At 47.4% G+C, this 68,918-nt stretch overlaps 7 protein-coding genes and 2 long non-coding RNA genes across 12 annotated transcripts; 5 read left to right on the forward strand and 4 right to left on the reverse strand.

Moving 5' to 3' along the window:
- Positions 1-3,063: 3,063 nt before the first annotated feature.
- LOC100821810 (probable serine/threonine-protein kinase PBL7) lies at positions 3,064-8,723 on the forward strand. The gene is made up of 5 exons (XM_003568701.4): positions 3,064-3,688; positions 4,242-4,377; positions 6,900-7,158; positions 7,384-7,516; positions 7,905-8,723. Exons 1-5 carry the CDS (start codon positions 3,209-3,211, stop codon positions 8,145-8,147), a joined length of 1,251 nt encoding a protein of 416 aa, XP_003568749.1. The 5' UTR covers positions 3,064-3,208; the 3' UTR covers positions 8,148-8,723.
- Positions 8,724-8,989: 266 nt separating this feature from the next.
- Positions 8,990-13,270, forward strand: LOC106866220. Of its 3 annotated transcripts, none has more exons than XM_024458525.1 (5): positions 8,990-10,730; positions 10,826-11,450; positions 11,963-12,065; positions 12,145-12,198; positions 12,272-13,270. In XM_024458525.1, the coding sequence occupies exons 2-5, from the start codon at positions 10,845-10,847 to the stop codon at positions 12,637-12,639; spliced, it is 1,131 nt and encodes a 376-aa protein (XP_024314293.1). In that variant the 5' UTR covers positions 8,990-10,730; positions 10,826-10,844; the 3' UTR covers positions 12,640-13,270. The 3 variants fall into 3 exon arrangements, with proteins under 3 accessions (XP_024314293.1, XP_024314294.1, XP_014754748.2); XM_024458526.1 differs by having other exon boundaries at positions 10,887-11,450; XM_014899262.2 differs by having other exon boundaries at positions 8,990-11,450.
- A 12,242-nt stretch (positions 13,271-25,512) lies between these two features.
- Positions 25,513-29,522, forward strand: LOC100822328 (shaggy-related protein kinase GSK2). The gene is made up of 12 exons (XM_010233307.3): positions 25,513-25,816; positions 25,952-26,053; positions 26,393-26,452; positions 26,547-26,819; positions 26,910-26,984; positions 27,076-27,132; positions 27,694-27,834; positions 27,939-27,989; positions 28,067-28,162; positions 28,356-28,439; positions 28,858-28,959; positions 29,079-29,522. The coding sequence occupies exons 1-12, from the start codon at positions 25,739-25,741 to the stop codon at positions 29,169-29,171; spliced, it is 1,212 nt and encodes a 403-aa protein (XP_010231609.1). The 5' UTR covers positions 25,513-25,738; the 3' UTR covers positions 29,172-29,522.
- Positions 29,374-30,170, reverse strand: LOC112270648. Its single transcript, XR_002962998.1, has 2 exons — positions 29,813-30,170; positions 29,374-29,627 (listed from the first exon to the last, which is right to left on the reverse strand). It is a non-coding gene; the product is annotated as an uncharacterized LOC112270648 (long non-coding RNA).
- Positions 30,171-30,489: 319 nt separating this feature from the next.
- LOC100832543 lies at positions 30,490-32,318 on the forward strand. Of its 2 annotated transcripts, none has more exons than XM_024458527.1 (2): positions 30,490-30,946; positions 31,896-32,028. In XM_024458527.1, the coding sequence occupies exons 1-2, from the start codon at positions 30,648-30,650 to the stop codon at positions 31,903-31,905; spliced, it is 309 nt and encodes a 102-aa protein (XP_024314295.1). In that variant the 5' UTR covers positions 30,490-30,647; the 3' UTR covers positions 31,906-32,028. The 2 variants fall into 2 exon arrangements, with proteins under 2 accessions (XP_024314295.1, XP_003566428.1); XM_003566380.4 differs by having other exon boundaries at positions 30,503-30,946; positions 31,954-32,318.
- Positions 32,319-32,513: 195 nt separating this feature from the next.
- On the reverse strand, positions 32,514-34,803 carry LOC100822639 (60S ribosomal protein L11). The gene is made up of 5 exons (XM_003568704.4): positions 34,642-34,803; positions 34,449-34,556; positions 34,177-34,219; positions 33,882-34,077; positions 32,514-32,875 (listed from the first exon to the last, which is right to left on the reverse strand). The coding sequence occupies exons 1-5, from the start codon at positions 34,642-34,644 to the stop codon at positions 32,683-32,685; spliced, it is 543 nt and encodes a 180-aa protein (XP_003568752.1). The 5' UTR covers positions 34,645-34,803; the 3' UTR covers positions 32,514-32,682.
- Positions 34,804-36,099: 1,296 nt separating this feature from the next.
- Positions 36,100-36,716, reverse strand: LOC104582722. Its single transcript, XR_730673.3, has 3 exons — positions 36,496-36,716; positions 36,364-36,419; positions 36,100-36,170 (listed from the first exon to the last, which is right to left on the reverse strand). It is a non-coding gene; the product is annotated as an uncharacterized LOC104582722 (long non-coding RNA).
- Positions 36,717-41,606: 4,890 nt separating this feature from the next.
- Positions 41,607-43,124, reverse strand: LOC100833167 (putative pentatricopeptide repeat-containing protein At1g53330). The gene has a single exon (XM_003566381.3). The coding sequence runs from the start codon at positions 43,063-43,065 to the stop codon at positions 41,680-41,682; it is 1,386 nt and encodes a 461-aa protein (XP_003566429.1). The 5' UTR covers positions 43,066-43,124; the 3' UTR covers positions 41,607-41,679.
- An 11,953-nt stretch (positions 43,125-55,077) lies between these two features.
- LOC100833482 (protein GRAVITROPIC IN THE LIGHT 1) lies at positions 55,078-57,313 on the forward strand. The gene has a single exon (XM_003566382.4). The coding sequence runs from the start codon at positions 55,418-55,420 to the stop codon at positions 56,939-56,941; it is 1,524 nt and encodes a 507-aa protein (XP_003566430.1). The 5' UTR covers positions 55,078-55,417; the 3' UTR covers positions 56,942-57,313.
- Positions 57,314-68,918: the final 11,605 nt, after the last annotated feature.

The following is a 68,918-nucleotide window of genomic DNA, read 5'->3' on the forward strand; positions in this document are numbered from 1 at the left end:
CTCGTCATTGGAGTGGGATTCTTCATCAGACGAAGATGAGTTTTCAGATTCTTCACTGGAGCTGACAATCTTCTTGGATGATTTCTTAGCCTTGAGTGCAATGTTGTTCTTTTTCGAACTGGATCCCGAACCATGGATCAACCTCTTTTCTTCTTGGTCAAGCTCATATGACACAATTCTTCCAAGCACCTAGGTGGGAGTTAATTCTTTGAAATCTGGCCTATGCTTGATCAACTCACAGACAGTGGTGTACTCCATGGGAAGAGCTCGAAGAAACTTTCTGTTTTGCATCAAGTCAGTGATATTATGATCATCAAGAGTATTCAGCTCATTCGCAATGGTGCTCATGCGATCATAGAGTGAAGAAATAGTCTCATTTGGCTCAAGCATAAATCTGTCAACAAGATCAGTAACTCTAGAATCTTTGATAGTGGTTGCCCCTTCATGGACTTCAGCGAGAAGATCCCAAATCTTTTTTGCATCAACAAGGTTACTGATCTTGTTGAACTCAGCATCACTGACAGTTGAGAAGATGATATCACAAGCTTTGGCATTGGCTTGATACTTCTTCATAGAAATAACATCATATCCAGAGATGGGTCCCTGAGGAACAACAAAGCCGTTTGTGACTGCTTCCCAAGCACAAGGGTCGGTAGATATGATGTGACTCTTAATGCGATTTTTCAAAAAGCATAATTGATACTGGTAAGAACAGGTAACTTCCCTTCCTTAGACATACTTCTTCCTCAGGTGGTTAAACCAAAACAAGGAAGCCTTGCTCTGATACGAAGTGAAAGATCGAGTACGTCACAAAGGGGGGGTGAATGTGACCAGTTTTAATTCCTTCTTCAAAATATGAAGACTGAAGACAGTCACAGTACTTCAACAACATGGATTACACTTAGCAATTTTAGAGTAGCAGTAGAAAGAAGAAAGATTAACAAGTTTATAGCAGTAGCAATGAAGACAGAACACAAATGGATCGGTTATACTTCAACAGAGAGTAATAGGTTGAGGAAAGAAATCACCAGGACTGAAGACACGGGGATTTGTTTTCCGAAGTTCAGATTGTTGGCACAATCCTACGTCTCCGTTGAGGGGGCTGAGTCACACAAGACTCGTGGACACACAAGTCCACCCAATCCTCCTGAGCTAAGACCTAAGTCTCGCCCAGTTACTCGTGGTAGATCTTGAGGTAATCTCCGGACCTTCACAGACTGGTTGATGGCAAATCACAAGCTTCGATTGCTCTTCAACACTGACTCCTAGCCGTCTAGGTGATGCCAATCACTAAGAGTAACAAGCTTCAAGTGCTCGGCTAGGGAGGGGATCCCATTCTTCACGCTCAGTTCAGCTCTAAGGATTTTATCTGGTGTTCTTCAAAACAACTCACTGGGGATCACCACCGAAACCGTTCAGGGTGGGTCGTCTTATATAGCCTTGGCCACGGCTGATCTAGCCATTGTGACCCGTTGGATAAAGTGATTCCTGAGACTCCAGCTCACACTTTATCTCTTTGTCTCACAACGGTTAGATTAGGTGGTCAAGAACAAAAGCGACAGATTTTCAAACACATTTGAAATCAGAGTGAAGACTTCACGCGGAAGTTTCTGTGAAGCCTGAAATGCTTCATTCTTCACTCCGACGAAAAACACTCACACATAAAATGGTTTTCGCCTAACCTGAACATGGAGAATAGGTTTCACCTGAACCAGATCCACACTTCAAATCACACTTGATAGTACGGCGTTCCTATACTCAAGCGAAGAAAAAGCTATGGAAAGACGTATGAAGAAAGCTACGCTTCATGTTTTTCACCGTTCTTCACTAAGTCTTCATCCTTCAAGCCTGTACTTGTATTTCAATTTTTAGGGGTCATCGATGCTGGTTAAACCAACTCTTCTTAGGAACTAAAACCTGAAACACTCCGTGTAATTCATTAGTTCCTTAACCATGTTGTCATCATTCTTCAAAACCCATATAGGGGTAAGGTTTCCCTTTCAACTACTCTTGTTCAATACCCCCCCCCCCTTCCACCCGGAGCAGTACTCGATCCGTAAAAAAGCTCATGGTTAATTAGTTGCAAAGAAACTGCAAATGATCAAGGTACCATAACTCTAGAGCACGAGGGTAATTCTTGCCATCCCAGCTCGGAAGAAAGTCTTATATGATCCTCGGTGGAAGGACCCAATGGTGGATCCATCGCATGACCGTTCTATCTCCCTATGCAAAGTGATCGCACGATCGTTAGATCTACTTGTGCAAAGCGAACAAAGCGCAAAACCTGGTATATCTTGCTCGATCTTCTTGTAGGTCCAAATCTAACGGGCTTGTAATTTGGTCGTTCCACGTTATGTCATGTGAGCCTTGTTTAGCACTAGTGTTTTTAGAGTATTATCTCCTTCAAATCGAAAAATGCTAGAAACCCAAATGAGTTGTTTCGATAGACATCAATTTTGTAGGGGCCCAAATGTTAATTCCAAGATTTCCACCACAAAACATCACATTTCTTTGTAAATAAATCACTTCTCATACTAGTGTTTTGATTTTACAAGTATCGGGTGAATGCCAATTTCCTCAAATACTCAATCCATTCCACAAAACAAGATACTCCTTCCGTCCAACAAAGGATGTCTTAATTTGTCTTAATTTGGATGTATCTAGCATGACTTAGTGTATACATGCATTCAATTTTTTGTCAAAATTGATACATCCTTTGTTGAACGGAGAGAGTATATTGATTTTTCTAGCTTGTATTCCATAATATAGCTCGTTTTCTCCTGACTCGCAGATCCGGCCAATAACAGTTCGCATCATCTAGATAATCCAATATAATGGTTCGTCAACAGAATTGAGAGTTGTTGCTTTGATCAAGTTCACAAATTCAAATGAGGTGTGTTTCTGAGTATTTGCCAGTGGCACGAGTACCGTATGCTTTGTTTTTTTCGAACACGGAATGTGGTGCCGGGGCCGGGCCGCCCGATGGCCACCTATCCTGGCTCTGGATTGTGCTGTCCTCTCGCTCTCTTCACTGTCTGAAACCTCGGTTTGCGCGCATAAAAGAAAGGAGCTTCCGCCACCACGCACAGCAGCTCAACTCCCCTCCACTACGCCGCTCCCAAACCCCCAAAACCCTCGTCGCCTTCCCCCAAATCATTCTCCTCCTTCCAAATCCGCAGACCTAGGGTTCCGGAGAGCCTCCGCGGCAATGTCCGGCGCCGTCGACGACTACAAGCGCGAGGAGTCGGTGGCGCTCATTGTCATCGTCTCCCTCGCGGCGCTCTCGCTGCTCTCTCTCGTCGCCGCCTTCGCCTACTACTGCTACATCACACGCAAGGTCTCCCGCCGCCTCAACTCGCACCACCTCCCGAAGCGGTCCTCCTCCCCTCCCCCTCCGCCCCCGCTGTCGCCTCCCATGATCCCGCCGCAGGGGAAGGAAAGCCCGTCCAGCAACTCCGCCAGCGATGGCGGCGCGGCGGGAGCGCTGGTGGTCGGCACGGAGAGGGGCGTGCAGGTGTTCGGATACCGGCAGCTGCACGCGGCGACGGGCGGGTTCGGCCGCGCGCATATGGTGGGGCAGGGGAGCTTCGGGGCCGTGTACCGCGGGGTGCTCCCCGACGGGAGGAAGGTCGCGGTCAAGCTCATGGACCGCCCGGGGAAGCAGGGTGAGAAGGAGTTCGAGATGGAGGTGAGTTTGGATGGTACAGCTTGTGCATTTCGAGTACATAATGTACTGGGTCTTCTCTTGTGCTGGAGTTGGGCCTGCGAAAGAATTTACGGTCACCTGGTAATGGAGTATTCCACTAAAACCGTGACAAGAATTTACGATCGGAGGGAGTACATGGCAGTTTGTCAAGTACCCAGTTCGGTCCTCTTTTTCATTTCTTTTTCTACATAATCTCTAGGCCTTTGCCATCGTGACTGCACGACCAACATTTATCACAAAGTCAATACAACTTACAGCCGCAATGGTGAATAGGATGGTGATAAGCCACATAAAACCAAAGCTCAAATATTAGATAGCTTGTTACGCGGAACATGCCACAACCATCGGCTCCTGGTCAATGCTGTTGTAACCTCTGCACTCTTGAGTCTTGTCTGCATGGGAGTTGTTGAATTTGAGATGGAGGTTAGGGCTGTTAAGTTTTCCTAAATTCCGATATATTTAATACTAATGATGAGTGTGATTGTTATAAATTTGGAAATGTGATGTCCATTGTGGAAATGCGATCTTTTTGTAGGTTGAGCTGTTGAGTCGGCTTCGATCATCTTATTTGTTGGGCTTGATTGGCCATTGCTCTGAAGGTGGACACAGGCTACTGGTGTATGAGTTCATGGCCAACGGGTGTCTCCAGGAGCATCTACACCCAAATGCAGGTATGACCATCTTTGTAACTTCTGTTTATGTCTGTGCTTTGTGCATTTGATAGTGTGCACAGATCATTAAGGTTGTTTGATGTTGTTAGTAAAGTGCCACAACATTGAAACATCAGAATATGGGGGCCATTTGAGCAGGATCTATCTCTAGAGTTAATTGGCCGTGGGCTCTGGTTGGAAAACATTCTGATTCGAAAGCTACAATGTGGGACCTAACTGAGCAGTATTAGGCTGAGAACGTTTTTGTCGTAATACTTGTCTAGAACCCCATTTATTAGTTGACGGTAAAAGGAAACACATTTTTGTCTAACTGTAGAAGCAAAGCTTATATCTGACAGCAAGAAAAGAAGGGCAGTTATCTTGAAACTATGGAAGGCAGAATAAACGTCCTAAATCTGATGCTTATGATGTTTTGGCAGTTGACAAGTGAATAAGGCAGTTGAATGGGAATTTTATGGCTGAAGATAATGGTATACTACTCTGGTATCGACATATTGTTGCTATCTTTTGATGTTTGAATGAGTGAAAAAGCTACGGAAAGCATTTCTCACAGTAATGCTGATGCAGGATACATTATTTGCACATTTTTTCCCTACAATCTTTCGAGCGGGCACTCTCATAAAGATCACAGAACAAACCCAGGTTCGCACCACACAGAGTTTAAACGTACTTGCTGCCCACATCAGCAAGAACACTCCCAAAACCTACCAGCTAGAAGTTCACAAAGGACAAAAGATATAAGTTCAGATTACGGGCGACACCCAGTGTCGTCACAAAAACGGCTGAAACATGAGAAGAAGCAAAAGTTTGGGAATCCAGTCTCACATAGTTCAAACCCAACAACCGCCTTCCACATAGTTCACATAGTGTTGAGACCTCTTCAACATAATCTTGCCTTCCTTGAATCCTACCTCATCCGTAGCTGCTTGTGCTGGGTGATGCTTCATTGCCTCCTGTTGCAGAATGGTGGCTCCTGCACAAAGAATATCGCCATCAGTACCTGTTTGAAGCCCCGCCCAATACTTCAGAAATGAGTATGCATAGCAAATGATCTCAGCCGGCGATCTTATTAGCTTATTTTCAAAACAGGGCCTATTCCTAAGCTTCCAGATGACCCAGCACACTGTTGCCAACCCATCAATTTGCACATTTGTAGGAATATTCACATGATTATTAATCCACCAAAAGATCTGGGAAAAAAACAAGATGGTCTACTGTTAGCCCCAATGGCAAGTTAAATCGCACTCCAAGTATACTGAGCAGCAGCACAAGAGAAGAACAAATGATGAATGGTTTCAAAATCAGAGCAAAAACGACAGAAGTATCATCCTCTCAATTCCTCTTTACCATATTATCTTTGGTAGCTATAGCATTATGCCAAATCGACCACAGCCAAATTCTAAATTTCAAAGAAATTCTAGCTTTCAAAAGATGTCTAAAGGATCAGTCAGGGCCATTACTAGATAACATATTACACATGGATTTCACAGTACATTTACCACTCTTAGATCATTTGCAGATGGGTGTATCATTATCAGAATTAAGGGCCACACTGATCAACTTATTATGAAGCATGTTCATTTCAAGCTGGGGCTGATCAGCTAACCATCTTCTTAAGGATAGATTCCAACCTCTAAGAGCCAACTCATGCACAGAACAGCCTACATCATTTGAGATCTCAAAAAGCCTGGGGAATTGTTTCCTCATGGGTGGTTATGACCGCACCATGTATCTCTAAAGAAGTCAGTATGTTTCACATTCCCTCTAACCGTTTTCATCCCGTGTAAATATAAGTTTTTCAAATGGAGCATATATTTCCAAACAGAAAGAATCAGAAGCCTTGCAGTAATAGTCTTGCACACTCCTGACTCAGCCTCCAATTTCAAGCACTACTTACACATGAGGCTAATATAAAACTTGAGTGGTATACAGGGGCGGGGCTAAGATTGTGTCAATCGTTTCAAATGACACCAACAATCTTTGCAAATATCTTTATACATTAATGGTAATTGTTGTTTATTTTAGAAGTTCACGACATACAACAAAGACGTCCCTGACGCTCTTCACGGTTATCTTCGCCCCTAGTTGTATTTGTATAGAATGGATTTTCTCTATATAGTAAACTATTGCTTCAAAGGTATGTGGGCAGGTTTATCTTTTAAGCATGCAGTAGTTGGCATATTCTGGAATTTCATTTTTTTTAGGTTGAGATGGAAATTGCAGTTGGCTAAAATGTTTTCTTACCAGTTAATGTAGAAGATAATCTTTTTAATTGACACTATTTGTTAGGCCTGTTTCTTGCAGACTGAGAGTATTACAAAGCTCCCGCCTCCTGATATGAATGGCGGTCGCGTAATAGGCTATGTGATACTTCAAATTATTTATCTTTGTTTGTCTATGTAATGTGTTAGTACTTACTTTTACTCTGCAGTAAATTTTTGGCTGTGTGCATCGATTGATGCAGAGGCTTGGAGGCAGTAACGCTCTTCCTTTATCTAAAAGAGACAAAGCTTTTGATGTAGGTTCCTGTGGTGGCATCTCAAAATTGGACTGGCCTACAAGAATGAGAATAGCTCTTGAAGCAGCAAAAGGTCTGGAGTACCTTCACGAGCGTGTTAGTCCACCTGTTATACATAGGGACTTCAAGAGCAGCAATATTCTCTTGGACAAAGACTTCCATGCAAGAGTCTCAGACTTTGGTTTGGCCAAGCTTGGGTCTGACAGAGCTGGTGGTCATGTGTCAACTCGAGTTTTAGGCACACAAGGCTATGTTGCTCCAGAGTACGACCATATTTCTTTGATTTGCCTCTGAAGAAAAAAGATTACTTTAATTATATTTTTTGAATTCAAAAGATCACTTTGATTTGCAATTTTTATTTTCTCAAGCACATGCTAAGTTCATTGATCGTCAGTGTAAGTTTCATACTGATAGGTGCAATCCTTTTTTGTCTTTTACCTGACTGATTATATTGTCTAATATGTGTGCACGGACTACAAACTCTGTAGATATGCGTTGACTGGGCATTTGACAACCAAATCAGATGTGTACAGTTACGGGGTTGTGCTTCTGGAATTGCTTACTGGCAGGGTACCAGTTGATATGAAGAGGCCTCCCGGAGAAGGTGTTTTAGTTAACTGGGTAAGCATAGCTGACAGAGTTGGACCAATATGGCTTTAATTTGAATCGTTTTATTCTTCAATGTTGAAGCATTAGTTAATTGAATAATATAGATGTTGGTCTAAAAGTGACATTAGAACACTTAGTCCTTCAGTCACTAAAGTTGTGAGGTGTGGCGTCCAAGTGGGAAGTGAATATGTGCTAATGTATATCTACTTGACGAATCCCTCTAAAGAAACGTACATGTACTCCATTGTATGGTTTTCGTATGCTGATATGTCTTAATTTGGATCCATCTGCCTCTCTCCTCTTGTACTTAATAGGGAAATTTCAGATTGTATGGTATATTTTAGAGAATGTTTTCTGAACATTAGATATACTTAACCTGTCACTTATTGCATCAATGCAGGCATTGCCTATGCTCACTGATCGTGAGAAAGTTGTGCAGCTCTTGGATAAATCACTGGAAGGGCAATATTCACTGAAAGATGCTGTTCAAGTGGCTGCTATTGCTGCCATGTGTGTTCAACCAGAGGCTGACTATAGGCCACTAATGGCTGATGTAGTCCAATCGTTGGTTCCACTCGTCAAGAACCGTTCTACTTCTAAAACATGCAACCCTAATGCACAATCGTCGAGGCCATTGGACTAGGGAATTGAGTGCTTAATCTCAAGTTTGATGGGTCTTTCCTGGAACTTTTCATCTAGTAATTAACCACGTCTTCTGAGATGAGGGGATCATTCATCAGTATGCTGTTTGACACGATCTCTTCCAAGTGCTAGTTTTTCCTGAATCTGGAACGTGCATGGTAAGCAACTACTAGGTTATAATTTAGCTGTTGATTTAGTGATGGTCCTGATAACCAGTTGGAGTTTGAAGGGAAGTTCTCAAGGCATGTGCAACTAATGATGATGGTAGGTGGTGGGACCTAGTCCCTGTTGTTGTGGGAAGTCCATCATTAGATCCTAGTGTTGTTTTGAGCTGGCAGAATTTCCATGTGCTGCTTAATTTTATTTTGGTTGGACAACTATGCTAGGTGTCTGATGAACTATCTTCAGGGTCTAAACTCTTAGACTAAGAACATCGATCTCGTCGCTGCAGCCTAAAAGTGTCTTTGGTGCATTTTGTATATTGTAGTAGGTTTCTGGAACTTCTATCAAAAGTCCTCGGCTGGTTAAGTATGTACTTATCCGATCATTTCTGACTATTCAGTCTTCTTTAAGCTTACATATCTTATCTGCTTCAGTGAAGATCAGTTTCCATTCTGCATTTGGCAAGAACGAGAAATTGGTGCTATAAGGCGGCAGTATGGTTGTGATGTTCAGGTGTATTCAAGTTTTCAACACGAAACCATTTCGTTGGGCTGTTGCAAATACCGGCAAGCCTGACATTATTTATTCAATCTTTCTGTGGATCGTCGTGGTGGTGTCACGACAGATGTCATAGGATGGCTTAACTTGGGGCTGATGGACGATGGAGGATCCAGAGGAGGGAGGACGTGAAGAGAAACACGCACAAGTAGCACAAGCACACACGGATTTATCCAGGTTCGGAGTCCTCTTGCTTAGGTAAAATTTTTACTCCTGTTTTGTTGTATTAGCCGAGATAGAAAATCTCTACAATGGCGTTCGTTGAGTTGTATTCTTGAAGAAAAAGAAAAAGAAGAAGGAAGAGAAACCCTAAAGGTCTAAGTGCAACCTCCTGTTTCTACAGAGGGGTAACGTTTTATTTATAGGCCGCTCATATCACACTAACATGTGGGCCGAGTCTAACGCCATCTTCTTTGGGCCCTGCCGAGCACGTGGCTTGGTTCCCTCCGGATGGCACTGTGGGGGACAATACAACTTTACTTTTCCCTGACACCCTGCAGAAAGTATCGCTATCCTCTGCCGGCTTCCGTCAGAAATTCTCTTTCGGTGCTTCCTCTCTGTAGTTGCCTGGCATCGGTACGTAAGCGCTGACCGCTTTTTCTGAGATGATGATGGCGCTGCTTTACTTTGCAAGACCGTTGAGAGATCTTGGCTATCGCTGAGATCAAGGTGCTCGTCCTTATCCTGCAAACTCATAAGACAAAATAGCCATGCCGGCATACGTCTGGGATGTCGGCTTAGTGTTAATTTGACTTCACAATGCCAGCATATATAACTATGCTGGCCTTGCTTCCGTCATCTCGGCTAGAGTTGTGTCGTCATGATCCTACCCAGGGTCATCCCCCCGACACTAGTCCCCGAAGTTGTTGCGGTCCGACAGAGAAGAATGTCGGGTCACGACAGTTTCCCATAGACAGGCCACCAAAGCCTACTTGGGCTTAGCCGACAAAGATGCCGAGACAACCCTAGGTTCTCCTAGCCGAGATCAATCCATTCCGACATTCCGGATCGGCGTGCTTATCCAGCCCTTAGCCGAGATTTTTTCTCCTCCATGGCCGACAGTTGAAAACTTACTACTGCCGATATAGATGCCACCTGTGACTCGGATAATACACTCCTTTAAACTAACGGGAGGATAAGGTAGGAGTTACTGCCATTGCGCTTTTTGAGGCGAGTGCGCCATCCCATTGGACAGTAAAGCCGACAGAGCCATTAAGGGGAGAATTTCGGTTCCCACACATACACTTATCCTCCCGATCTTGCAGGGTTCTCGGCGGCACGCCGCGCAGTAACCAAGCGTGCGCTTTGATGGGAATAACTGCCCCAAATCGTGCGCAATTTTCCCGTTAGCCACTAAGGTGGTGGGCACGGGGAACCCGCACCGCATTACTGCGCCACGGGTATAAGTAACAGGGGAGGGCGAGGGCAGAAAACCCTTCGCACTCCTCGCACTCTTTGTCCTCCTCTGTTCTCCTGCTCCTCGCGCACTCCGCCGCCACTTGCTAGCTCCGAGCTTCCCCACCGCTGCGGTTTCTTGCCTCCGAGCTCGCTGCCGTCGGTTCGCTCGCACCCATTTGGGTCTCCGCCGCATTAGCTTGCTAGCTCGAGCCTCGCGCAAGCACCATCTTCATCGAATCCTCCAAACCCTAGATCTGTTCTCCATCCATGGCGTCTTCTTCTCGCAACCCCGCCGTCGACTCTGTTGCTCAGCAGGCTGAAGAGAGGGCCAGCTTCGAGCGAGCCGGCTGGGAGGGCTCGGACGTCACTCCGGCGGACATCCAGTGGCTCCGCTGCTCCCGGCGGATCCCGGAAGACGTTGAGTGCCGGATTCCCGGCGGCGAGACCGTGCCAACTCCAGATGCTGGTGAGCGCGTTGTCTTTCTTGCTCACTTTGAGCGCGGTTTTGCACTTCTTACTAGTGATTTTCTTAGGAATTTACTAGATTTCTTTGGCCTCCAGCCGCACCACCTTTCGGCGAATGACATTCTTACTCTCTCGGCATTCGTCACTTGCTGCGAAGGCTATCTCGGCCTTTGGCCCTCCATCGACCTGTGGTCTTGTTACTTCATGTTCCGGCCACAGGTTCTTCCTGATAAGGACAATCCCGACGCCGCGAAACCGAAGACCCAATGCGGCGCCACCACTGTCATTCCTCGTCGGGGTTCCGCCTTCCCCCGGATTCAGGGTCTTGAGTCATGTAAAAAATGGCTCAAGACCTTTTTCTATGTTAAAAATTGCTCTGAAGCCGACAAGATCAATCTGCCGGGATTTGAAGTCGGCCCCTTGGAGGAGAAGAGAAACTGGTCTTACGACCCGAAGGAGGGCCTCCCGGAGGTCAACGAGATCCACGCCGCCATCCTCGAGCTCAAGGGTTCCCCTCCGGACGACCAGCGGGCACAGCTGGGGGTTACTGGGCCAGTTCGTAACGGACTGGAATGGCGCTGACAGTTACAAGGTGACCTCCAGCACCCTCCAGGCGACTCCAGAATCGGTGGGACCTCCACCTGCGGCGACTCCAGAATCGGTGGCCACCCGGATGTACCAAGCAAGGGTGGCCTTGTTTGAGGCCAGCCGATCTTCCGAGGTATGAAGAATTCCTTAAAATATTTTTCTTTCAATTCCAGTATAGTACCCATACTCCTAGTCCCCAAGGTTTAGGGCGAGTAAGAATTAGTCGGCCTGAAGCTTATCCCCTTAAAATTTCAAACACTCTGCAACACTTAGAAATGTCAAACACTTATTCACCGAGACTCAGGCCGGGTTTAGGATAGTCGGCTTGAAGCTTTGGAAGCTTCAAACACTTATTCCCCAAGATTCAGGCCGGGTTTAGGATAGTCGGCTTGAAGCTTTGGAAGCTTCAAACACTTATTCCCCAAGATTCAGGTCGGGTTTAGAATAGTCGGCCTGAAACTTAAGAAGCTTCAAACACTTATTCCTCGAGATTCGGGCTGGGTTTAGAATAGTCGGCCTGAAACTTTAGAAGCTTTAAACACTTATTCCCCGAGATTCAGGCCGGATTTAGAATAGTCAGCCTGAAGCTTGTAATTGCCGACTTCTTTACTGTACCAAACTTACCAGCGAATTGTTGCTTTGCAGTCTTGCATGAACAAACGCACCGCTACCTTCAAGACTTTGCTTGCAAAGTACAAGAAGCTGGAGGCGGAGCACGAGACTCTGAAGGCTGACCGCAAGAGCCAAAGTAAGTATATTTTATCGGAATAAGATCTTTGTCCGAGTATCAATGTTCTACAAAGACTAACACTTGTTCTTGTTCACAGCCGGGGACACCGCTCAAGTGGCGGAGCTGCTAAAGCGCGTCGCCGAGGTCCAAGGTAACACTTCATCCCTATTCCAGGTTTCATCCATATTAGATGTCAGCCTTTGTAATATATGTCTGCTAAACAGATGAGAAGACTTGGCTGGCCGAGCAGCATCAGGAGGAAATAACCCGGCTGCAGGCGCAGATTGCGGCGCAGGCCGAGGCGCACCAAACCGAGGTGGGTCAACTCACCTCGGCCCTCTCTTCCCAGGCCGATGAAAAGATCCGCCTGGAAAGTGAGGTGAAAAAGTGCAAGGGTCTAGTTTCCCAACTCGAGACCCGCGCCACTGCCGCCGAGTTGGAAGATGCCGAGAAGACCCAGTTGTTCAAGGTCGTCCGGCACGAACTCATCAGAATTCTTCCCTCAATCCCTCGAGGGTGCCCAAGAGGCCGTGAGGACGGCCCGCCGAAAGAGGGATTCGGCAGCAGTAGCAGGGGTGCCGTACGAGTATGACTTGGTGGACTACCTGGTGAGCATTGCGAGCCAGGTCAAGCCACTCAAGTCATTCGGCATCAACATGCTGAATGCCGGCATCCAGACCTTTCGCGCGCTGTGGTCGGGAGAAGAAGCTCCGACGGACATCCCGGAGTTGGTCAAGCGCTTGCTGGAGGTTGAGTCTCGGCTGAGTGACTGGCGGGAGTCGGCCGCGCGCATCGGCGCCGACGAGGCATTGTCGTTCGTACTGTCCTGGTACGACGGCATCAACCTCGACGTGCTGCAGTCGATGCGTGTCGGCTCCCCCTATCTCACTGATCCCGAGTTGGTCGCCAAGCGCAAGGAGCGGGCTTACTCCTTCATCCAGTATGCCGATGTGCATACGTTTGTGGAAGGCCCGCCATCCGATGCCAAAGCCGAGATGACCAACGGGGGCGAAGAAGCAGCGGACGAGGAAGCTGTTGTGGAGTCGGCCTCAACCGCGACGGATGAGCCGAGTTCCGGCGCCAACAACCCCTCCGTCTCTTCTTAGCTAAGTTAGAAAAAGCTTTAGAAAAGATCCTCGGAATGCCAGGTGCAAATGTAGCTGGAATACTTTTGTTTGTAAGACATCTTGTTTTTACTTTAATTAAGTCTTTTGCTTATTGAATTCCCGACCGAGTCCCCGAGTTCATTTTTTTCTCTTAGTGCAATTTTACGACTTTGGTTCTTTTGTCTGCCTTGCCGGCGTTCGACGTATGAATCGCAAAGTGATAAAACCACCATTTCGAAAAAAGTGACTCGACAAATTCGCTCGGCAATAACCGAGTTAAGAAAGAAATGCCGAGTTAAGATAAGGTGCATCTCGGATCGCTTCATTGCTTGTTTCTGCAGTCGCTTTTCATGTGTTCGGTTATTTTATACCCGTCTCTAGCTTGCCATGAAGCCGGGTTGCGGACAGCAGCGAAGTCATGAGGGGATTTTCAACACCGACGCACTACTAGACCGACATAAGATTACGCAACTAAGCCACGCCGACATAAGAAAGATAAATGCAATTCAGCCCTTAAATGATATGGAAGTCCTCGAGTTTCTTTTAAGAACTCAGCGGATAATTTCATTGTCTTAAAACATTCAGCATATGGAAAAAACGATACAAATACTCAGCTCTCAAGTATAGAACGGACGAAGCAAAGCTACGTTCCATGGCCTCTTGGTCTCCTCGCCTGACCGGTTCATCCTGTTCGCCTTAGGGTCTTGTGCATCTATAAGATAATAGGAATCATTGTGGAGCGCTTTGCTCACAATAAAGGGTCCTTCCCATGGAGGTGATAGTTGGTGCATGCCGGCTGTGCATTGCACAAGTCGGAGGACAAGGTCTCCTTCCCAAAAAACTCGTGGGCTGACCTTTCGGCTGTGATAACGCGTTAGGTGTTGTTGATAGATGGCCGACTGAGATAAAACCAATTCTCGTGCTTATTCAAGCAAATCGACATCATTTTCTCGGGCCTCTTTTACCTCGGCTTCCGTATACATGGTTACTCATGGAAAGTCATGTTTAATGTCGGCTGGTAGGACAGCTTCCGCCCCGTATATGAGGAAGAATGGCGTGTAGCCTGTAGAGCAATTGGGAGTCGTCCTGAGACTCCATAGCACGGCTGGGAGTTCGTCCAGCCAGCATCCTGGAGTACGTTCCAATGGCTCAATTAGCCGAGGTTTTATGCCGGCTAAAACCATGTCGTTTGCTCTTTCAACTTGTCCATTGGATTGAGGATGTGCTACGGAAGCGACAACCAGCCGGATTTTCTTCTCCGCACAGAATCGTGCGAAAGGTCCCTCCGCAAAATTCGTTCCATTATCCGTGATGATACTGTGCGGGTACCCATATCTCAAGATGATATCCTTCAGAAATGACACCGCGGTTTTGCCGTCACGCTTTTTTATCGACTTCACCTCAATCCATTTGGTGAACTTATCGACCATAACTAGGATATGCGTCATGCCTCCTCGCGCCCGGTTGAACGGTCCCACCATATCCAAACACCAAACAGCAAACGGTCAAGTGATTGGAATAGTTTTGAGTTCGGATGCCGGCATATGAATCTTGCTAGCATATCTCTAGCAGCCGTTACATTTCTGACTATATCTTCTGCTTCCTGCAGTGCACTCGGCCAGTAAAAACCATGTCGGAAAGCTTTGCCCACTAGCGTTCTCGAAAACGCGTGATGACCACACTCCCCCTGATGAATATCCCGGAGTATTTCTTGCCCTTCTTCCGGCTCAACGCATCGATGTAGGACGTTAGTGACGCTCCTCTTGTAAAGCTCGCCATTGATGATGGTGTACGCCTTCGCCCTTCTCTGAATTTGTCTTACCGACACTTCCTCTTCCGGGAGATTCCCATCTTTGAGATAAGACATTATCGGTTGCGCCCAAGCCGGCACAGGACGAGCAGTGAAGATCGGCTCCTCCGGTACATCTATATCCATTGGCTCAATCGCCATTGCTTCTGCCGAATTAAGGCACTCAATCCCCGGGTTACTGGAACTGTTGCCACTGTCAATGTCCATGGGGGTGTCGTCGGCCTCTGAGCTCGCTAGGATAAATATAGACTCTGATTCTGGTGATGGCTTGATGGATGGTTTGCGTAAATGCTCTAACGCCACACCAGCCGGAATAGCCTGTCGTGTGGAGCCGAGTTTCGACAATGTGTCGGCTGCCTCATTTTCTGCCTGAGGTATGTGGTGAAATTCACACCCTTCGAAGCGGCCACTGATCTTCTAAACATGGAACCGATATAGCGCCATGTTGGCGTCCAATGCATCCCAGTTACCGGAAGTTTGTTGGACGACCAGATCGGAATCACCAAAGGATTGAATCCGGCGGACCCCAATTTCTTTCGCCATATTCAGTCCGTGCACAAGTGCCTCATACTCCGCAACATTGTTGGATGCTGCGAAGTGAATTTGCAATACGTACTTAAGTTGGTCGCGCTTTGGCGAGGTCAGGACTGTGCCGGCACCAAGCCCACTTTTCATCTTAGAGCCGTTAAAATGCATTTTCCAATAGTTAATTTCCGGGGGCGGTGGTTCATACTCCATCTCGGCCCAATCCACCAGGAAATCCTCAAGAGCCTAAGATTTCACGGCATCCCGTCTGTCGTACTGCAGCGCATAGGGTGCCAACTCGACAGCCCATTTTGCGACTCGGCCGCTCGCGTCTTTGTTACTCATGATTTCTGAGACGGGCGCTTCACATATAACTCGAATCTGATGTGCCTCAAAGTAATGCTTTAGCTTCTTTGCCGTCATATATACGCCGTACGCCATTTTCTGGTAATGGGGATAATTCTGCTTGGACGACGATAACACCTCGCTCAAGTAATATACTGGCCTCTGCACCGATTTGCCGTTTTCATCCCTTTCCACTACGATCACGGCACTAACGACTCGGTTCGTTGCTGCTATGTATAACAACATAGGCTCTTTCTCCATCGGCGAAGCAAATATTGGTGCCGTAGCAATCATCTTCTTCAACTCTTGAAAAGCTAGGTCTGCCTGTGGCGTCCACACAAATTTGTCGGTTTTCTTCATCAGCTGATATAAGGGCATAGCCTTTTCACCTAGCTGACTAACGAAACGACTTAGCGATGCTAGGCATCCAGTGAACTTCTGCACATCTTTGAGGCACTTCGGCAATTTCATAATTTCTATAGCGGCAATTTTCACATGGTTCATTTCTATACCTCGACTTGATACCAGGAACCCAAGCAATTTTCCTACCGGCACACCGAATGTGCATTTGGCCGGGTTCAGTTTCATTCGGAATCTCCTCAGATTTGCGAATGTTTCCCTGATATCATCCAGGAGCGTGGCGCTTTCCTTGGTTTTTATGACGACATCATCGACATATACTTGCACATTTTTGCCGAGTTGATCATGCAAGCATTTCTGCATGCACCTTTGATAAGTGGCCCCTGCATTTCTCAAACCGAACGGCATAGTGCGATAGCAATAAGCCCCGAACAGGGTGATAAATGATGTCTTTATTTAATCATTAGGATTCAGTGGTATCTGGTGAAAACCAGAGTACGCGTCTACAAAAGACAGCAACTCACACCCGGCAATGGAGTCGATCACTTGATCGATCCGAGGTAACGGGAATGGATCTTTGGGACCTGCCTTGTTTAGGCTGGTGTAGTCGATACACATGCGCCACACCTTGGCAGCAGTTGGGTCGTCTTTCTTCTTCTCGACCATGACCGGGTTTGCCAGCCAGTCGGGATGCAACACTTCCATGATAAAGCCAGCAGCTAGAAGCCGGGATACCTCTTCCTTTTGTCGTCAGCGAAGCGTCGAAGGGGCTGCTTCACCGGTCTTGCGTCTGGTCTGACATGCAATGAGTGCTCAGCCAACTCCCTCGGCACACCTGGCAGGTCTTGAGTTGACCATGCGAAGATATCCCGATTCTCACGGAGGAAGCTGCTGAGCTCGTCTTCCTATTTCTCTCCCAGGGCAGCACCAATGATGACGGTGTGGTCCGGGAACTCGCTGTCAACCTGTACCTTCTTTGTCTCTTTGGCTGCCTGAAAGGCCACACTTCCATGGGGATTGGTCATAGCCGGCAGGCCAATTTGTGCCGCCTGAGCCATCGCAACAGCGTCTTGTAACTTCTTTTTCTCGCCAGCGATGACCAGTGACTCGGCCAAAACAGACCCGGCCGCTGCACATTCCATTGAGCGTTTGTAGTTGCCAGTGATAGTTATGGTACCATTTGGTCCCGGCATCTTCATCTTCAAATAACCAATGTGAGTAGTAGCCATGAACTTGACGAGTGTCAGTCTGCCAAGCAGCGCATGGTACGGACTGCTAAGGTCCACCACCTCGAACACTAAGTTTTCGGTCTGACAGTTCTCCCTGGTGCCGAATAAGACGTCCACTCGGATCTTGCCTACCGGGGCACAAGACACTCCCGGCATAATATCGTGAAAGGTAGTCCGGCTGGACTCAAGCATGTTATCAGTAGTGCCAAGCTTAAGCATCGTGTCTCGGTACAGGATATTGATGCTGCTCCTATTATCAATGAGAACCCGAGTGAACTTGACGTTAATGTCAGGCCCGATGAGTGTCGGGTCGACCACCAGGCATATCCGCCAGGGTTGGGCATAACCTTGGGATGGTCTGCCCGGTTCCAGTTGATCTCCTGCTCCGACCAATACATGAATTTTGGAATGGCCGGCATAACAGCATTGACCTCCATCTGTCGCCTGCGCTGACTTTGCTTGTCAGTGGGCTCAGTGATGAAAATCATGTAGCTCTGGTGATGCTCCTTGTACTCATTTCTCCCGGCATACCCCAGGGTTTCTTGTTCTTCCACCTGGTTGACTGCATTGTTTGCCTGAGGGGGTCCCTGGATCTATGCGTTTGCGCCTGTGAGCGGTGGAGGAGGGGGTAACCGACTTGCTTCGCCCTTCTCGGCCCGCTGCATCCAGCTGCATTACCGCGTTGTGTGGTTCGCCAGCTTATTGGGGTTAGTCGTGTGAAAACGACAAGGCTAATCCAACATCACCTCGAACGTATACTTCGTCTTATCCTGCCAAGGCTTCTTTTGTTCTCTCTTCTTGACCCATTGCTAATTTCCTGTTTTCTGACGCTGGCTGGAGCCGGCATCAGGTTGATCCTGAATTGCGGCGACATGGGCTGGCCCGTACCGATATTCCGGCCTATCATTTCTTCTCTTGTTGCGATGATCTTGATGATCGTTCCTCCGGAATGCCCCGGCAGGATTGTATGTCGGCTGCTCCCTTTGTGGTTCTGCCGGCATCAGCAATGGCTGAGTCGGATCGCCAAGCGCATACATGTCAGCGATTCTGATCATCTCAGATAGAGTGGCCGGCATCTCTCTTTGCAGCTTCTGCCACAGCATGTTGCCGTGTCGGCATCCTTGAGCAAACCACGCTATGGCTTGTGATTCCACTATCCCTTCACAGGAATTGCGGAGGTTGTTCTACCTGGTCAGGTAATCCCGGTCAGTCTCGTTGTCTCTTTGCTTGCACATGGACAACTGTTGAGAACGATTTGGCCTCTTGTAAGTGCTAGTGAAATTGCTGACAAAAGCTTCCTCAAAGACTATCCAGCAATTGATGTTGCCTTCCGGTAAGTTGTTCAGCCATATCTTTGCCGGTCCTACCAGCATTTGGGGTACATAACGTACAACCCATCTGCGGTTGCCGTCTGCCACGCTCATCGCCGTGACATAGTCTTCCAGCCAATCTTCCGGCTTAGTGCTGCCGTCATACGTTCTCGTACCCCTGGGCAGCTAGAAACCCGGGGCTGGTCTCTCCCTCATGATCCGATGCGCAAAGCAACGTGATCCCAGAGGGCCTTGCTCCTCTAGAAGTTCGGACAAATAAATTCTGTCAAGCCGATGTCGGGCATCCAGAGGTGATACTTGTCTGTTCCCAACTCGGGCTCCGAGCGGGCCGAGGTTGTCACTCTCTCGCCTGATATAACCCTCGTCGCCCATAGCTGAGTACCCGTCATCGTAACGATCATACCGGCGATCTTCACCTCCATAGGGGGGGGGGGGGAGGTTGCGCCTGACACCCTGCTGTACTGCAGCAGTATTGGGTGCTGGACCCCGAGGTCGGTGTCCATGATCAAACGAGTAACGTTCTTGCTGATCTCGGCGATTGTCACCGGGACGCAGGCCGCTTTGGCTGTCATCAACCCTTCTGACTATCTGTTTCTCTGCCAGAGCCGGGTCATAACGCTCCAGCTGCTTATTCCGGCCAGAGTTTACGCTTTTGTCCCGTTTGCCACCAGGTGAGGACGCTTGCTTGTCAACGCAGCCACCGGCATCTGCAGCCGAGTGAATAACCTGAGACGCGTCGGGTTTGCCGTGCATTCTCATATACGCCTCATTCTGCTCGTTAGCTGTTTTGAGCAGCTCTTTCACGCGCAGCTACTGCTGCCGAAGTGCCTCTCCCGTAAGATTCGGCAACTCCTCAGCCGCAGCCTCGGCAACCTTGAGATTTTTGACAGGGGTATTGTATTTCGGCTTCAGTGCCGAGGCAAAACTTGCCGACGCTGCTGGTGCACCCCTGCCATCTCTTGTCATCTCGGCATTCAAGTTCTTACCATGATTACGCACCTCCCCAACTCGGCTAGGGTTAGTAAACGCAGTAGAACTAAGACCATGGGATTTGTTATACTCACGGAGCGAGTTGTCGAGCGTGAGCAACATCGACTACTTCCTTCAGCAGCTTCTGTCTCTCCAACTCCAACTCCGCCTGCAGCTGGGCCGGGTTAGCGTTCGACGCTACCGGCGCGGTCAGCCGTTCGATGGAGGCCTAGATCTGAGTTGGCTTCGGCAGCAGAGCCGATGTGCCGGCTTGATCGGCGATGTTCTCCGGCTTCTCCAAGGGGAGCTTCGCCGTTCTGCCGTACTTGGTTGGGACCGCGCCACTTCCTGCAGCGTCCCTTCCTGCATCGACGCCATGAGCCGTCACCATGACCTCCACACGGTCAGCGGGGCAGTCGTCGTTCCGGCCGCGGACCGTGCAGATGGCGGGGGGATCTTCGGCCATCGCCACCTGCTCTGGGTACCTACAGGGACTGTCAGTAGCAACATAAACCTCGTGCGTGCCGAAGTTGATAAAGCGGCCTACACAGGGAAGCGATGCGCCGTTGAAGCAGCCCGCGTTGTTGTCGATGAAGCCCAGAGAGCCGAATCTCTGGACCAAACCGGAGACCACGCGCTCCCCGGTGACGAGGAAGCTTCCCGTCCGGATGAAAACTCCAGCCAGCGCCGCTGCTGGCCCCACGGTGGGCGCCAACTGTCGTGGTGGTGTCACGGCAGATGCCATAGTATGGCTTAACTTGGGGCCGATGGACGATGGAGGATCCGGAGGAGGGAGGACGTGAAGAGAAACAGGCACAAGTTGCACAAGCACACACGGATTTACCCAGGTTCGGAGCCCTCTTGCTGAGGTAAGACTTTTACTCCTGCTTTGTTATATTAGCCGAGATAGAGAAGCTCTACAATGGCGCTCCTTGAGTTGTAGAGAAACCCTAAAGGTCTAAGTGCAACCCCCCTTTCTACAGAGGGGTAAGGTTCTATTTATAAGCCGCCCATGTCACACTGACATGTGGGCCGAGTCTAACGCCATCTTCTTTGGGCCTAGCCGGGCACGCGGCTTGGTTCCCTCCGGGTGGCACCGTCAGGGACAAGACACCTTTACTTTTCCCTGGCACCCTGTAGAAAGTATCGCTATCCTCTGCCGGTTTCCGTCAGAAATTCTCTTTCGGTGGTTTCTCTCTGCAGTTGCTTGGCATCGGTACATAGGCGCTGACCGCTTTTCCTGAGATGATGATGGCGCTGCTTTACTTTGCACCCGTGGTCAGGATAAGACCGTTGAGAGATCTCGGCGAGAGCAGGGTGCTCGTCCTTATTCTGCAAACTCATAAGACAAAATAGCCATGCCGGCATACGCCTGGGATGCCGGCTTAGTGTTAGTTTGATGCCGGCATATATAACTATGCCAGCCTTGCCTCCGTCATCTCGGCTAGAGTTGTGTCGCCATGACTCTACCGGGGTCATCCCCGACAGGGACGGTCACATGGTTAATGTGGTTGATGGTGCATCACATTTTTTTTACCAGTTCAGCCTGCAAGTATGAGGAAGTGCAAACTAAGGGTTGGTTAGTTGCTATGATGGTTGAAACCTGGAACGATTTCCATTCAGACAAGAAACCTGGAACGATTGCTCCAGAAGATACATCTGGCTAACGATGCAGATCTAAAATATGTACTGGGCCACTGATGCAGATCTAAAATATGTACTGGTGTCTAAAAAAAAGGGGGTCGACCGACTGGATATACTCTGAATATGGAGCCCTCTGCCATTTTTAAAGAACGGGGAGTGCTTTGTGCTCTATAGAAGTAAAATAATCTCAGCTCTATACGCCAAGTCAGTGTTAAGCGCAACCGGCTCCATATGCTCGTAATTTCTCGCTCCTGTTAATTTGTAGTATCGTCTGATGGTCAAACCAAAGTGGCTTACCCCCATTACACTTAGATCAAGATTTTCAGTGCAAATACCCCTACCTTCAAATTCGGATGGATAACAAGATAGCGTGGGTATGGTTCTCAAGACGGAAAACTACTCAAATTCAGAATGATAAGAGTACCGTTGTGTAGCCACGCAGGCAGTAATAAGAAGCAAAAAAGCAAAAGGACCCGCTGAGGCGCTGAGCTGAAGTGGGGCAGCTGGGAGGGAACATGGAGCCTGGCCCAGTACCTTGAGTTGCTTCTTTCAACAATTTTGTATTGGCTAAATCCAGATCTCCTCTCTGACCAGCACATGCTGCACATGCATGACAACCTTGGTCGCCGGCCGATCGCTGCCATCGGCTGGCCGTTTTGGTTGGTCAAAGAACGTGTTGCCCTCAGGCCTCAGCACGAAAGGATGACCAGGTAAGCATGTTAAGCATTATGATCAGTGTTTATGCGCGTTATATATTTATAGTTGTGGTTTAAACACATTTTCATGCCAATATTGTAAGAAGAAACACCAAGGGGTTTTCCGTAGAAATTTACACTATGGAAAACAGTTAGCTTTTATCAATCATCCTTAACTTTTTAAGTTATTTAAACAAAAATCATATGAATATGAAGATTTTGAAAATTATGACATCACAAGGTCATATGTTTGACGCCGTCGGTGTGCACAACTGCCCTGCACAGAGTAAGTTCATACTGGAGGTCCGGAAATCAAACCGACGTTCCAACATTTACTCAAAACATTGACGAAAGAGTCTTTTGACCTCTCCTACATCACCATCATCAGCTGACAAAGAAAAAGATCATAGAGAAGGGTGTTCCTGTCAAAGCAGCCTCATCACAAGTCTAAGTGGGAGCAACGGTCAGTGCTAATTACTGCTACAGCAAGATCCACTTGTGAGATAGGCCTGCGTCAAAGGCAAGTACAGGGTGGGAGGGACAGCGCCCCAACTCCAGGGCTGATTTTGGAATTCCCATTGACCGCCAGCTTGCCACGCCAAAATTGGCTTTGCATGCAACACGCATTCTTCTCTATCCTTAGCATGGAACCATGCATTGCAAAATGCTATGTGTACATAGAAGCTACACGCTTGTTCTTCTTCCTAGATACCACGTGATTCTGGGAGGGGGAGGTTTAACCTTTTGTTTCAACACCTTTTATGCCATTTGTTTCTTCGAGTTGATTTTTCTACTATTTTCTATTAGTCGTGCATGAGTTGCCCAAACATGGAAATGAGAAAGAATTGGACAGACTATTGTCCTCCACCGATTAAAATCTCTATGTGAGCTAAGAAAGATAATTGATCTCATAGTAATCACCGGCAACGTACGCCTAATGCACCCTCCAAGTATACCGGGGCATGGGTGGCCCGACCACCAGGCCCGAAGCCCGGGGTACCGGGTCGGCCCCGGGCTTCACTTTTTCATCCCAAGCCTGGTTCGAAAGCACGAAAAAAGCCTGAAATGACTAAAAATAGGTATATTTTGGGGGGAAATAGGTATAAAAAGTCATTCATTTATTCCAAAAATAATTATTTTAATGCTAAAATGGTCTTTTTTCCGGGTTTCGGGCCGGACTCGGGCTTGAGATTTTCCCGTCGGGCTTTATGAAGCCCGGCCCGAAACTCGGCCCGGCCCAGAATTTGCCCAGTTATACCTCCAAGTAATCCAACCAGGGCTAAGAAAGAGCAGGAGATGAAAAAGAGGGTGGACAGACTACCACCACTCCAGCGATTGAAAATGGTTCAACCTATACGTCTCTCTCTCTCTCTCTCTCAAGTATATGACATGCTTCTTTAATAAGAGCAGTTACACACGTAACTAACTTTTACACCTTGATCCATCGATCCTAATTCTTGTGTTGTCCCTCGATGACGAGAATGCCCATTTAGCTTATACTGGTCGCAGATGCACGACTTTGACTTATATTTATGTACCCGTACAATATTAGCAAAATGACATGTGACATAATAGTATTTCAGCAGACAGATACAATGAAATGTCTAATCCATGTACTTCTGCATTTTGGAATAGAGGGACTATTATTTAGGTTAGATAGTTAGAGGAGCACCGCATGGTAAACCGCCCAAGGTAAAAGAAAATTGCTGCTCCTTCCGTCTCATATTAAATGACCCAAATTTGTCAAAAATGGACGTATCTATATACTCCCTCCGTCTAATAAAAGATGTCTCAAGTTTGTCAAAATTTGGATGTATCTAGACATGGCTTAGTATATAGATGCATTCAAATTTAATCAAAGTTGAGACATCCTTTGTTGGATGAAGAAAGTACTAAAATACGTCTAGATAATGTAATATTTCAGTACTTAATATGGGATGGAGGGAGTATTTTTGTTTCATCCCCCAACTTTCGGTCACCATTTCTCGGCTTTCAATTTCTTGAACTTTCGCATTTTTAAACTTTATCATGATAAGACTTACTTTTAGTTTTTTGAATGAAATTGATAGTTACTTTCAATTTTATTTGAAATAAAAATTGAAATGGACTTTGCTGGGCTTATCTTTGAGCTTCTCCACTTTCCTTTTTGGGAAACGATATATCCCGCACGGCTGTTGGATCTAAATCGCCCAAGCCACACAATCGTTATCCAGAAAGATCTCGCCAGAGTCTTGTCCGCATGGGTCCTTATCCTGAAGCAAGCCACGTACACCCCGCCACACGTTTTCCCCTCTCCATCCCCATCCCCACTGCCGCCTCCAAGCTAAACTTCACACATCTGCCACTGCTAGCTCTGCTGCAGCGCTGCCGCACGCGGAGATGCGCCCCGCCGCAAGCTGGCCATTGGTGCTACAACCTACAGCAAGCGGGAGGCGGCCATGGCCACCAGTGCTGCAGTGGGGGAAGCGTCGATGCTGCGAGTCCAGGGCCGCCGGTGCTGCCGGAGAAGACTGCGGTGATGTAGGGAGAAGCGGCAGTGCTGCGTAGCCATGGCCGACGGTGATGCTGCGAACAATCCACTGGTGCTGCAAGGACGATGCAGAGATGATGTGACCGATGTGGGGGCGGTTTTGCGAGGCCATGACCGCCGGTGATGCTGCAAACGGTGGCTGTCTGTGCTGCAAGGGCGAGACGAAGATGCTGCCACTGGCGTGCGGCGGTGCTTCGAGGCCAGGGCCGCCGGTGGTGCGGGGGAGGCAGAGGTGCTGCAAGGCCATGACCGGCGTGGATGTTGTTACCGATGGGCGCCGATGCTGCAAGGGCGAGGCGAGAAAGCTGCGATCGGTGCGCAACGGTGCTGCAGACGCCGTTGCAAGGCGGCAGCGCTGTGCTACAAGCGGCGGCCATCTCTCCGCCGGTGGTGCTGCAAGCCCAGACCAGACGTGTTGCAAGCCAGCCGCCAGCACGACCGGTGAGGATCCTTGGGGTCGTCATGTGAGGAGACGAAGGGAGAGGGGTGGAGATTTGTTTCTTCTGTGCGGGGAAGACGGGAAAGAAGACGAGGATGGGGAAGACTCGAGATCATCAATTTCTTCCATGTGACATCCAACAGCTGCGAGCGTTTCAATCCGATGGTCCCAAAAGGGGGCGATTTTCCCTCCGGGCCGCCCGGCCGACGGCTAGTCACTCGCCTTCTTTTTTTGCCCATTCTTTTTGTTCTTTTTACCTAGCAGAAATTGTCATGTGCTCCGCCAACCAGGTTTCCCGCTACTATTTTTAGCAGCAAAACGTTAGTATTATTGACACAGAAACGGAATATCATTACTCAGAATTAAATCTTGTATCCATAAAACCGAACGTCATGGCTGGGTGCTCCTAGCCGTTTAATCCCGGAGTGATTCTCTTCTAATCTAATCCACCTCCCCACTAATACACCAGCTGTTTACACTGCACCGGCTAACCACTCTCACTGAATCAACGTCACTTCCCCATCTTGTTCTTCTTGGTCACCACCACCCCTCCTTCCCCCTCTTCACTGGTCAAAGGCACCACCCCCCAACGCAGTACAAGCCAAGCCAAACCAAGCCAGAGAGAGAAAGAGGGAGAGGAGGACCAGGTGTAGGTGTATGCGAGGAGTGTGAGCCCACTGTCCCCATTTCCATACACACGCTAGCCACATGGAGCAGACGGCGCCAGCGGCGCCGGAGCCGATGTTGCTCGACGACCAGCCCCCCACCGCGGTCGCCTGCGAGAAGGTAACTGGATCTTACCAGATCTGAGCATGGGGCATGCTTGGATGGTGTTGGGAGTGTGTTTCTTTGCCTGCTGTTTGGTGTTCCGTTGTGCGAATGTTGAATGGGTTGGTTTCTTTGGGGATGCTCGTGAAGCAGAAGCAGCAGGATGGCGAGGCGCCGTACGCGGAGGCGAACGACGCCATGACGGGTCACATCATCTCCACCACCATCGGGGGCAAGAACGGAGAGCCGAAGCAGGTGAGCTGAGCGTCCCTTGGTCTTAGCCTGTGTTGACGGCCAGTTCTTGGCTTGGTGAGATGGCTGTGTACATCAATCTTGCAGAGGCCGGGGGTCTAACCTCCTTTTCGAAAAAAAAATTGATTCTTTTGTAGCTAATATCCTAGCTGTGTGCGGGATTTGGTGATAGTTAGTCATTGAAAGGTAGTTTTGTGGACCAGCATAAGATTTTTGTTTGTTTATGAAACCAAGAAATGGTAGATGGCACCTAAATTTTTCGAAGGACGATACCACTTGTCACCTTTGATTTTAGCAGCATTGAAGCCTCTTTATCGCTTAATGTCATACTTTGATTCTCAGACGATTAGCTACATGGCGGAGCGCGTTGTGGGCACTGGTTCTTTTGGCATTGTCTTTCAGGTAATTGATCTTTTTGGGAATCATTTATTTGTTTCCCTGTTTGTATTGTCGAATACTTGGGCCGAAGTTTTTACCAAAATGGTTGCATCTGTAGGCTAAATGCTTGGAAACTGGGGAAACAGTGGCTATCAAGAAGGTACTGCAGGACCGACGGTACAAGAACCGTGAGCTGCAGCTTATGCGCTCGATTAACCATCCCAATGTCATCTCCCTGAAGCACTGCTTTTTCTCGACCACAAGTAGAGATGAGCTGTTCCTCAACCTTGTCATGGAGTATGTCCCTGAGACGCTCTACCGTGTGCTTAAGCACTACAGCAATGCCAACCAACGGATGCCACTTATCTATGTCAAGCTTTATATGTATCAGGTTTGTGGATTGCCAATCAGTATATATGAAATGCATGCCTATCTATAATTCTATATGCACTGTTCTAAGTCTATTTTACATCGGTGGCAGCTATTCAGGGGGCTTGCCTACATTCATACTGTTCCAGGTGTCTGCCATAGGGATGTGAAGCCACAAAATGTTTTGGTATGTATTCAGTATTCGTGAACAGATTTGCTCTGTTATCATGTATGGCCTTTTGTAGTTGGTTTTTAACCGGTCTTCCTTGCTAATACAGGTTGATCCTTTGACCCATCAAGTCAAGATCTGTGACTTTGGAAGCGCAAAAGTTCTGGTATGTTGGCCGTTTTTCCAAAAATTTAGTGATGCATACACACTACTTTGGTTCATTCTTGCTGTAGAGTGTAGACTACTCATTCTGCTGAGCTAGAATAGGCACCATGATCTGTGCTATTTGGAACCATTCTTACCGTTGCGTATGGGTTTAGAACTGGCCCTGTGTTAAGATTGAAACAAGTTACTTGGATATATTTGCTTAATTGCACCTTTTGACCTCTTGAATTGGATTTTGTTAGATGCCATTATCGCCATGTTGCTGGCCTACTTTATTTGGATTCTCTATTCTTCCTTTAGTCAAATGAATACTCCCTCCGATCTTAAATTGTTGTCGAAATATTACATGTATCTAGACGCTTTTTAAAAATAGATGCATCCATATTTGGGCAAATTTGACTCAAGAATTTAGGATCAGAGGAATATTTTTTATTGACCCCATATGATTACAGTGGCAGTCTTGCACTGAAGTTAAACACCTGTTCTTTTGCTGCTATATTTTACTTTGATGATCTTATGTGCCTGTTAATCTGATATCCTTTCCATTGTATTGGTCAATCAGGTTGCGGGTGAGCCCAATATATCGTACATATGCTCACGCTACTACCGTGCTCCGGAGCTCATATTTGGTGCAACTGAATATACAACATCAATAGATATATGGTCAGCTGGTTGTGTTCTTGCAGAACTGCTCCTTGGTCAGGTTGGTTCCTTTGTTCGTTTACAGATTTTTCAAGCTCTTAGGATCCATCCTTTAACCAAGATGTTAATACCGTAGTTTTGATTATCTCTTGTCTCTTTTGCCAGCCACTATTTCCAGGAGAGAGTGCAGTTGACCAACTTGTAGAGATAATCAAGGTACTGCAAAACATTCCCTTTGTCTCTCCCTGTGTTCTTCTATTGAATGCTGTTGACCTTTTGTAATGTTCTTGTAGGTTCTTGGTACGCCAACTCGGGAGGAAATACGTTGCATGAACCCGAATTATACAGAGTTTAGGTTTCCTCAGATAAAAGCTCACCCTTGGCACAAGGTAGGCATGCAATCTCATTCTTATGTCAATCATCCACTACATTTCTCTGGAAAGACGTTAGATCAAATGATCAATGTATCTGGCTCACTATTATTAATATATCTCCAACTAGCTTTATATGATCTGCTGTGATTTCCTTTTATGGTCTTAAATATGATGCTTACAGCTACTGGTTGCACTTTGTTCTGTTCAGGTTTTCCACAAGAGAATGCCTCCAGAAGCAATAGATCTTGCTTCGCGGCTTCTTCAATATTCACCAAGTCTCCGTTGCACCGCTGTGAGTATTATCTATTGTTCTTCTAGTTGTTTGTTGCAGCAAGTTGCAGAAGGACAAATGTATGTAAATAAGAATGTCTTTTACAGACAATTAGATGCTTATTGATTGCTAGTTACTTAATTACTTATGTGCGGATAGTACATCTATAATACTAGTTTTCCTTAAAGAACATAAATGATGTGTCTGTATTTGTGACCGTTCATGAGTTGTGATGAACAGAAGTATTTCTGTGGTGGGCTTTTGTCAAAGTAGATTGATCAATACATCATTTCTAAATTAAGTTGGGTTTGACCAACACTAGTCCAGACTCCAGGTTACAGGTCCATGCTGGGTGGATGATAAGTTAGATTTAGGTGTCATGTAACATTTTTGCTATACCTGGCTGTGGTTACTTATGGATTTCAATTCTGGTATGCAGCTTGAGGCATGTGCACATCCTTTCTTTGATGAACTACGGGAGCTGAATGCACGCTTGCCAAACGGGCGCCCATTCCCACCTCTATTCAACTTCAAGCATGAAGTAAGTGCATCAGAGAAAACATAGGCTGTTCTGTTGATTTGCTTATTTGAAACGAATGCAACCAATCTGTTCGCATAATCATGCTGTTTATGCTCATGTGTTTTGCATTTCATTCTCAGCTGGCCAACGCCTCAGCAGATCTCATCAACAGGCTTGTTCCTGAACATGTTCGGCGGCAACCCGGCTTCAACTTCTTCCATGCTGGGAGCTAAATACGCAGCAACGTGCTCAATCTTGCACTTTGTTGTTTTGCTGACGGGCGAAGGGCGGTTTAGGTCAAGGCAAAGCCAGATGATCCCTCGTGCGATATGTCAGGTTATGTCGCCAGAAGCACAGTTGGAGCACCTTAGAAGAACTGTGTAATTTATCTTATCTGTCAAGGAAGAAGCCTTGCTTCACATGTTTGGTAATGAATTGCGGAACGCGGGTACGGTGGAAGTCGTAGCGTTAGGCCTGTGACATGAGTTGTATTTTGATTTTTGGCCCTGTTGTAAGCTGTAATAACAGAGTATAGCTATCTTAATGTAGCCTAGCTGTAAGCTGCCCCCCTGTTGCGTTCTCCATTCCCTCGTGTAAATGTTGCCATGCTGCTGATGAATTCCCTTTTCCTTTCAGCTGGTGACGCTTGATTGTTCCGCTGAATCATTCTTCGTGTCGGCCTTCTAAGCCTAAAAAACGATGGAAGAGGTATATATAACCCAACGCTAGAGAGCAATCCGTTTTCTCTTGAGTGTGAGAAAGGTAAAAGCTCTGTGGTCTGGAGTCTGGGTTGGTTGTTGCCGGAGAAGATAGACATCCGGTGACCACCAAGGCACCAACCCCCCCTTAAAACCTAAGTTGGGCCGTGACTCACCTCGTCGGTGGATCATCATCATCGGTTGGGCCGCATCGGCTTGGTGTGTCCGCTTGCCATCGCCTTCAGCGCAGCGCCTACGCGGTGCCGCTCTGGCCTCTGGCTCGGTCTTCGTTTGCCCTCGTCTCGCCACCGCGCTCACCTCCGTGGCCCACCACATCGTCGATGGCTCCGGCTCACCCTTGCCTTCGCCTGGTCGCCTCGCCGGCCAGCCGTGTCTTCGCCGGCTTCTGCTCAACCTATGGGTAGCAAAAGGTGTGATCGAGAGAGAGAGATATGGCTCGGGCGAGATATGAGATCGAGAGAGAGAGAGAGAGAGAGAAATAAGGCTCGGCGAGAGATGAGACTGAGAAAGACCGCTCACAGGAGATGCGTCCCCGTGGTGATTCAACCATGCTTCACGTCGCGTTCACCGGAAAGTGATTTCTGTTTATCTTAGCTTGTTATCATGCACGGTATTCCCTAGAAGTCATTTAATAATAATAAATATAATAATACCTAGATAATAATATTATTATTTGCAAAACTGGAAATAATCGAGTGCTAATTTACGTCACTCTTTTTTTTGGTTATCTTCTACCTATCCATAAACAAACGTTTCTTTTTCGTATTTGAAATCCTGCAGTCCCCGTCAGTTGCGTCGCCCTCAGCGTCACCTGATATCTCGCTGTCCCAGGTCAACTTGCGCCGGCCCGCCCATTAATCTCTCCCTCTTCCCCCCTTCCCAAAAAAACCAAGATTCGTACTAGTAGCGGCGGCCACTAGATAGATAGATAGATATACAACATCGGTCCATTAACGCCATGAGGGCCATTGGATAGATGGGAAGGCGGCCATGGTGATCACCGCCGGAAGAGAAGGGTCGGTGGTGGAGGACGGCGCCGCCGCGCATGTCGTGGTCGAGGTCCACAGGTCAGCGGCGGCGGCGGCGGCGGCTGATGATGATCAGCTGCAGCAGCAGGAGCTGGGTGGGACCGGCAGCAGCGGGTGCAGAATTTGCCACCTGGAAGACGGCGACCTGCCGGAGGAGAGCGGCGGCGGGAAGCTGGTGAGCCTTGGCTGCGGCTGCCGCGGCGAGATCGCGGCCGCGCACCGGCGGTGCGCCGAGGCGTGGTTCTCTGTAAAGGGCAACAGGTACTACTCATCATACTCCCAACGCATTTTGCTTGCTCTATCTTTTACTATTTCCTCAGTTTAGAAAAATACGTACTTGCTCTCTCAGATTTTTTTATGGTACTAGTTGAAACAAGATTTTTTTTTTTGATCGTATGAACTTGATTCGTTCTTGAGGATATGAACTCGATATTCCCATGTACTAACTCAGAAACCACCAATAAAGAAGTCCTAATGTTCTCAGCGAAAAGTTTTTTTTTTCTTCCGAGGGAGCTGGAAATAGCTGGAATATATAACATAGCTGGAATCAATTCGTTGCAGGAGGACATATATAACATCTGTGCTGACTGATTTGCTGTAAAAATGATGACTGATTTATCTAAGCAGAGGTATTAAAATGACGTTCATTCCATCAACTTTGGTTAAACCTGAAACTCTAGGATAGAATGGAATAGGAGAGCAGGACGCTCAGAACCGGTCAAACTCTGGAGTATATACTCTATAGTTTTTTTTGCGCCAGTCACTCAGTGAAGAGACTAATTTATGCTCCGTCCGATCCTAAATTGTTGTCGAAATATTACATGTATCTACATATCTTTTAGGAATTAGGACAGCTATAATGACAATCATGTTGTGGAATCTTTCACTGATAGTGAGAATGAAATGAATCAAGTCGGGCAATCAGTAGCTGAGTTGGTAGCGTTATGTTCTTTTTAATACCAGTTCAACTTGGTATGCACATCACGATATGTATGATTATAACATCAACTATTGCAACCACTTGCTAGCTAGGTGGGTCGTGCATATGACACAAACAGTTTGAATGTCAATGCTTCCAAGGTAGATTTATGTTGCCTACAGTACTTTGATAGGAACAATCTCAATCTACGAGTTACTAAAAAGCATCAGGTTTATCTTTTTCTTGGAATGCTATTTTATAAGTTAACTGGAGTATTTTACTCGTTAAAAGCTTCGCCTGAAAGAGTCCCTCATGGCTTTGGAATTGGGATTGGCATTGGCAATCGCAGGCGCTGCGAGATCTGCGGGCAGAACGCGGCGAACATCATCGGACGGGGCGGCGGCGGTAAGGAGTTCATGCAGCAGTGGCACGGGACGGCGGCCGCCGCGGAAGGTTCGTCCAAGGCGACCGGTTTCTGCAGGAGCCAGACATTCTGCAATCTCTTGATTGCGTGCTTAATCATCGTCTTCGTCTTGCCGTGGTTCTTCCATAACCATATGATTTGAGATAATATATGGCTGTATAGAGATAAATGAGGAATATCTTCTTTCGAATCCCTCGGTTTGAGTAACAGGCTCCGGTGTGGTATCTTGCTCTGTAATCACAGCGTTCAACGTTGAGTAGCACAACCAATTCTCCTGGCTGCTTGCTCGATTTACTCGTCTTTTACCTCAAACTCTTGGGAATTACCAATGAGTTTTAGAAGCCTGGGAAGCGCGGAGGCAGTGGGTGAGTTCGGCAGAGGTGGGCAAGTTGAAAAAGTTTTGGTCACAATAGTAACGCATGTTTTCGCTAGCTGACGGGAACGAGCAGAAAATTATCAGACCAAAAGTCCTCATGGAGCACAAATTGAAAATACGAGACCATAAGGATTTGATGGAATTATATAGGCGCAGGACAAATTTAAAGAGAGGCAAAATTGACAGTGCGTTTGGTACCCAATAAACATATGATTCCATGGATACAGATGAAACTTGACTGGAGTTCTAAAGGGCAACTGGTTTACTCAAAAAGATAACTAGCTTGCGTGGGACTTGTTCAGGATGACACCCTCGTACTTGACCTGGAACCACTTCATGGCATCTTCCTTGGTCACCCTTTGGTGGATCCCAACACGTGCCTTGCATCTGCGGCGACGAGAAACACGGTATCCAGCACGCTCCAGAACAACATAGAAATCCATACCATAAATACCAGTCGACGGGTCATACCTGAGGGAATAAGCAGTTAATTATAAGTTCTGAAACATCAAAGATATTACTATGAGCATGCAAACGATAGTGCGAACTGCACAAATACTTCTTAGAAAAAGAAGATCAAGCAGGAATGAGTCAGAATGAGAACATTGCTTTTTCATACTTCAAAAGGACAAACAATTGCAATTGCAATCAGGCTATAAACTAGCATAGAAAAAAAAAGGCTGGAGCAAGTTTGCGAACTCTAGGGGGTGGGAAGCAAAATTAAGGATGAAAAACAAAATGGGTAAGAAGAGATGTTTTAAAACTTGACTTCTCTGCTAAGAAACTGTTTAGGAACCTGATACTTCAACTGCAAAAATGTATTGTCCAACAAGGTTACAAATATGCTTCACAACCTCAGGAATTGATGATGCAAAATACATAGTTTTTTCTTTTCTGGGGCCACATCTAATGAAGTGATTAGTAAAATAGCAGAATTGAAGCACAGGAATAGCACATCATGGTAAAAAAAATCCCAGTCATGATTTCACATAGGAATTCCGAATTTAAATCATCTACATTGAGAATTCCATATGATATCCAATTATGTTGTACAGGTGTGTCCACAAAGTTATATTGTGAGCATGTGTTGATCATTTAACTTGAATGTATCCCTATTATATGCTGCAAATATATGCACACTAGTACAAACAACAGAATCCACACAAGGTGAAGAAACACTCCCGAATAAGTTTGTAATGGCAATAAATTTAGTAGGGAGAACCAGCATCAAATCTTCATATCTGTATTGCCCAAAATGGATCTATGTTACAGGCAATGCCTTCAGCTAGAGTTAGAATAATTCCATTATCAAAATGATGTTTGTGAGCAAAAGGAAATATAAGTTGGGCTGTATTACCAAAATGAAGTAAACCATATCATAACACATAAGTTCATGTCATAATATCTCTATTGACGCAAACATAATCCACATATCAGAACTGCAAGCAGAACACTGGGTAAAGACAAGTTTCCTTACTTCATGCCAAGATCAATGTGCTCCTGGATACCAAACCCAAAGCAGCCGGTGTCGCTGAAGTTCCTCCTCAGCAGCTCGTACTCCTTCACCTTCAGCCCGCTCTCAAGAAGCTGCATCGCCTTCTCACCCCTAACCGTTACGTAGCACGCAATCTTCTCATTACGACGGATGCCGAAAGACCTCACAGTGTACCTCGCTGCAAAGATGTCACCACCATCCCCATAAGCACCAATGGCAGTGGAAGACATTCCAAATTTACCATGAAACCAACATCAACTTGTAAATAAGTTCTTACCCTTGGAGAAAACAGGCGACTGCCCGCTAAGCTGCTCCAACACCTAGCAAAGCAAACTCGGATAAATCAACAGTTGCATCGAAGAAAACAAAGGGTAATAATTCTGGAGGCAAGCACGAAATTAAAATTGCAGAGCAGTGTTTGACATATTTGCATTTGGGGTAAATTGTGGACTTGTGAATCGATAGTCGCAACTAGTGAAGGAACATCGAATTCAACATATATTTCTATCAAGGTGCTAGCGGTCGGGATGGGTTGGAGATTGCTGATACCTTGGAGGCGCGGGTGAGGCGATCGCCGCTCTCTCCGACGGAGATGTTGAGTACGAGCTTTTGCACCTTGATCTCCCGCATGGGGTTCAACTGCTTCTTCTCGGTCGACTGCGAGAACCAAGCAGGTAAGAAAACATCACGGGCGGATGAATACCGAGAGACGCGAGAAATTCCGAGCAGCGAAGGAGCTCACCATGGCGATCTGAACAGGGATGGCGCCTGTACGCAGAGAAGAGAGGGTTTAGCTGGTGCTGGGCTGTGGCTGCGGCGGCGGAAACCCTAGAAAACCCCCCGGGCTCTTATATAAGGGAGACGGTGGCTGCCGCTCAACGCTTTTACGGAATGGCGTGGTGGACTTGGTGCGCTCCGATCGCGGGATGGACGGCTAGGATATTATGCTCAGCCGATGGTTTTTTACTAGTTGGGCTGTTAAGAATCTCCGGCCCCGGCGTTTCTTACTAGCTGGGCTGTTTGTAATCTTCGACCTAGCCAGCTAGCTGGACCGTACTTATAGGTCTTGACGCTCCCCAGGCTCGTGACCCGAGCGGCCCATACAAAATTCAACCCATCTACTACGTATATTTCGTTTCTCCGATCATCGGATCGGCTCGGTTCTGTTTTTTCTTCGCTCAAAAAAAAAAGTTCTGTTTTTTATTCCTGAAAGGGTCCCAAAATAATACTCACTCTGTCCGGTATTAAATGACTCAAATTTGACCAAATATGAATATATTTATGTCTAAAAAATATCTAGATCATATAACAGAAACAGAAAGTCACTTAATATGCGACACACAAATAGTTTACAACCAGCCTTCTTCCAATCTATACCCTTTCCTTAGATTCGGCGCTTAGGGCCTTATAGGAGTGCTCTGCTTGCCCGAAGGTTCAGAAATTTCTTTCCAGCAACATGAACCAAGAAATCAGAAGCACCACACATTGAGGTCTTCTGTCAGTATTGGTATTGTGAAGCGAACTAGCCTGTCGTACTCGGATGCCCAACACTCTTCAAGATCCACACATCTGGCTTCTGGAAGATGAAAAAGAGAGAGGATCCGGCTAGGCCTGGTAATGGTGGAAAATCCGCACCAAAGCTAACCCACACCGTGAAGTACTAATCACATCTCCCAATCCACCCCGAGCCGCAAATCTCGTCAGAAAATCCAAACCGCACCAGACCATTCGGGATTTCCACCACACCCGCACCAAACCATATGGAAAATGCGGTTTGAACCCAAACCGTGGATGCTCAGCTAACACAAACATCACGAATATAACAGAGCATATGAGCAATGAAGTGACACCGAACATGTATCTAACTTGCTGGTTCAGGATGTTGAATCAGCACACAAAAAATGTACGGAGTATCTAACTTGCTGCTCTGCAGCCCTTGCTATAAACGATGATAGCTAACGTATTCCAGAAAAAAATGATTAATTGAAAAATATTACAGATACTACTGAGACTGCTACAACAAGAAGCTGGTTCAGGATGTTGAATCAGCAAAGGGGGGGGGGGGGCTCAGCACGGAAGCAGCCCATGGAAAACGAAGCAAGCATCATGCATGGCAGGGCGCCTCATGCCAGAGCTGCAGACTCGGAGCAACTAGTTAAGGACCCTCCTGGGCTTCTTCCCAATAGATGTCTTTACAGGCCCGGCATGTTCTTCCTCTTCAGATGACACTTCTTTCTCCCTTGGCTTTCTTTAACAACACCACTGTAGAACCTGCAGAGAAAAACATCTTCAAAACTAGCCAAATAAGAAGTAAATGACATAATGTATGCATAACTAGTGAAAGGAAAGTAAAAGGAAAAAAGAAATATGTGTATAGCTCTACCCAGAAGAGCTTATTGGCTTACAAATTTGTTCAAAAAAAAGACAAATGAGCAGGCCTACAGCCAGAAAAATATGTGTATACCTGTAGGCATTGATGGAGATCAAAGATCTAGGCGACAATCACCATTGGGTCTTTACCTACAAATGAAAATGCATATCAGATAATATAAATAGTTGACATATTACATAACTTGTTAAAATAATACAGTTATACCTTCGTTCTCCGGAAGTTCAGTCAACCAATCTTTACTACAAACCAATGCCTCGACCATTTCTGGCTTCATTGAGCTTCGATAATCCCCCAGAATTCTGCCACCACAGCTGAATGCCGATTCTGAAGATATTGTGCTCAACGGGACAGCAAGAAAGTCTCGAGCCATTGCTGAAAGGATTGGGTATTTCTCGGTATTTGCTTTCCACCAAGCAAGAATGTCCCAGTTCTTATCGGAGGTTTCAACATGCTCCTCCCAGTAGGTGTCAAGCTCAGATTTTGGTTCTCTGAAAGCTTTCCTTCTTGATCTGTATTGAACAAATTCATTATCCAATTGCCTTTTACCAAGTACCGGCGATCCCATATTGATTCTGGCATCGTGAGTTATTGAAGTTTCATTGGATCTCTTCACTTGACTTGCATATTGTTGAAAGCACATCTTCATCACATCTTTAGCACTCTCCACGTTTATTTCAATGTCATCAACATGATCGCAACTTTTCTCATAAAAGAAATCCAGATAATCAAGATTCTTAGTTGGATCCAATATTGTGGCAATGATGAGTGAATGATTCAATTCACTTTCCTTCCAATATTTATCGAATTTTACACTCATTGATCTAGCCATTCCCTTCACATATTCACTTGTCTGCCAATGCCAATCTCTTAAAGCACGACGAACGCACAACACCACTTGCAGAAACAGATGTGTTGTGGGTTTTCTATCAGCTGAAACTATCTTTGTAGCTTCTGCAAAAGCTTTCAAAAATGCTCCAATTCCTTCAGCTGCAGTCCACTCTTCATCGGATGGTGCTGCCACTTCATTAGAATCACTTGCATAGCTATTCAAGACTGCCCTATAAGTCAGCGCTTCTTCAAGCATTGTGAATGTAGAGTCCCAGTGATTTGAGGTATCAACGGCTAAGCCGGCCTTCTCAGGTAGATCAAACGTGGTAGCAATTCCATTAAATGCTTGAATACGTGAGGGTGAGGAATTGATGTGCCTATAGAGATCACGAATCTTGGCAATTCCATTACGAATAATAAGCAAGCCATCTTGAACAAGTATGTTCAGAATGTGGGAGCAACATCTCAGATGGAAATCTCTCCCACCACGTAACAACCCATGATCTTGATTCTCTTTAAAGCATGCAACTGCTGCTGTATTGTTGCTAGCGTTGTCTAACGTAAGCGTAAACAACTTACGTTTGATTCCCCAATCAGCCAATGAACGAGATAAAGCCTCGGCAATTGCTAAGCTAGTATGTGGATATTTCACAACCTTAAAAGATATGATTTTTTTGTTCAGATTGAACTTGGCATCAATGTAGTGTGCTGTGACACACATATATCCTAATTTCTGGTTAGAAGTCCACATATCTGATGTTAGACAGATCCGTGAGTCAAGACTTTCTAATGCACCTTGCAACTGTTTCTTCATCTCCTCATAGGCCTCAAAGCAATCATTCTGAATAGTTTGGCGCCCATGGGTATTAAAAGTGGGTTGCATTGACTCTACCCATTTCTGAAAGTACGGGTCTTCAAATTTTCTAAAAGCTACCTCCGCATGTATACAAAACTTAGCAAGGAGCTCTCGGCTTTTTTTAGGATCAAAGACAAATCCAAGGACTGGTTGCTTCTTTTTAAGACTTCCTATAAATTTTTTCCTCTCTTCTTCTGCGATTTTGGGGCAGGCCACACTAATATGATTGATTAGACTACGTCTCCTCCTTCTGCGTACATAATCACAAGTCCTTCTCCTTCCCTTATGAATTGTGACCCCGAGTTCTACAAGAAACACACAATGAGATCAATAATCCAAAAAAATTGCAGTTAACTAAATATATTCTTTAAAAAAGATACCTGTACTACGTCTCATAGGATCAATAAGGAACAAAAATTCAGATTGTTACGGCGGCTTGGTACGTAGGGGAAGGAGCTCCGCACACCGAGATGGATCTACATGGAAGGGAGGCAGGGAGGGCGAGCAGGGCGGCGGGCGTGGATGAGCAGCTCGGTGGAGGGTCTTGGACCGGGACAAGATGAACTCCGAGATGAGCGCCACGCTACCGGATCTTCGTGGGAGAGGCGGCGAGATGGGCTTCGGCCTGAGTGTGGAGGAGGGTGGTGGGCGTGGTGCCGCGATAGCCGAAGGGTGGAGGGGGCGAGTTGCCGGCGGTGGATCTGAAGGGTGGCGGCGCGAATCGGGAGAGAAGAGGGAATCGGGGAGGAGAGGAATCAGGAGTCAAGGAGTCAGGGTGGACGGGGAGAGACCAGACCAGACCAATCCAAACCGCATATTCATCTAGACCAAACCGATCCAATCCAAATTTTTTTTCTATCCATTCGGATCCGCACCAACGAAACTTGTTTGAGTACCCGCACCGTTACAACCATCTTGATCCACACCATTACCAGGCCTAGATCCGGCCCAGGTTCACCCTGTTTGCCAAACTGATTTTCTGTAGGTACAGTGCTGCAGGAGATGGTGTCAGCGAACACTACAGTTTCTGAAAGTCATGGAAATTGACAAGATACCTACATGTTTGTTGCACTTGTCCTGTTTTTCGTTTCCGGAACTTTACCATTCTAGCACTTGCTAATTCTGCCACCTGCTCTACATACCAGCCCATGCTTGCCTCAAAATAAATAAATAATAAAGAAAACCAGCCCATGAGTTTGTAGAAAGGCTATAGAAAGATCAAAATGTACTTAGAAGAACACAACTGCATTTACGAGTCAATAAGAGAACAAGATCAAACGGTAATATCTTCAGAGCATACCAGAAAACCATAGGTGCATTTACATCCTTACATCAAGAATTTGTATTGTCAATTTACTCCCACGTGGTGTATTACGTCCATCCTGCATCAAAACTACGCTTATTATTAATTAACTCAATTTATATTTATACCAATATATTAAATTGGAGTTGGTGGTGATGGCATGGACGTCACGGTACATGTCATCAAAATTACAGCCAATATGCCATCAGAAAAAATTGTAAAAAAACGAAAAGTTTTTCCACCGCCCCTGAGGCCACCGCGGGCTAGCCTGTTTCCCGCGCCGGATCTTGTCTGGCAACGGCGGAACAGGCCAGGATCCATCCCCGTCGTGAGGGAAATCCTCAAGCAGCGAGCGCGGCCTCCAGGCGGCCACGTCGCGATGGCATCTCCAGGCGGCTAGGCCTGATACGATCTGCCAGAGGTTCCGATTCGTGCCCCGTGCGTCGCCTACGTGCTTTGCCGCCTCCTAGACCTTGCACCACTGCCAGATCAGGGATGGGGAAGGGGTTTCGTCGTCCAGATCGATGGGATTGGGGAATGGGGAGATCGAGCTCCTGCCTCCTCGTGGTCGTCGATCTAGATAGGGATAAGGGAAGAGCAGGCACTGGGCCGCCAGATCAGAAGTAGTTAGGGATAGCCCCGCACATAATGTGGGAAGTGGCGGAGTGGGCCGTCGGATCTGGAATGACATGGGTTGCTTGTGCAAAAGATTAAAACAAAGTTAAACTGGCCATGTCGTACCGCCCGCGGGCCTGAGACAGTGGCTTGCGGGCTGGCACGCCCGTTTAGTTCCGTGCCAGGGCGAGTCCGTGACGAACCAAGCACATGGAGCTCGTGGGCTTTTTGGCTCTGCACGTTGGCCACCTATAGTCATGGGGTAGCGCAACGTCTTTTTTTTTATTGATGATCAAGTTTTTGTGAGCACATGTAGTCAAAGTGAAAGAGACATCATGTGCATAATAACAGGATTATCTTATTTGTGTGGGATATGTTCTCCGCAACGACACAAATTCGATTGACTTCGAGCATTCATGTCGATTTCTGCATATTTTTGTCACTTTGCATTTGCATGAGAGAGTGTGGTGGCCAGTTGCAACACACGAGGATTTCAACTAGTCAATATATTAAATTGGAGTTGGTGATTATGGTACGACCGTCGCCATACGTCCACCCCTCAACGATCGTTGCATCCCCGCAAGAGAAAACGGACAGAAAAGCCCGCAATGCTTCGTCTCCCCTCCCCGAGTCTCTTCCCGGCCCCCAACAACGACGATGACCAGCAAGCTCACGAGCACGGCCACCCTCGCCGTGTAACCCGACGGGCCCAGCCTGCCATACCCGCCGGCGCCGGCGCTCGGCCACTGCGGTCTGTGGGTCGCTGTCGTCGTCGTCGTCGTTCACTCTGGCTCCTCCTCTTGCGCTGTCTCCCTCTATTGATCGTGGCGGTACCACAACTGGGAAGCCACCCGAACCTCACTCCGGCGAGCCGTCGGACCCCTACGGCTCCCTGCTTCCCACCAGCGGCACCGCCATGATGACGATGTCTACTCCGCCACCACCTCCGCTGACGACGCCAAGTGCGCCACCGCCTCCCCGTGGGAAGATGCTGCCGCCAACCTCCATCACCGTACCGCGCGGCCTCAAAACCAGGGTCGCCCACCATCACCGTCACTTCGGCGCCCACCTCCTCCTCCCTCTATCGCTGGCGAGCAGCAACCAGTAGAGGCAGAGCCGCCACTACCATTGTTTCTCCCAAACGGAAGGAACTCTCGTGCCCTCCTACCTGGGCCACCCTCCAAGGCCCACTGCCTCCCCAAAACCCTAAAGGCAGCCACTCCCTCCCTCGTTTGGGCCTAAGCCAAACCAGCCCACAAACCTCCCAAGCCTTTTCTCTTTTTGAAAATTATTAAACTTCTCAACCATCGGCCCACTTCATGTATTTTATTGTTCGTAGCAACGCTAGGACGAAAAATTATCTCCTGAAAGTTGCAATCGGTTAAAGTTTAACTTACGTGTGGGATCCTACATAGCGGAGCATTTCAGTCAAATACAATACTTTTTTGACTGGATGGTGTTATATAAATTTCAGAAAGAATGCATTGTTGTCTTCTTAGGAAGTAGATATATCTTGAGTGTATCTTTTCATTTTGTTGTTCCGTAGCAACGCACAGTCACTCTGCTAGTTTCAATAATTCACATGTCTTAGATCCTGTCCTGATGATCTTCATGGGCATCGACAATATTAACAGATTTTCCAGGCAGGAACAAACCTGAATTGGGTAGGCATACGGCATACCTGCACGAGAGCCTTGTCTAGCAGACAAAACATAGTGGTAGACAATTGTTTTTTTGCATAAATTGTTTCACAACTACAGCTGGATTGATCAAAGTATACAGACATCTAATCAACCAACCTTACAGAATTCAGCTGTTTATCTAACATTAGCTCTGCAGGTTCATGCAGCACACCACCGACAGCCTTCTCCCATCCACTTGATTCCAAAGCATTCACCTTTGCCAGACGGCACAGCGCTGACTCGAGCAACACTACATCCCCTTCTATCTCAATTCCCTGGACAAACCTCTTCACACCATCCTTGCTTGGTGCAAACCCCTTAAAAACCATCTCATCCAAAACCTGATTTGCCTCATGAAACTCCCCAACAGCACACATCCCATCAAAGAGCATCCTGTAGGTTACCACATCCGGGGAGCAGCCCCTTCTTGGCATATCCTCAACCAACTCATTTGCATCCCGCCACCGCCCCAATTTGCACAACCCAGCAACCAAAGTATTATAACTCACCGTATCTGCCTTACACCCACTCTTCTGCATATCATCCAGCACTACAAATGCAGCATCCAAATCCATCTCATCCTCACAGAAACCTGCAATCATTGCATTGTGCACCACTCTATCAACCGCAATTCCCCTGCCCTTCATCTCTTCCAGCAAGCCAACCACCTCACCTTTCCGCCCTACCCGGAACAGTGCTCTTACCAGCGTCGCATAAATGGCTGAATCTAGCCCAAGCTCTGCGTTCCCCGCCATCTCCTCCTTGAGCCTCACCGCATTGTCCGCATCACCGCTCTGACAGAGCCCCTTCATCAGACTCGCATAAACATGAGCATTTGGCCTCACGTTGTACTGTCTAGCCATCGCCTCCTTCAAGTCAAATGCCTCGTCAAGCCGACCAGAACTGCAAAACGCAGCGACGAGGGTGCCAAACGTGACAACAGTCGGGGCGATCCGTCGCTGTACCATTTCGTCGAACAGGAGGCGAGCGTGATCCACGGAGCCAGACGCTGCCGCCGCGCGCATGAGGATGTTGTAGGTGCACGCGTCCGGGGAGACGTCCGCATCGCGGCAAACGGAGAAAAGTTCGTCGAGCGGAGTGTGGCACACGAGGAGGGCGTGGAGGAGAGTGTTGAGGGCGCGGGAGGTGCGGGGAGCGGGGAATGCTGGGTGGGCGAAGGCGCGGCGGGCGGCGGCCGGTAGGCGGGCGCGGCCGTAGGCGGAGATTACGCAGCATAAGAGAGGCTCGCGGGGGCTGAGGGAGGAGGTGCGGAGACTGGAGAGGAGGGACTCCATGGCCGGAAAGAGGCGCGCGGCGGCGACCTTGGAGATGATGAGGTCGTAGCAGCGAAGGGAGTAGCGGAACGGGGTGGGAATAGGGGAGGCGGCGGCGCTCGACGGGTTGAGGAAGAGGCGGAGCGCCGCCGCGGGGTCGGGCTCGCGCCGGAGTGCGGCGGCGAGGTGATACGACGAGAACTTGTTGCCGGCCATGGCGGAATTCGGACCTTTTTTTCCTTTTCGACGGACGCAGCGTCGCGACTCGCGACTGGTAAAGGAAATTCAAATGGAGAATTTTACTTGGGCTGTTGGCCTGTTTAGATAGAGACGGCCCATATCTTTGCAAGGCAGCACTGATTTGCGCAACTGGACAACTGGTTAGGGAGTGAATCAATGATCCATCAGAGATCAGACCACTCAAAACAAAAATCAGAGATCAGACCAGCATGGCATTTTGCATAAGCCTAGAATTCAAAGGAAAACAAAGATGTGAATCCTGCCATTTCACGTGATACCCGACAGTACGTGCTCTGCAGATTGAGCGAAAGACGCCAAGAAAGCAAGAGAAAGAGGCTCGTGCCAAGTAGGTCCCACCTGAGGAATAACAGCCCCCGATGAGTCTACGGAGTAGGACCTTTCTTCTGTACGGCCTGGGAGTTCTCTATGTGCAGTTTCACTCTTCGCAGAAGAAAAGAAGAAAAGGATCCAACGGAACGCCGGGACTTTGAGATTTACACAGTAAATAAATCCGCTAGAAACATAGGTTTCCTTAGATCAGAACTTACACGATGCCGCCTGTTTTCACTTTTCACTAATGACGACAATTAGATAATTCTCGGCCTTGTCATGCGCTGGTGCACCTAGACTGAAAAACATGAGTAAAATGCACCGGAGGTTTTAATTCTTTCATAAAGGTCCCAAGTTAGTCCCAATTTTTTAAAACTGCATGTTTGAGTACCAATTGTTTCATAACTGATTCAACACAGGTCCTAATGTGGCTTGGGCACGTGTTTGCTGCCTACGTGGCAATTTGGGCCCACATGTCAGGTGACACGTTGGACTAATTTTTGCAAAAGAACTCTTCCTCTGTTTCTTCCCTCCCCCGAGGTTCCTTCCCCCATCGGACCGCCCCTTCTCCTCACACTCCTGCGAGCCGAAACCGAGCCTTCGACCTCTCCTCAGTAACTCGCACGCCTCCCCTGCCCCGCCGTGGCCGCATGGACCCGTAGCAGCCGTACGCCAGCACCGGCGCCGGGACAGCAGCAGCAGATGGTGGTGGTGGCTGAGGAGCTCGGTGGCGCCGTCGCCAGCACGTCTGAGTTCGTGAGCCTGGACGGCTAGGAGGGCGGGTCGTCGGCGGCGGGCAACCGGTGGCCGCGAGAGGAGACGCTGGACATGCCCAAGATCCGGCCCGACATGGACGCCCTTCCGAGAAGCGGGGCTCAAGGGCCCCCATTGGGAAGAAGTCTCCAGGTAATTCATCAACCAAATGCATCAACCTCACACAGATTAATTCGTTACTGCAATTTCGCATCGAATTGTGCATGTTTCAGTTATTGGCCTAGATAGCCTAGATGGGATCTCAGAACTGAGATGCTGTTCTTGTGGCACGCACGCCGGCCTGCATGCCGCGAGAAAGACTGCCCACGATTGAGCACACAGTGGATGGAATCAATTTCTAGTGAATTCTCCAGTTTTTCCAGTCTTTTTTTCCTCTCGTTCTTCCCCTTTTTTCCTTCACGATCTGCGTGCGTCAGATCGAGCGCCGCAGTAAGCAACAATCCCAATCCCGCAGACAGTTAATTAGTCCTTCCATCTGTTTCCTCTCCAGTCTCCAAAAAAAGAAATCGTGTCTTTCCCATGAGAACAACATGCTTAGGCATGCACATGACGATGACAGTAAACATAATACTACTACTGACATGCGTATGGATTTGGATCATGTAGAGCTAGGATAGCATGAAATGATCCGTGAGTGGCTAGGCTAATTAAGCAAGCTGATTATTTGGTTGTGCAGGAGGATTGGGGAGATGGGGGCCTGAAGTGCCGCTTCGGCTCGCCGGAGTGTGAGGAGTCGGGGGCAGCTTGGTGGGGAATGAAGCTCGGGGGCAGGGAAGAATAGAGGGTTGTTTTGCAAAAAAAAGTCCACCTTGTCATCTGACATGTGGGTCCATGTAGTCACGTAGGCAGCAGACACGCGTACGAGTCACATTAGGACCTGTGTTGAACCACTTATGAAACAATTCGGACTTAAATGTGCAGTTTCAAAGAATTGGGACTCACTTGGGACTTTTACGAAAGAATTAGGACCTCTAATGCATTTTACTCAAAAAAAAATAGCTAAAAATATTTAAAAAATGAAAATAATTGAGTAACTAGACATAAGACCATCCATATATAAAAAAATCAGTTGAAATTCGACTCAGAGTTTGAGAAGCTAAAACGAATTCATGCTATGGATAGGCATGTGAATTAAGCCCATTAACACTATGATTGCCGAATTTTTTGTTTTTGTTTTTACTGATGTATGTTGAACTTTATAAACTAAATTTTGTGATATGAAGGATGCATATAAAGTTCAGGTTGTGAGTTTTTATAAGGTGTTGTTTCAGTCAGGTGCACCGATTGCACTAGAAGACTGCCGCATATATTTTAACCATTGCTTCTTCTGATTGTCAAATCTCAACATAAGAAAACACTGCCAAATATTTTCTCTTTTTCCGGCAAAGAGAGATTGCTCAACTTATCCGAAATCTCTCATTCTACAAAAATCTTTTTTTCTACTTCTATAGCATTTTGACCCTTTGGACATGCAAAGTCACATTGAAAACTATTATCTTTGTTCCTAAATATAAAAATCCTAATTTGCCGTAAGTCAAACTTCTTAAAGTTTGACCAAGTATATATAAAAAATCTATAAACATCTACGACTTCAAATTAGTTTTTGTTAAATCCATCCTTGATATACATTTTTATTGTATACATATTTGATATGTTGATAATTTTTCTATAAACTTGGTCAAAATTTAAGAAGTTTGATTTAGGACAAATATATGACTTTTTACATTTAGAAACGGAGGAAGTACAATCATGTGGCATGGCGAAAAGCAAATTTTGTTTAGTAAATTTCACAAAACCGTGCAAGTTGGGGTTAGGGTTTTGGCTTAGAGATTTTCTTTCCTGCGCACATGTCGTGCCATAATTTTTCCATCTAGCCCAAATCAGTCGGTTTAGGCTATTTTGACCGTGAGTCTGACAACTTGGCCCCACATGTAAGGGTCCTACGTGGCTATTTTCTACCGTCCACGTCACGCTTTTAACGGGTTGCTCGTCTGGCCTACACGATTGACAGTTGTGTGCTGGCCGTGTTCTTGGTCTTCAACTGCGACCTCCGACTCACAACCAAGCTGATGCGCTCCTGGTGATCATCTATGAGTGCTTCTTCGTCATCGGTGGAAGAGATGGGCCAGTCAGACGGGCAACCCGTTAAGAACACGATGTGGACAAGTGGACGAACGAGATACCCACGTGAAGCCTAACAGGTGGGGTCATGCTAACGGGTTCTTTTTTTTTTTTTTGTAAAATGGCCTAAATCGACAGGTTTGGACTAGGTGAAAAAACGATGAAAAATGTGGACAACTGAAGAAAAAATGTCTTAACTGGAGCTCCTGGTACCTGAACTCTAACTTGTGATACTGTAAAATTTAACTCAATAATTTTCAAACAGAAATGTTTCCATAAACGGCCGGCTCGATCACATTATAACCGCAGGGCCTTAAGTCTGATCCGTGGAGAGCGCACACTAGGTGCATGCGGCGGGCCAGTCAACCGCTCACTTTTCTGCGGCCCTTCATGTTTTTTTTTTAAACTACTGCAGTCCTTCATGTTTTTTTTTGAAACTACTGCAGCCCTTCATGTTTATCGTCTTCGCAAACGCGTTTTTTATGTCGGTAAGAGCCAGAGCATCTTATGCGCATACTTCTCGTTTTAATTGAGCATACTCCCTACTTTGTTATGCACTCTTGCCGACTTCTAACCATTTTCCATTGGGTTAACTACGTGAGGAAATTCCCCGCAAGAAAAAATAAATAAATTACTTGAGGCGATCGGCAGTTCTTTTAACTCTACTGAACACCTACTTATACAAGCCGTCTTAGAGAAGTTGCGCCAAATTTAGATTTGTGTTGGACAAACCAAAATTAGCACTACACTTACTAAAGATTGAACATGACCCTTCGTGTTTCTCTTAGCCACAACCTGGATTTTAAATGCTTTTCAAGAGATGGTATTAAACTCAAGTATCCAAAGGATAAACAGTTTGTCTATAACTAAGCCGTCTGATTTTTAGTTAGTCATATGTTGATTTCTCAAGCATTGAATGTGGTTTGTGCTTTAAGATTCGGAATGAACGGTGAAAAGAGAAATGTGGGATGACGTCCAAATAATAATTCAACGGATATGATAGGTCAACTGAGATTTAAACATTTTTCTTCAAAATCAGGCAACTGGGATATATCCACACCCAGGTTTTGCTATTGAAAAGTTGACTGATTTTTAGTTAGAGACCAGTTGACGTGCTCGACCGCCGGATCTTAATCCAACGATGTCATGTGGGAGAGAAGAGAGTGGAGATTACACCCAGATCTTAATCCAACGGATCTGATTCGTCAACTTATATTTAAGACCTTTCGGTTAGAAATCAGAGAACTAAGAAATAGTGTCATGGTGGTGTCACGGCAGATGCCATAAGATGCCTTAACTTGGGGCCGATGGACGAAGTAGGATCCGGAGGAGGGAGGACGTGAAGAAGAACACGCACGATTCACACTAGAACACACAGATTTACCGAAAATGCTGCGCCGAGGAAGTGCTCCATGTCCTCTCCAAGGAGGTGTAGTGCTCTATTTATAGAACAGGAATGTCACACTGACATGCGGGCCCAGTCCAACGTCACCTTCCTTGGGCCCCGCCGGGCACGCGGCTCGGTTCCCTCCAGGCAGTACCGCAGGGGACAAGACAACTTTACTTTTCCCTGCCAGCCTGCAACGGGTACAGCTATCCTCTACCGGCTTCCGTCATAGATTCCCTTTCGGTGCCTCTTTAGCGTGGTCACCTGACACCGGTACGCAGGCGTTGACTGCTTTTCTGAGACGATGATGTCGCTGCTTTAGTTTGCACCGTGTGGTCAGGATAAGACCGTTGAAGGATCTCGGCACCGCCGAGGTCGAGGGGCTCGTCCTTATCCTGCAAACTTACAAGATAAGAAAATTATGCCGGCATCTGCTCGGATGCCGGCTTATCGTTAGTTTAACTTTATGATGTCAGCATACGTTATTATGCCGGCTTTGTCTCCGTTATCTCGGCTAGAGTTGTGTCGCCATGACCCTATCCGGGGTCATCCCCCGACAAATAGCCACACCGATAAGAAAACTATGCCGGCATACGCCCGGGATGCCGGCTTATCGTTAGTTTAACTTTATGAAGCCGGCATACGTTACTATGCCGACTTTGTCTCCGTTATCTCGGCTAGAGTTGTGTCGCCATGACCCTATCCGGGGTCATCCCCAGACAAATAGCCACACCCAAACGTAAAAGTGCTTAATAAAAAAAACCCATGTAACTAGTGCGAAGGCAAATACAACCTTACATATCCTCTCTACAATTCAGTTTATGAGCGTTATTAAGTAAGGTAAAGTGTGAAAGTAGCTATGAAAATGTTAGTTGTCCCGTATTGATCAAGTCGGGCTATAATCCCTTAGGGGGAAAGGAATCTCTGACATACGCTCCATGGGGAAAGGACTCATGCCGACCCCCGAAGCTGGTGAGCACGTCGTCTTTCTCTCGCACTTCGAACGCGGGTTTGCCCTTCCAGCCAGTGATTTCTTTAGGACATTCCTAGATTTCTTTGGCCTCCAGTCGCACCACCTTCCGGCGAATGCCATTCTCACTTTTTCAGCATTCGTCACCTGTTGCGAAGGCTACCTCGGCCTTTGGCCTTCCGTTGATCTGTGGTCCCGGTACTTCATGTTCCGGCCCCAAGTTCTCCCGGATAAGGACAATCCCGGCCCCGCAAAGCCGATGACCCAATGCGGCGCCGCCACCATCGTTCCTCGCCGAAACTCAGCTTTCCCCAGGATTCAGGGTCTTGAGTCATGCAAAAAATGGCTCAAGACCTTTTTCTATGTTAAGAACTCCTCCATGGTCGACAAGATCAATATGCCGAGATTCGAATCGGCCCCTCGGAAGAGAAGAGGAACTGGTCTTTCGACCCGAAGGAGACCAACCCGGAGGTCAACGAGATCCACGCCGCCATCCTCGAGTTGAAGGAGGATGGGATGACGGCCAACGATCTGTTGGCGACATTTGTATACCGGCTGCTGTGCCCGCTCCAGAGCCGGTTACATAAGATGTGCTTCTACAGCGGTCAGCTCGACCCGTACCGAGTATCAACCGTCCGGCTTGACTAGGCTGAAGTCCGGCGCCGGGTCAAAGCAATCGCAAAGACCAGTCTGCCTGAGCAGTGGAGCTGGGGTATGCCGGCGTAAAGCCGGAAACACCGTGCGCCCTCGGTAAGTTTTTTGTTTATATGCAACTTCTGCTCTCGCCCGACATAGGGTTATACTGGCCTTGCTTTGGATTAACTTGGCGGCACCTGATTTTTCTCCGCAGAGGTTCGCCCGTCAAGGGGATGAAGACGGGAAATCCCCGGACAAACGCTTTGTGGCCCCGCGCCTGACCATCGACCATGAAGATCCGGACTCGGAGGACTTCATGCCGATCGCTCAAGCCGGCCCTCGCCGTACGGAACGTAAGAGTCTCTACCATCTTCTTGTAACCCTTATAACTCTCGTAATCAAAATGCTTATTCCTGCTTTATCCCTGAAATAGCCGACTCGGGTGAGCGTGCCGCTGAGGCACCGGAACCGGCTGCTGCTGCAGCTCCGGTCCGGGAGAAACGCACGGTTGCAAAGCGGCCCGCCGAGAAAGATCTTCCGCAGAACGTGAAGCGAAGAAAACTGCGGCACGCGGTCCTAAGCCGAAACCCCTGATCGTTGGGTAAGGCTGTTATTACCTCAACCTCTGATGCCGGCTTCCTTCTTCAAAATCATGCGAACGACTAAGCTTTTTATTTCTGAGGGAGGCTTTAACGGCCACGCAATCTCGGACGTGTATCGCGTCCGAGATCCCAGCGGCTCCCACTTCCCGCGCCGAGGTTTCAAACCTGGCTGTGGGCAGGACTGAGACTGCCGGGGATCCGACATCCCCCGTCCGGGATGTCGGCCCAAGTGCCGACGTCGCGGTCATCGGCGAAACCGAGATTCCTTCGGCCGGGGTCTTGGCAGGCGAGGCCGCTACCGAGACCGCTCCTACCTCGGCTGCAGTCGAGACGTCGACGGAGCCGCCAGCTTCGGAGACCCCGCAGCAGCTGGCTGCGGGTCCTCAAGGACCTCAAGGGCCGCGGCCGACCCCGACGCCGCCTCCATCTCCATCGCGGCCGGCGGACGCCCAACCTGCCACCGCCCGGGCCAAGAAGGCCAAAGGCCCTGCTGCTGCAACAGGGTTGGCAGCTCAGGGCTCCACTGCCCCGCGGCCTTCTGTCAGGCCGCAGGAGGTGCCCCTTCGGACGACCAGTGGGCACAACTGGGGGTCGTTGGGCCAGTTCGTCATGGACTGGAACAGCGCCGACCACTACGAGGTGACTTCCAACTCTTTGCAGTCAGCTCGGCAAAGCCCGCTGGTGGGACCTTCGCCTGCAGCAACTCCGGAGTCAATCTCGACCCGGATGTACCAAGCCCAGGTGGCTTTATTCGAGGCTGGCCGAGCCACGGAGGTATGAACAATCCTTCAGAAAACTTTAACTTCTAAATTTAGCATAGTATCCATATTCCTAGTCTCCGAGGTTTAGGGCGAGTAGGAAATAGTCGGCCTGAAGCTTGTCCCGAAGAACTTCGAACACCTATTCCCCGAGATTCTGGCCGGGTTTAGAATAGTCGGCCTGAAGTTTAGAATACTTCAAACACTTATTCCCCGAGATTCTGGCCGGGTTTAGAATAGTCGGCCTGAAGGTTAGAATACTTCAAACACTTATTCCCCGAGATTCGGGCCGGGTTTAGAATAGTCGGCCTGAAGTTTAGAATACTTGAAACACTTATTCCCCGAGATTCAGGGCATTAACTTCCTGCTGCAGTAACCTTAACTGCGAATCACTGTTTTGCAGCTCTGCATGAACAAGCGCACCGCTGTCTTCAAGACTTTGCTAGCAAAGTATAAGAAGTTGGAGGCGGAGCACGAGGCGCTCAAAACTGAGCGTGAAAGCCAGGGTAAGTATCTCTGACCAGAAAAGAATCTTCGTCCGAGTATCATTGTTCTGCGAGAACTAACACCTACTCCTGTTCACAGCCGGGGACAGCGCCCAAGTAGCGGAGCTATTGAAGCGCGTCGCCGAAGTCCAAGGTAACTCATCGTCCGTATCTCGGGTTCCATCCATATTAGATAGCAATCTCTGTAATATATGTGTGTTAAACAGATGAGAAGACTCGGCAGGCCGAACTGCACCGGGAAGAGGTAACCCGGCTGCAGGCGTAGGTCGCGGCGCAGGTCGAAGCGCACCGAACCGAGGTGAATCAACTCACCTCGGCCCTCTCTTCCCAAGCCGATGAGAAGATTTGGCTGGCAAGTGAGGTGAAGAAGGGCAAAGACTTAGCTGCCCAGCTCGAGACCCGCGCTACTGTCACGGAGTTGGAGGACGTCGAGAAGACCGCATTGTTCCGGGTCGTTCGGCGTGAACTCGTCAAGATTGACAACATGTTGACAAGTAAGTTATCATGACTCAAATTCCTCCTCCAATTCCTTATCTGAGTAGCAGCGACAACGTGCCGGGACTCACTGCTATTTGTCGTCTCTGCCAGAGTTCTTCCCCACATCCCTCCAGCATGCTCAAGAGGCCGTGAAGGTCGCCCGTCGGAAGAGGGATCCGGCTGCAGCGGCAGGGGAGCCGTTTGAGTACGACTTGGTGGATTACCTGGTGAGCATCGCTAGCCGGGTTAGACCGCTCAAGTCGTTCGGCGTCGACATGCTGAACGCCGTCATCCGGGCCTTCCGCGCACTATGGCCGGGAGAAGAAGCTCCTGCGGACATCCCGATTCTGGCGAAACGTTTGCTGGAGACAGAGTCCCGGCTAAGCGACTGGCGGGAGTCAAGCGCACGCATCGGCGCCGACGAGGCGTTGTCGTTCGTACTATCATGGTACGACGGCATCAACCTTGACGTGCTGCAATCGATGCGTGCCGGCTCTCCCTATCTCACGGACCCGGAGCTGGTGGTGAAGCGCAAGGAGCGGGCCTACTCCTTCATCCAGTATGCCGGCATGCATACATTTGTGGAGGGTCCAACCTCTGAAGCTGACACCGAGATGACCGACGGGGAAGAGGAAAAGGCTGCAGCCGAGGAAGATGCTGTGGAGTCGGCCTCCACCGAAAATGCTGCGCCAAGGAAGTGCTCCATGTCCTCTCCAGGGAGGTGTAGTGCTCTATTTATAGGACAGGAATGTCACACTGACATGTGGGCCGAGTCCAAAGTCACCTTCCTTGGGCCCCGTCGGGCACGCGGCTCGGTTCCCTCCAGGCATACCGCAGGGGACAAGACAACTTTACTTTTTCCTGCCAGCCTGCAACGGGTACAGCTATCCTCTGCCGGCTTCCGTCATAGATTCCCTTTCGGTGCCTCTTTAGCGTGGTCACCTGACACAGGTACGCAGGCGCTGACTGCTTTTCTGAGATGATGATGTCGCTGCTTTACTTTGCACCGCGTGGTCAGGATAAGACCGTTGAAGGATCTCGGCACCGCTGAGGTCGAGGGGCTCGTCCTTATCCTGCAAACTTACAAGATAAGAAAACTATGCCGGCATACGCCCGGGATGCCGGCTTATCGTTAGTTTAACTTTATGAAGCCGGCATACGTTACTATGTCGGCTTTGCCTCCGTTATCTCGGATAGAGTTGTGTCGCCTTGACCCTATTTGGGGTCATCCCCCGACAAATAGCCACACCCAAACGTAAAAGTGCTTAATAAACAAAATCCATGTAACTAGTGCGAAGGCAAATACAACCTTACATATCCTCTCTACAATTCAGTTTATGAGCGTTATTAAGTAAGATAAAGTGTGAAAGTAGCTACGAAAATGTTAGTTGTCCCGTATTGATCAAGTTGGGCTATAATCCCTTAGGGGGAAAGGAATCTCTGACATACGCTCCATAACATAGGGGATCCACGTGTTAGCGACCCCTACGTTGGGTATCTCTTTCCAATTCCATCTCCTCCATATCAAACAAAAACACTACACTTAGCGCAAGGGGGAATGGATACAATTTGTTTTATGTTATCATTGAGGTAATAAAAATCATGTTTTCCAAATTATACTAAAGTTATGAATGACCAAATGAAAAACCATGTAAACACGGTTATACAGATAGATGTACTCGCTCCTTCCACGTGTATAAGGTCACATTTCGAATCTAGGTTTTCTAAAATTATAATATACAATCTTTATTCTAAATCTACAATATTTGTACGACTTTTAAGTTCCAAATCTATTGGTTAAAAACAAAAATCGCAAACCTTACAACTATATGTTCTTTGCCTCCAATTGGGCCTTATAAACTAGAGTGTAATCCATCACAATACCGAATATAGCCTAATTGCAACATTTTACAATTTAATAATGGTGGATATATTGCATGCCAACCAGAAACTAGCTATCATGTTTAACACAGATTCTAGAATATATTAAACTATAGGTTAACCTTTGGAGATGTCGGGCACTTGACGAGCTTAGGAACATTGAAGGAACTAAACTAACTGAAAGTCTCCCGGGAATGGGGCAAGATGTTATACTGAATTTCCTACTGGACGCTGGCCATATATGGTGGACCTAACATACCTTTAACATATTCCCAAGGCTAACAATTGCTATCAACAATGTTCCTTTTGGTAGGTGCTGGTCATGTATAAAAGCCAAAGATTTTGGAATTGGTGTGGTTGGAAAAGAAGCTCGAGGTGTAGTGTAATTGTACATGTGATCTTTTCGTGATTTGACTATACTAAAATCTCAACAAAAGGAAAAAAGATGACCACCAGAGTAGCCAAAGTTCGAGGCACGACGTCTTCTTCCGAGTAGACTACGCTTTGTTGTGCAAATTGTTCGAAAACCTTGCCAAATTCATGGGCAGAATGAAAACCTGGTATGATGATGGTAGTGTGTAACTCTCATGTAACCTTTCAGAAAAGGTGATGCATATCCCCCAAAGGAAAACATAGACATGTCTCCCACCTACAACAGCTAAATATTCTCCCTAGTTTGTTCCTCCTGCCTAGTAGGAACAAAACAAAGTGCCATGCTGTTTCTCAATTAGTCCCTTTGGTTTATTGGTTTATGAGCTATCAAGACACAGTGTACAAAGTGTAGAACTAATTTTGACACTGTTGACAATCAAAATTGTCTTCTTTTTTTGTATTTCGCAAACATAATTTTATTTTCTAGTTTTTGAAGATAAATTTTTGATCTGTTCACAAACATTTTTCTATGTTTATATTTCGCAATCATAAATTGATTTGTTGATCAAATGTGTCCATGAAATTGCACCCTACAGAGGAATAGACATGATGAATATGATGACGATGGATTTGATGATTGCAATGGCGGGACGAAGAAGACACGGTCCATGTTTGCAGTACCGACTGGTGGGCCTAGCGCTTTGATTTCAGAACATTTCGAATTCTGGTTCAGCCGTTTACATGTTGGTCGCTATAATGCCTGCACTTCATACTGGTCACTTGACTTCTAGTCAGACGAGCTCAAACCCTTTCTACCGAAGTGGGTCCACTGGAATTTGCACCGTTGCTTTAATTTGGCATGTTCAGTAATATATGTTAAATTCTTGATTTAAATTTGTTCAAATATGGATGTATATATTCTTAAAAAGCGTCTAGATACATGTAATATTTCGACAATAATTTAGAATTGGAAGGAGTATTTGTCTTTCTGGTTGCTTGAAAATAATAATCCTCAGTACTTTCAAGTAGTATATTTCTAACATTCCTGCAACAATCCAATTTAAACGGCTTGCAGGAATATAAACATTTCGCTAATCTATAAAGCAGGGAATCCGGATCCAATGTTCTCTAAAATGGAAAATATGTCTATACTAGCAAAAACAAGAACTATCATGCATGCATGCAGGTGTGTGCGCCTGGCCTTCGTGTCTGAACGAAATAATAAACACGCCCCTCTGTACTGTACCACCGTCGACAGACCAGTTAAAATAATCACGACACGGTGCATGACAGTATCCTTAACTATTCTATTAAGCTTACTCTATCACAGATACCATACCTGCATACAGCATAGTACCATCCCTCGCTAATTATTCTACTAATTGGTCTTGTTCCATTCCACTTCCATTTCCATTTCCTCCCATCTCTTTTCTCTCCACACAGAAAAAGGAACCCAAGAAGCCCATCTTAGCTGGTGAGGAGCTAGTGGCAGTGTGGGAGCAGCAGCAGCAGCAATGGAGACGCTAATGGCGGCCGAGGTGCCGCAGCAGAAGGCGGGCGGCCTCGCTCGGAGGCTAGCGAGGCTCGTCCGCCGCAAGCGGTCTCCGGCAGGGTCCGGGGTGGCGTACTCCGTCGCCAGTGATGTGTACGACGAATCTCTGGACAGCTCCATCAACTCGCTCAGCAAGCTCAAGCTCTCGGGCAACATGGCCGCCGCCTACTCCTTCGACGCGTTCTTCAACAATGCGGCGGAGAAGAAGAAGACGCAGACGACGAAGTGCGCGCGCGCGCAGCAGCAGCAGCAGTGGCAGTCGTCTTCGGACGCGCACGCGTTCGTGGCGGGCCTCTTCGCGGGAGTCTCCGCCGTGAAGGCGTCCTACGCGCAGCTGCAGCTCGCGCAGCACCCCTACGACGCCGACGGCATCCAGTCCGCGGACGCGGCTCTGGTGGCGGAGCTGGGCAAGCTCTCGGACCACAAGCGGCGGTACGTCAGGGACCCGGCCGGCGCCGCCAGGGACGCGGCGGCGGCGGGGCCCGCGGCCATGGCCGACGAGCAGCGGCACCTGGTCCGGACCTACGAGATCACGGCGCGGAAGCTGGACGCGGAGCTGCGCGCGCGGGACGCCGAAGCGAGGCGCGCCAGGGGCGAGCTCGCCGAGGAGCTCCGCGCGGCGCGCGCCATGGAGGAGCGCGTCCACCCGGGGCGGACCCTGGCGGCGCTCGACGACCTCCACCTCTCCGGGCTCAACGCCACCCACTTCCTCACCGCGCTGCGCCACGCCGTGAAGTCCGTCCGCTCCTTCGCGCGGACGATGCTCGACGAAATGCGGCTGGCAAGGTGGAACCCCGCGGCGGCCGCCGCGGCAGTGCATCCTGGGCCTGGTGGCTGCGGCGTGCTGCACCAGCCCGGGGACGCCAAGTTCGCTCTCGAGTCCTACGTCGCGCTGAAGATGTTCGCCAACTTCCACCGGAGAGACTTCGGCGGCCTGCAGCACCTTGGCTCCTACGACCGGCGGAGTTTCTTCGAGGAGTTCGCGGAGCTCAAATCGGCGCCCGTGGCCGCGTTGCTCGACGCGCGGATGAGCTCGCGTTGGGGCGCGCTGGGCGAGTTCTTGCGGGACAGGTACCTGTCGCTAGTTCACGAGCGGATGGAGGCGGCCTTCTTCGGGAGGACGGCAGCGCAGGCGCAGCGCGCAGCGGTGAAAGCCGGGGCGGGGTTCTTCCCGGAGACGGCGTGGTTCACGGAGTTCGCCGAGATGGCGCGCCGCGTCTGGCTGCTGCACTGCCTCTTCTTCGCGTTCGACGGCGAGGGCGACGCCGGCGCGTCCATCTTCCAGGCGCGCGCCGGGGACCGGTTCTCGGAGGTGTACATGGAGAGCGTGAGCGACGACATTGACGACGGCGAGGACGGTGCGCGGATGGCATTGGCTCCGGCCTGCAACCGCGTCGTCGGGTTCACCGTCGTGCCGGGGTTCAAAGTCGGCCGGTCGGTGATGCAATGCCGAGTATACCTCTCCCGCCCGGCCCGGCATCCGTGACGACGGAGACGCCGCGCGCGTTCCATCTTCCAGGTCTCCGGCCGGCGGCCGGATTGACCGGGATGTTTGTGGGTATGCCCTCTACTAGTTACGTATGCAAAATGTATCTATGTATTTATTATCTACAGCAAGGGTTACGGTATCGATGTAGCAATATAAGCAGAAATTGTATCACTAGTAGTTATTACGTACGCAAGCATTTTTGTTCATCATGGACATCCCTTCTTGGTGTTTCGATTGGATTGCAGCATGGTCCAATTGAATCCACCCACACACCTTTTACGCATGTTGAGAGGGAAGGAGCCGATCTAGATCAGAAATGTGTACATTCCAGTTGATCTTTGGGCAAAAGCCTGGAAAGATATTGGCAAAGAATGTGTGTTCATTCAGAGGGGGTGAACGGGCACGTGAGCCCCATATAGGCAGGCAGGCAGAATGGGCGTGGGGAAACAAATCTGGGTTCCATGTAAACACATAGATTTTGTTCGGTGGAAGTACTGTGGCTCGCTGCTCGCTGGAGCCGGGATCCAGGCAGGAAGCACAGGCCGTGTGCCGCCTCGCGATCTTGCATTGACGTCTCGGATTCGATCGCGACAGCGCCGAGCGGTCCAGGTGCATCGGCACCTACATGTGATACAGTGTCAAGAAATTGGCTTACAGCCGGATATGGCCGATGGCGAGATCTATGTGCCCACCCGATCTTACGACCCCACTGCACAGTGATTCGGCGCGTGCGTATGGTTTCGCCGCTAGTGCTACTGTTAAACCGTGCGAACAAAGAGGGGAAAATGAAAGAGTAAAGTCATTTTAAACCCCGTACCTATAGAGGTGGACCCGATCGAACCATGACTTGCAAATCACTGAACTTAGCACCCAAACTCTCAAATCCCGGTCATTAATGCTCTTAAGTAGGATTAGCCTCGGGTTTGCTGACGTGGCAGGGTCTAAGTTAGGATTGTTTAGCCCACGCCGGATAAGAAGGTTTACCGCTTCGAAATAAGAAACTAATAGTTCGCAATTCGGGGAAAAAAACTAGACGTCCCGCAGTCGTCGGAGGCGGCGGTGGAGATGTCATCCGGGTCTGTGTCGAGCTGTGGTCGTCGATGGGGGAGAGGCACCGTGGGAGACAGGCGTTCGCCGGTGCCGTATCGTGAAGATCCGATGGAGTATGAGCCAAAGAAGTACTGCCTTTGCACGCGGCATGAAGGCGCCGAGGTGGATTTCATGGAGTCTGCGAAATCTTGAAAGAAGGTATTATGCCTATGTGGATGCGTTGATAAGAATTTCCAGTTAATTTCTCTCATTGGTATCAATTTCGATCGAGTTTCTCTTTTGCTTTTTTTTTTCTTCTGAATTGTTCATTCTGAGCAGTTTGGTGGCCGTGGGAGCATGGATCCCCGCTTGGCAAACCACTTAAGGGCACTAATGACCAGGATTAGAAAGTTCAGGGTGCTAAGTTTATGAATTTGCAGGTTAGGATTCGATTGGGTCCACCTCTATAAACACAGAGTTTAAAATAGACTTTACTCAAAATAAAACGTTCTTTTGTACTCCTACTCAACCTTTTTTACCTTGTTTGCGTGCGTTTCGTTCCATTTTGTGCTGGGATCATATGATGATGCGCGTAGCGTTGTTAGACAGACACAGCTAGTACCTGAGAATGATGCGGCCGGCGGTGCTCGTGCGCGCCGGTGGGCTACACAAGCGCGTCCCCTGCTTTTCATCATGCCGAGTCACGTCCAGCCATGTAGCTAGCTAGCTGCCCATACATTTGCTTTTAGTTTCCTCCATTAAGTACTAATTTCCGTCGCCCGTTTGGTGCGGGCCGACGGTTGCAGTTTAGCTCTCACAAGTCACAAGTGCGTGGATCAACACCATGAACTGAGGCATCTTGCCAGCTTTGCTCACGCTTTTCCGCCAGGCGTCATACGTCGCTTCGTCAATACTGTACCAGATTTCAGTCGACGCTTCCCTCGACCTTTTTGCCCAATTTTTTTTAAAAGGAACAGGAACCATGAGGTAGGCCACTAGGTACTCGAAATATTGGTCACATCATTCCTTCTGGCTTCGGCGCAAGTTATGGAGCTGTTTAGCACATGTTTGGAATACAAATTAACTGTACACAAATATATCAGCCACGACGCATATATGTCTATGCTACATAGATGTAGATTTGCAATTTTACTTATGTTTAGTGACACTGACATATGTCAGAAAAAAAGGTATATCCACCAATGCGTTTAACGATGAGCAGAAAGATAAAGTGATAGTTCGTGTTGCGCTAATGCTCATGAGTTAGGGACAAGTTCGATTGTGATAGCCTCGATCTCGAGGTTGAGTTGATCTCTAATGTTTTTGTCCTGAGTTTATCTTGAGTTGGGAGTGAGCACCGAGGTTAAGAATTGTTAGAATTTGTGCCGTGGGTCTGATCGGTTCAAGCCAATTTTAATAAATTTTGAAAAATTTCAAAGGCTCATTCATGAAGTGAAATGAGGAGAGTGGAAAGAGAATAGTCCCATTTTGCTAGTTTAGAGTGAACGAGACCAACATATAAGAGATGTTTTTTCTCACCTATTGAGTAAGTGAGCAAGGGAAATCACCACGCGCGCTCCTCCTCGTCACGATGCGCGTGCGCCGCGTTTCGTGGATCGAGTTCGAGCCATGCGGGGCCGGGCTTCTTATCTTTTTGTCACGCGCGCGAGGTATCTTTGGAATCTGTTACGGACGCGTGCAGATTTTGTGGAGTCGGTTTAGGTTTCCTAAACCGAACAGACCTATACCTGCGTGACTATATATATAGCCGCCCGTCCCTCCGATCGGTACGCAACACAACCGCGCTAGGATTTCGCCTGTCTCTCGCTTTTGCGCCGTCGTCGTAGTCTACTCCATCCCGAACGCTGGCGTGCACCAGCGATCGGGAGAGCAGGTCTCTGGAACCTTTCGCCTTTGCGATCCTGTACGAGAGAGGGTGAATAAGGTTTTGAGAAGCGCTCCGCGCGACTGCTCGCTTCCCTGCAACCACGGGTCGTTTGTCTTCTCGATTCGGTGGGTGCGCGACGTGCCGCCGTCTTCTTTGTCAACAACTTCGTCAAGCGAACGTAACAGCAACGACTTCCTCTCCACTGCAACAGCATGTGCATTGTGATTCGATCTATTGTTTAGTTATGATAGGCGAGTTCATATTGCTGTTCGTTGGGCTGTTTAATACTTCTAATATTTTTGAGATGCATCTGCTAGTTGCTACTGTCGTCATGATCTATATTTTGGAATTATTCATTGAATTGTTATTCTCGAAATTGCTTAATTTTTCAACAATCCAAAAACCTTATTGTAGGCAATTTCCTGATTTAACTATGAGTTTAGCTGATGCATTGAAGCCGGATAAATTTTTCGGGATGTACTTCAAGAGATGGCAATTAAAGGCCATGCTCTGGTTGCAGATTCTGAAAGTATTATGAGTGACAGATGGCAAACCAGAGGGAGATTTATCTGAGGAAGCTTAGAAAAATTTTCAGGATGCCAATGTTGCCTTTAGAGGATGCATTCTGAGTGTTCATTCTGACCGTCTTTGTGATGTGTATATGCACATAGAAGACGGGAAGAAGCTATGGGATGCATTAGATACTAAATTCGGTGCAACCGATGCAGGCAGTGAATTGTATACCATGGAGTCACTGAACGACTACAAGATGGTGGATAACCGTTCTGTAGTTGAACAGGCGCATGAGATACAAATCATTGTGAGAGAGATCAAGCTTCTCAAGTGTGATTTACCCGACAAGCATGTGGCTGGGTGTATTATTGCAAAGTTACCTCCTGCGTGGAGGAACTTCGCCACGTCTCTAAAACACAAGAGACAAGAGATAGCAGTTGAACAACTGATAGTGTCCCTTAATGTTGAAGAGAAAGCTCAGGCTAAGGACATCACTGAGAAGGCTGCTGATTTTCCGTCTAACGCCAATATGGTACAGAGGAACTTTCGCAGCAACGGAAAGAACAAAGGGAAGAAATCCGCTGTTGTTAACAACAACAAGCCTGCGCAGTCTACTACCTTCAAGAAGAAGAAGAAGAAAATAAGCAAAGGCGAGATGAATTGGGTTCACCTATGGACAGCTCGGCCACTTTTCCAGAGACTGTCCTGATCGTGCAGATCGGAGAGGGAAAAAGGGGCAGAAGACTGTCAACGTCGTGACTGCTAGCGACACTAAAACGTACGGTATTTTACCTAATGTACTTTCAGTGTTTCAATCTCCATGTTGATGGTTTGATACGGGTGCTAATGCTCATGTATGTTCTCACATCTCTTTGTTTACTTCTTACCAGCATGAAAGGGATTCAACCGTCTTGATGGGGAACGGGTCGCATGCAGCTATTCGTGGTGTTGGTACGGTCGATCCGAAGTTTACTTCGGGGAAGATCGTGCGGCTAAGGAACGTGATGCATGTCCCCTCCATGAACAAGAATCTCGTTAGCGGTTCCCTTTTATGCAAAGATAGTTTTAAGATAGTTTTAGAGTCTAATAAAGTGGTTGTGTCCAAACATGGACAATTTATTGGTAAAGGCTATGAGTGCGGAGGCTTGTTCCGTTTTTCCCTTTCTGATTTTAGTGACATGTCAGTGAACCATATTTGTGGCAGTGTTAATGATGATGCAAGTGTTTGGCACTCTCGTTTATGTCATGTTAATTTTGGTTTAATGTCTCGGCTATCCACTATGAGTTTAATTCCTACTTTCACCATTGCCAAAAGTTCTAAGTGCCATAGTTGTGTGCAATCAAAGCAATCTCGAAAGCCCCACACGCGGCCGAGGAGAGAAATTTGGCACCTCGAGAACTCATACATTCTGATCTTTGTGAGATGAATGGTGTGTTGACAAAAGGTGGAAAGAGATATTTCATGACGTTAATTGATGATGCTACTAGATTCTGCTATGTTTATTTGTTGTGAACTAAAGATGAGGCTTTAGACTACTTTAAAATCTATAAGGCTGAAGTTGAAAATCAATTGGAGAGAAAGATCAAACGTTTTAGGTCGGATTGTGGTGGCGAGTATTTTTCCAATGTATTTGATGAGTTTTGTGCGGAACATGGTATTATTCATGAGAGAACGCCTCCCTATTCTCCCCAATCAAACGGGATCGCCGAGAGGTAAAACCGCACGCTAACTGACTTGGTGAATTCCATGTTAGCCACTGCCGGTTTATCTAAGGCATGGTGGGGGGAGGCGCTACTGACTTCATGTCATTTCCTGAATAAAGTCCCAAATAAAAATAAAGAGAAGACTGCCTACGAGGAGTGGATTGGAAGAAAGCCATCATTTTCTTACTTGCACACTTGGGAATGTTTGGCTAAAGTCAACGTTCCAATTTCCAAGAAACGCAAGTTTGAACCGAAGACAATGGGTTGTATCTTTCTAGGCTATGCTCAGCGGAGCATGGGCTATAGATTCTTAGTAGTTAAATTCGAGGTACCTGATATGCATGTTGATACTATTATGGAATCTCGTGATGCAACATTTTTTGAGAACATTTTTCCTATGAAAGATATGCATAGTATTGCTAGAATTTCTTCTGAAATATTACCTGAGTCTAGCATACCTGAATCTAATACATCTGATAATGAATCTGAACATCTTGATGATGATGTTGAGAAGGATGACAATGAAGCTCCTTCCAGGAGTAAGAGACGAAGAATTGCAAAATCCTTCGGTGATGACTTCATTGTGTACTTTGTGGAGCATACTCCCAAAACCATTGCAGAGGCATATGCATCTCTGGATGCAGATGACTGAAAAGAAGCTGTCCAGAGTGAGATGGACTCCATTCTTTCTAATGGGACTTGGGAGTTATCTGAACGACCCCACGGTTGTAAGCCACTAGGCTGCAAGTGGGTGTTCAAGAAGAAGCTAAGGCTTGACGGTACTATTGAAAAGTATAAGGCACGGCTTGTGGCGAAAGGCTACTCTCAGAAAGAAGGCGAAGATTACTTCGACACCTATTCACCCGTTGCTAGACTTACTACCATTCGAGTACTACTATCCCTGGCTGTCTCCTATGGTCTTGTCGTTCATCAAATGGACATAAAGACAGCTTTCCTTAACGGAGAGTTGGAAGAGGAAATTTACATGGAACAACCAGATGGATTTGTGGTAAAGGGTGAAGAGAGAAATGTGTGCAAGTTACTAAAATCTTTGTATGGACTAAAACAAGCACCTAAGCAACGGCACGAGAAGTTTGACAGAACTTTAACTTCTGCAGGCTTTGTCATTAATGAGGCTGATAGATGTGTGTACTATCGCCATGGTGGGGGCGAAGGTGTTATTTTGTATTTGTACGTGGATGATATTCTGATTTTTGGTACAAACATAAAAGTGATAAATGAGGTCAAGTCATTTCTATCAAATTGTTTTGATATGAAAGATCCAGGAGAGGCTGATGTTATTCTTAACATTAAGCTGGTTAAGGATGAGAGTGGAATTATTTTGTTGCAATCCCACTATGTTGAGAAGGTGTTGAATCGCTTCGGTTTTACTGACAGCAAACCTTCACCAACACCTTATGACCCCAACGTGATACTCAGAAAGAACAATGGAGAAGGAAAAGATCAATTGAGATATTCTCAAATAATTAGTTCCCTTTATGTACTTAGCTAGCGCTACGAGGCCTGATATCTCTTTTGCTGTGAGTAAATTGAGTAGGTTCACATTAAACCCGGGTATAGATCATTGGCATGCACTAGAAAGGATATTGCGCTATCAAAAAGGTACGATGAGTTATGAAATACATTATTCAGGACATCCAGCTGTGCTTGAGGGATATTGTGATTCGAACTGGATCTCTGAAACAGATGATCTCTACGCCACAACCGGGTATGCCTTCATACGTGGTGGTGGTGTAGTATCATGGAGATCTTGCAAACAGACCATATTGACGAGGTCAACTATGGAAGTAGAGCTTACTGCTTTAGATACAGCCACCTTTGAGGCAGAGTAGCTGAGAGATCTTTTGATGGACTTGCTGGTGGTTGAAAAACCAGTGCCGGCTATTTTGATGAACTGTGATAATCAAATGGTTATTACTAAAGTAAACAGTTCAAAGAATAACGCGAAGTCATCAAAACACGTGAGCAGACGTGTGCAGTCTGTCAGGAAATTGAAAAACTCCGGAGTGATAACTGTTACATATATTCAAATTGAGAAAAACCTGCCAGATCCCTTTACCAATGGACTATCACGTAATGTGATAGAGAGTGCATCGAGGGAGATGGGGTTGAGACCCATGAATGTTGTGCCATAGTGATAACCCAACCTATGTGATCGGAGATCCCGTGAAGTAGGATCTAGGAGGAACGAAGCTATCGGTATAATAGAGGAGAGTATGTTATTATCCTCTTTATGTGAAGATGTGCGACTCTCAAATTGCTGTAAGGCAGGTTGGCGACATGCCTTAATGTGTTCATTGCGGCTATGAGTAGCGAAAGATGCTGTCCTACATAGTATTCTTGAAAGAACACACCTATATGAGTCTGATACGGGTGCGGGTGGCCCGATCTTTCGATGAGATTGGTAACTCTCGATTTGGGTAGGAGGTGACGTTGACGATCCGACTACGGCCTAGGAGGCAGCGCCTTAGCAATCGATACACCAACTCCAAAGGGTTATTGATCACGCGGGGGCACGATCAACCTGACCACGAAGGTCTTTGTTCCTGCAAGCAATCGAGGAACAAGCAAGAACAAGATAAATAGCGGATGCAATCTAAAATTGTGAATATACTATATCAAACCAATGTCTCAACGAGACGATAAGTTGGGGTTCCGAAAGCGGTAAAACAGGTGGTCTAACTGACACACGCGATTACACGAAGTAGTAGCGATGGCTAACTTTTAACTAAACAAAACCCAAGACTCCTTAGGGGGGCTCATGGGGTATATAAAGGAGGAGGGAGAGATATTTTCGTCCACTTTGAATAAGGAGTCCGAAATCCAACTGTATCTCTAACTTTCCTAACAAACTACAACTCTTTAGGAAACAGAAAAACAGATCCGTCAGCTTGTTTTGTCCGCCACGGTCAGCACGAGTCGAATCTCTTTATGGGGCCAGATCCGTTGGAAAGGTCTTGTAATTACCTTTCCAACAAGTACATGTTTGCTTAATTTCGACTCCGGATGCGGCCTGGGTGATTAAAACAAATTCGGGTCTCCTGACAGCTCGGACCCGAATCGGATTCAACTTTAATTCGTGATATCTTTCTCTAGCAAACTCCGAATCATGTGCCGTTTGATTTGTTGGAAAGTAGACTTGATAGGCTTCACTTTGAATCTCCCTTTGTAGGCTATAACACTTCATCTTCACTTTGGACCTGTAAAGTTCAATAAGATGCCTACATAATAAGATTACACAAGATAGTAGCTCCGCCTCTTTGCAAGTAACATATTGAAAACATTTTGTAATTGAATGCACCTGATTATAATTATTAGAGACACCAACAATTAGGGTTTTAATGGTCGTATCCATGGTTAGCATGTCCATATCAGAGTCCGACTGTCTAATGTCGCAGTCTATGAGATTTGGGTGATCTATAGTAACTCATGAAGAGACCATGGAGTATGACGCATATGGTCCACCCGCGGGGTAGACTACTGATAGTCCAGTACTGGTTGACTTTGAGTGAAATTTATTTCACGCCAGCTTGCAATTTCAAGGCTTAGTCCATTGTGAGTGTGGATGTATGTAACTTAAAGTTCTAGACAGAAGTTCAACTTAATAGTTTCTGCTGAAACACTAGTATGTAAACAAGTAGCGAGAACAGGTAAATCTCTAAATGGGTATTTGAGATCTGTTGGGGGATTGTTAGAATTTGTGTTGTGGGCCTGATCAGCCCAAGCCCAATTTTAATAAATTCTGAAAAATTTCAAAGGCCCATTCATGAAGTGGCATGAGGGGAGTGAGAAAAGAATAGTCCCACCTTGCTAGTTTAGAATGAGTGAGACCAACATATAAGAAATGTTGTTTCTCACCTATTGAACAAGTGAGCAAGAGAAATCCTCACGCGCGCTCCTCCTCTGCTCGCCTCGCCACGACGCCCACGCGCGCCGCGTTTCGTGGATCGAGTTCGAGTTCGAGCCGTGCCGGGTCGGTGCGGGGCCGGGCCTCTTATCTTTTTGTCACGCGCGTGAGGTATTTTTGGAATCTGTACGAACGCGTGCGGATTTTATGAGTCGGTTCAGATTTCCTAAACCGAACCGACCTATACCTGTGTGACTATATATACAGCCGCCCGTCCCTCCGATCGATACGCAACACAACCGCGCTAGGGTTTCGCCTGTCTCTCGCTTTTGCGCCGTCGTCGTAGTCTACTCCATCCCGAGCGCCGGCGTGCACCAGCGATCGGGGGAGCAGGTCTCCGGAACCTTTCGCCTTTGCGATCCTGTACGGGAGAAGGCGAATAAGGTTTTTGGAAAGCGCTCCGCGCGACTGCTCGCTTCCCTGCAACCACGGGTCATCTGCCTTCTCGATTCGGCGGGTGCGTGACGCGCCGCCGTCTTCTTCGTCAACAACTTCGTCAAGCGAACGTAACATCAACGTCTTCCTCTCCACCGCAACAGTACGTATATTGTGATTCGATCTGTTGTTTAGTTATGATCTGCGAGTTCATATTGCTGTTCGTTGAGCGTTTTAATACTTTTAGTATTTTCGATATGCATCTGCTAGTTGCTACTGTCGTCATGATTTATATTCTGAAATTATTCATTAAATTGTTATTCTCGAAATTGCTTAATTTTCCAACTGAGATCAGTGACGTACCTAGGATTTGAGCTAGGATGGTCCGTTGAAAAACTTTTTTATCACATATATACCATCTTAATATACGCTGGGTTTCCGTTCACTATGTGCCGCGCAATTGAGCTCTCCGTTCACTAAGGTTTGAAATGTATGTGTTCGAGTAATCGGATCGAAATGGTGCGAACAGAACTCGGCCATCTTAACTTTGGCTTACTAAGGCAGCTTAATTTTGGCTCGCTCCTCTCCAACTAGTGGCCAACAACTTGCGGTTACAACATCGAGCACCATGTTTGCAGCTCGCTCATCGGCTTCCGACGAGAAAACACATGGCTCTCCATCTTGGCTCTGATGTAGAGGTATAGAGGTCCGAGGAGTGGTGCGAGCTGTCGGATGAGATGAGGATGACGACATGATGTTGAGGCGGTGGCGGTGGCGGTGGCGGCGGCGGTTCGGGAGCACCTGCCACCATGGTAGACACGCGTAGGTGGTGCCGAAATGGTGAAACCATGGCAGAGTAGCCATGCACTCGAGTGACTTTTACAGTCGAGACAGGACGACGATCGGTGAAGGGACTAGAAGTGGAGGCGAACAGACTAGATAAAGAGGTGTTATCCACGTCTTCCCTAGGGGCACTACATCTTCTCGAGGTGGGTGCCTAGGGACGAGGCACGAGACGCACTTGTGAGGAGCGGCCGGCGTTGGCATCGTCGCCATGGCTCGATCTAGATCCGGTGCCCCTGTCCTTATATAGGGCGTACCTTTCCCCGATGTGTCTTACATTAGACCTATCAATGGTCTCTCTCCAGCGTCCGACAGAAGACAACTGGTGACCGAGTCATCACTGACATGCGCGCCAATTATGTAGCGATCACTGCTGATGCGTCCTGATGGTGACGTGACGGAGATGTCTTAGTCTACACAGTATGTCGTCCGAGGGTCCTGCAACTAGTTATATTTGATGTGTCATATGTGCAGCCCGTCAGAGTTGACCTCACCACCTCGGACGCTTCTTATTTGGAAGCCCGGCATAGATGTCCTGCCGTTAGGTTTGTGCCTCAAGAGGTGGCACAAATCGTCTTCGCCGACGCGGCTAGCGCAGAAATTACTCCTTTTTCGTTCTGGAAGGTGGACTACATCCAATTTAGGCCCTCTTTGCATCAAAAGAATTTTCGAGGAAAATAGATTATTCCTATACGTGCCATCTGGATCATATACGTGCCATCTGGATCATAGGATTGCCACGAAAACAATTTCACAGGATATTAAGTTTTCCTCCAAAAATTTTAGGAACCTAAGCATATGGTCTGACCTCATGGAAACTTTCCTTTGAAAGTGCTCTGTATCTCTCTTTCTCCAATTAAATACCATCTAATTTTCAAATTTCGGTGTTTTTCTATGCAGCACTCAAACACTTGTTTCAAATAGTTCATGTATTTCTGATACTTGTAGATTCAATATGCCACGGTATTCCAATCCTACATATTTTCTATTCTCATGTTTTTGATTTGTGTGATCCAAATAGAGTAAAATACACCACTAGTCTAAGAACTCGGCAAACATGAACATTTTAGTCCACGAACTCGGAAAACGCACACTTAAACCCATAAACTGGAACTATTGTGTCACTTCAGTCTAAAAACGGTTCATCGAGGCTTAAATACGGCACGTGTCCGCCATGTCGGGTTTGGCCAAGACCGCGGGCTGCTACTCGATCTTCTAAAGATTTTTGTTGTTGCAAAATCACCATGCGAGCCGCTTGCGAGTGGCAAGGCGGCCGCGCCCAGACAGGGATCCTGGGGCCCTAAAAACGCCGCCGTTGATGTCGGCTCCTCGCTTAAGGTTGCCATCAAGCCCACAATGCTCAATTTTGACGAGAGGGTGCCAGTGAAGTGGTCGCCGAAGCCGACGTGGCAGTCACGTGGCGTGATTAAGCCTCGACGAACCATTTTTGGACTGAAGTGACACAGTTGTCCCAGTTTAGGGGTTTAAGTGTGCGTTTTCCAATTTCGTGTACTAAAGTGTTCATTTTTTCCGAGTTCATGGACTAGTGGTGTATTTTACTCATCCAAATAAGCCCTTAGCCAGTTAGCTACATGGGGCCCATCGCGTGATGTAAAAATGCATTGGTCTGTGACGAGAGAATAACCCTTCGAGTCCTCAACCTTCATATACCTGATACAGCCCAGCAGGGGGTC

The sequence above is a fragment of the Brachypodium distachyon genome, chromosome 2, assembly GCF_000005505.3.
Source record: "Brachypodium distachyon strain Bd21 chromosome 2, Brachypodium_distachyon_v3.0, whole genome shotgun sequence".
Taxonomy (NCBI): Eukaryota; Viridiplantae; Streptophyta; class Magnoliopsida; order Poales; family Poaceae; genus Brachypodium; species Brachypodium distachyon.

Coding starts and splice junctions, on each gene's coding strand:
- LOC100821810 (XM_003568701.4), top strand. CDS start 3,209: ATGTCCGGCGCCGTCGACGACTACAAGCGCGAGGAGTCGGTGGCGCTC. Junction 4,378..6,899: donor GCATCTACACCCAAATGCAG/GTATGACCATCT, acceptor CTTTTGATGTAG/GTTCCTGTGGTGGCATCTCA. Junction 7,159..7,383: donor CAAGGCTATGTTGCTCCAGA/GTACGACCATAT, acceptor CAAACTCTGTAG/ATATGCGTTGACTGGGCATT.
- LOC100833167 (XM_003566381.3), bottom strand. CDS start 43,065: ATGGCCGGCAACAAGTTCTCGTCGTATCACCTCGCCGCCGCACTCCGG.
- LOC100833482 (XM_003566382.4), top strand. CDS start 55,418: ATGGAGACGCTAATGGCGGCCGAGGTGCCGCAGCAGAAGGCGGGCGGC.
- LOC100832543 (XM_003566380.4), top strand. CDS start 30,648: ATGGTGATCACCGCCGGAAGAGAAGGGTCGGTGGTGGAGGACGGCGCC. Junction 30,947..31,953: donor TTCTCTGTAAAGGGCAACAG/GTACTACTCATC, acceptor TGGCAATCGCAG/GCGCTGCGAGATCTGCGGGC.
- LOC106866220 (XM_014899262.2), top strand. CDS start 10,845: ATGACATTCTTACTCTCTCGGCATTCGTCACTTGCTGCGAAGGCTATC. Junction 11,451..11,962: donor AGGCCAGCCGATCTTCCGAG/GTATGAAGAATT, acceptor GTTGCTTTGCAG/TCTTGCATGAACAAACGCAC. Junction 12,199..12,271: donor GCGCGTCGCCGAGGTCCAAG/GTAACACTTCAT, acceptor TCTGCTAAACAG/ATGAGAAGACTTGGCTGGCC.
- LOC100822639 (XM_003568704.4), bottom strand. Junction 34,220..34,448: donor GCCTCACCCGCGCCTCCAAG/GTATCAGCAATC, acceptor TTGCTTTGCTAG/GTGTTGGAGCAGCTTAGCGG. Junction 32,876..33,881: donor CACATTGATCTTGGCATGAA/GTAAGGAAACTT, acceptor TTATTCCCTCAG/GTATGACCCGTCGACTGGTA.
- LOC100822328 (XM_010233307.3), top strand. CDS start 25,739: ATGGAGCAGACGGCGCCAGCGGCGCCGGAGCCGATGTTGCTCGACGAC. Junction 26,820..26,909: donor TCAAGCTTTATATGTATCAG/GTTTGTGGATTG, acceptor CATCGGTGGCAG/CTATTCAGGGGGCTTGCCTA. Junction 28,440..28,857: donor CAAGTCTCCGTTGCACCGCT/GTGAGTATTATC, acceptor TCTGGTATGCAG/CTTGAGGCATGTGCACATCC.